The following is a 69,695-nucleotide window of genomic DNA, read 5'->3' as shown; positions in this document are numbered from 1 at the left end:
CTGGAAAAAAAAAAAAAAAAATCAACATGAAAGTCCAGCCGTTCATCTCAGTCACCTTTAGTGTCATGTGGCCTCCTTTTTAATTTTTATTTTTTTCAACTTGTGTTTGACTCATCCAGACTGAGAAGTCTGCAAAAAACCATCTGGGAATGTGGTTGCCATCAACAGTCTCAACATGGATTTTTATGTTCTATCAGGCAAGATTGAAGCCTTGATTGTGATCTATAGCCTGTAGCAGCTTCTCACGGAGCATTTCTAGACTCGTGTACTTGGGCAGGTCCAGCAGGTTGAAGCAGGTGTGGGCGACAGGTAAGTAATGCTCCCCTCCACCAGTAGGCTGGATCACCAGTTTCAAGCTTTTCATGCCCAAGATGGGGATGCGGTCACTTCCAGTGAGGAACACTGTAAAGACAAGATTTTTGTTTCTCTTCACTCTTCAAGGTCCGCATGTAACATGCAAACTCACACAAAATTAATAAAACTAACTTTTCTGCTGTTTAGGGCAACACTTACAGAGAAACTGTTTTTTCTTCTCCAATGGAAGATTGTGAAACACCTCCCAGAAAAGCCTGATTGTAGGGTGGTCTGTCCAGTACTCCCCTTTGTACTCAGTAGTCTATGAGCAAAAGAGCATAAACAAAAATAATTTTCATAATCCATCTTATAATGTACAAGGCTCACTTTAAAAAGTGAGATTCACAGTGGCCACTGGGGCTTCTAAATGATGTATTGACTGAGAAACCAAGGATACTGCACACTCTTACATCAGCAACCTGCCAATCACACCATACCGGCAAATGTTTCCTTAATTCACAAAATGAAGATTATACTGTATTAGATGGAATGTTAAACTAGCATACAAGACCATAAACTAAATTCGTAAAATGTTTACTGAGGTAATAAATCAAGTGAGACATAAGGAAATTTCAATACAGCTAGAGGAGTCGCCCCCTGCTGGACACTAGGAAGAATACAGCTTTCATAGTCCTAAAGGCTATGCAGATATTTTCTTCACATTGCGTGGCCAGATGCAATTTTTACTAATCACTATTTAATACAAAACCTTTTCAAGCTCCATCCAGTCATAGTTGGTATTGCCGATAACCATGGCTTGCAGTTCGTTTGGCTGGAACAGTTCTAAAACTTTCCCACCGCACACTTTGTGGAAGCCTGAATAGAAGCACTCGAAGAGCGGAGCTACCGATGTGTTGAAAACATAGTCTACATAGGCACTGACGAAATCTTGCCTAGAGGAGAAGAAAGTAAGAAAAATGAGAGTAACGTGAATGTTTCAACAACAGTCCAAAATATTCATGAATCCCTTAGTGGATAACTGCTAATGGATAAATATCAGGACAACTTTAAAAAAAAAAAAAAATCTTTACCTGTTTGACATATTGACGTTAATGTTTTCCCCATTTGGTACAAGCTCCAAAACCTCTGTGGCACCGTAGTTTTCCTCTGTGATCTGAAAAAATAAAAAATAAAAATCATATGATAGGTGGATGACACAACTTACTTAAACCACAGCAGAAAATGTTGATAGTCAATCATCTCACTGTGAAATTCAAGCAGAAGGTTTCCTCAAGGTCATCTTCTGTGTAGTCTAGTAGCTGCTGCAGACTCCTGGATGAACAGGAACACAATTCCCTGTGTGATTACTGTGGCATTGAAAGGTTTAGATGACGTTAAGACAATGCCAAGGTAAACTACCATTCATAAACATATTAAATGGAAACCTCAGGTGACTGTTCCTTGATCTGACCTTCCCACATCTGGCATTAGCTCTTTCAGGTCTTCTAGCGTTGGCTTCTTCTTCAGAAGCTTCTTGTAAAGGGCCAAGGGGAAGTTGAGCTCAACGATGGTGAGATTGTAGATGGCCAGACCGCAGATGACCCCGATGAGGTTGAACAAGTCAATGTCCTCAAATGTCTGCAAGGGACAGTCGGTGATTGTCAGCATTTAATCGAGGAAGGTTTTCACAAAGATCACGCGGAGATGCCGCCTGGTTTAAAGCAAGTACCTTGTTTGAAAACCAGATGAGGCGAGACTCCTCGTAGTAACGAAACATTCCGTATTTGGGATCAAGCAGCTCTTTCATGATCAGAAGGAAGAACTCCTTTCTCACGCCGCCTGCATCGACGGCCTCTTCTCCCACAAAGATCACCTGCCACAAACGTCACAAGTAAGTCACAGTACCGTTTGAACCTGGCATACTCTGTGGGTTCATTACCATGAGCAGCATCTTTCACATTCATATATGTATTTTCATTCATAACTAGGAACTTCATCCTAAGTGTACTTGATTTAAATTTGGCTGTTAGCTCGTTCAGTTGTCTTCGTTGTCAAGGTCACGGCTCCTGCGATACTTAGCGATCGCTACCTGGAAATCCTGTTCCAACCACTTGCACCACTCTGTGTGCTCGCTGGATCACCACTTCTGTGTCGAAATTGTGAGGAGTTGAGACAGAATCTACAGTTTTGAACCTTAAGAACGGATTTACCATTCGCAACACTGTAAAAAAAGGCCTAGCATGCTTTAAGTCAAGCTTGTGACCTAATGTTGATGCTACGTTTGGACGTTGTGGACTCATAAACCTGAAGAGTGCCTTTTTTACACTCTCTAGCTCTTAGCTGTATGATGTTTCCTCCCTGAGTTAGTGGTGTCGTTGTAGACTGCAAGGAGGTCCATGTTGAAATCACACACGCACATGTGCATGTTGTCAGAACGGGACTTCCTGGAAACAATCCAATAATAGCACAAGTACTGGAAGGGATCCAGAGTTTACAAGAACATGACTGGAATGGAAATGGTGGCCAAATTTAAATCAGGTTTGGGTTATGCTGCTTCTTTTTTTTAAAGCTTCAAACTTAAATGCTGTTTCTACCTTTAGTGGCTTCTTGTAGTCAACATTCTTAGACTTCCTGAGCACTTCCATAGTGTCTCCAACAATGTTTTCCCTCCGAACGATGAGGATGAGGCACGGGTTGACGGATTCCACAGCCGGTAGGAACATGGAGCTGAAATTTTGCATCTGTGCCTGGTCCACTGCCATCTGTTAATACAGAAAACACATGATTATGAAGCGATTAGTGAGAATAAAGGTAAGAAACTGCCTTTAAGAGGTTTAGTGAGTAGTACCTGCATTTGTAAGACAGCATCTGTCTGAAGGAGTGTAGTCTTTGCTTGGGCATCAAATACAAAGGGATACTTGCACAGAGTCACCACACCATCATGTCCCTGGGGATAGAGCATAAACAAAAGGTTCACATCAAAACCTTAACATAGAAAGATGTATTACTGAATCGCAGAGCCAACATCCACAGCAGACTCACCATTGGGTACATCTGCCTCTGAAGCCATGTGACATAGTCATTTCGGATGTCTATCAGGTTGTCCAACTCATGAATGTAGAACTTGCCATACTGAATGATGTGTCCCGCTTTCTCGCTCACCTGAAGTGAGAAGTGTGAGAGACTGCCACTTGTAGTCCTTTAAAGAAGGATATAATGTGCAGCAGGAATTTAACACTGCACCTTTTTCCTCACCTTGTGTAGGATTTCCAGGAGTCGCAGCGACGTGTCCAGAAAACAGGTGAAAATTCTCTGCTCTACTGCGGGAATGCCCACCTTGTGCATCTGCAGCAGATACACCACCACTTCCTTGTACAGTTCAACTAGCCGCTGGAAGACTGGGGACTCAAACGTAGACCACCAGTTTCCTGCAAATACATGAGCAAACACTAAATTCGTGCTCCTCAAAACCCTTTTAAGACAGTGTCAAGTGCTCATTTTTCCCAGTCTTAACTATACCATCTGGAATTTAATTCCTGCATAAGATTTATGACAAATATAAGCTATTTTAAGACCTTATTTTCCTGAACAATAAGGTCTTAAGTATAGTATGTAGTACATATGTAGTATGGAAAGCTTAAAGAAACTCCTTCATCCTACCTACCTAGTACCTTCAGTGGAGCCTCTTTTAGGCTGATGACTGATTTGGCAAATGGGATAGAGATGGTGACGTAGTTATTTCGGTTAGTGAAGAGAGGGCATTCTGGAAGAGTGAGGTAGAGTCTCAGGGCTTCGATGTCTGGAGGAGAATTGTTTAGCCTGGGAATGAGGTTCTTCTCCAGACTAGCAGCAATCTGAGGCAGACAGACGAAGGGAAACAGGTCTGTTATGATTAATGTGATAATCCTGAATGCATACAAACTGCTGATGAGGTGTGGAGTAAAGTGCAACAATAACACACTGAATGGACCAGAGTACCGGAAATAACTGGAGCCGACACAGTAATAAAACGTCACTGGGGACATTTACACTATAAAAACATCTTCTGGTCAGGTACCAAATCAAAATAATATGAACGTCGTTGACAAGACAGCAGATGAGCAAAGGTCATAAACACTGTTGAAGAGTATGAGGAATGAAAAAGAAACTCCAAGTCAGAGGAACTTCACCAGTCAGGGAAAATATATTAGTGCCCAAGTATTTGGCATGGCACTGACACGACACAGAATGCAGTTTTGAATTACAGTGAAGAATCCAGAATTTAGTCCCCTCCAAGACCTTGAATTGAACAAGTAAAAGGAGATGGATGGGTGGATGGAACTATATTATATGTGGCCACTGACCTGCTGAGCAATCTCAGGGTGACCCTCTTGGATTACTTTGTTGAAGAGCAGGCGAGCCATGTTCATATCCACCCCTGAACATTTACTGCTGGTACTGTAGTGATCTGGATGACTGCGTTTATAAAAAAAAGGAAAAAACAAAATCAGCACTCAGAATGAGATAATTACAAAAACGCTAGGCAATAACTACAACAATACATATATATATATATATTATGTATTGTTATATTATGTATATATATAATAATATATATTAATCTAAAATTCTAAACTGATCGGACAGCGCTTCAGAGTGCAAATGGTTAATGAGCTGAAGCACACTTCAAAAGCAGCCCAAAGGTTTCTCAAAGCAAAGAAACAGGATATGCTTCAGTGGCCAAATCAGAATCTGATCTCAACCCAGGAGAGCACGCTTTTTATCTGGTCAAAGCGGTGACAACAGAACAAGCTCTAGATTTACCATGACAGCAAATAAGTGTCAGTACTGAATGTTGTTATCGTTGAGCTTCCTGCTTTCATGGCTAAAACTGTGGCCATCTCAATTTCATGTTTTTATATAGCCTACCAAACTCGTGCATTCACCTGGCTCATATGACGGGAGCAGCTTAAGAAAGCTTTAATTATCTAATTAGAGAGTAAATAAACAAGAAATTCAGCAAAAAAAAAAAAGTGTTGATTTTAATGTAAATCAGTCAAAATGATTTTTCTGACTAGATTATGACTTTTGAAATATCTGGAGTGCATTTACCTCATTGACAGGAAAGACCCATTTAGGCAGTTTGCTGAGGAGAACACGAGGTCGATCTCACTAAGGAAACCAGAAAAGGCAAATAATTACTGTGTAAATCTCCAAAAAGGATCTGGTAATTTGAGTCTACTCAAACACACCATGTCTAAAACAAACTAAAACTCCAATATGCCGAGGATCTACTGAGGGGGAAAAAAAGAAGAAGAAAACTTTACTTGGAGATGTCGAGCGGGAGTCTTCCTTGTGAGTGGTTCAACCATTTTTGTATGAGATCCTCATTCAAGGAGTAAATCTTTCTCTGGGGATCTTGTATCCTTGTGTCATCTCCGTTCTGAAGGCTCTGCACCAAAAAGTATAAAAGTTAGACAAAAAAAACCTGAAAAATGTAAACCTGTGTAAATAAAACTGAGTGAAGAAACAGATCAGATGTGTGTAAAAACAGTATTCACAGCTATCTGCGGCACATTTTAGAAGAAGGTGCTTCTAAGAAAAGAAAAAAAAGTGACATACATCCTCATTACAAATTAAATTCTGCTTGAAAAATCATCATACACTACATGGCAACGTGTTTTAAAACCAACACCAGCTTGCATTGACTGTTGGGGATCAGCTGGAGCAGTCTGCTTTAATTAGATTGACAAACGCAATTCTGTTTCCTGGAATTCGAAAACTTTAATTACAAGATTTTAACTTGAAGTCATTTTCTTATTTTTCAAATTTCTTATGGTTTTACTGGTACGTTTCGCCTTCTTTAACTCATGTGAATGGTGACGTTGTCAAACAACGCTGTGGTATAAAATTACACGCGAACCCACGCTAAGATTTTTTTTAAATTCCAGATAATTACAGGTTGTGTCTGGAAATATTTACAATCTCAGCTCATCTGCCTGACATTGCTCTCACTCCCCAGCAGTGATAATAATGCTTTAGTTCAAATCACTGTTGTTCAGCTGCTCACTATTATCGAGTACTGCCAGTGCCATTGTTTTTACTGTAGAGTAAAAACGATAGCATTCAGGACAGCTGTGCAATTATTAAAACGTGCTGTACATTTGTAAGCATCTCCATTAAATCTCTGTTTCAGAGGAGAGGGAAAACTTACGTTGGCACTGCAATAGTGAGCAAAGCTTTGATCTCCTCCAGCATAAATCCGTTTGACACAACAGTTCTCCTCTGAATCTGCAAAAGTGAGGGAAAATAGGTTTTTTGTGTTATTAAAACATCTTACCATCGAGTTTTACGTTTGAAATAAACCCATCAAACTAATGATGTAATGTGCTTTTACAACTTCAGGTTCAGATTAAAGCTAATAAATCTCCACGTTCAGATGGATACACAGCAGAATTATAGAAAACGTAGTCAGAGAAAACGTAAATGGAGAACCCTATCGATTAATACATTTGACTGCTTATGATTCAAACTTTACACCCCTCAAAAATGGAAGGATGTTTTGGTTTTACATTTGCTGTCCCCTCACCTGTATCTGTTGCAGTGCTGGCGACTACCCAGGGACCTTTAACAAGAGCGGGGCTTTTTCTGTTGGAAGTGGACCATGTGCCAAGCTGCCCGTTCCCTCCGAGCCCAAATGAATCCATCTTCCCCGATGACGGCGTGAAAGCCAGCGTGTGTTGCCTTGACCGCACGGCAATTTGAAACGTTACTAGCAGCCTTGTGACTTTTCAGTATAATTCACTGACGTTGTATTTTAGATAAACGCGCAAAAACAAAGTCGATTTTACCTTCCACATGCAATCTGTGTGACTACATTTCCCATGAGCTCAAACACTTTTCTGGGGTTTATTTCATGATTTGTAGAGTTATGCCCAAGCTGTCCATATCCTCCTGCTCCAAATGTGAACACGCCCCCTTCCTGCATTTAAAAACAACAGAACCAGTTATTACGACCTTCAAAAGGGTTAGCACTGTGCTAACTTGCTAAGGCCAAAGTGTTAGCAAAGACCACTGAACATGAGGCTTGAAGAGACAGAGAGGCATGAAAGACAGCTGTCGTGTTAATGATTTCAGTCTAGTTTTTCCTTAACCAGAAACAGCTAGATTAGTAATGGCACATGCCAGGAGGGGGATTATTTTAACATCCAAGTCTTACAGCAGGGGTCCTCCTCCTCTACAGCGTCAGGCCACTACTGAAACAAACTTACTGCGTCTGGGCACCTGGACAGGAAATGGGCATTTTTATCCACCGCTCGAGAAGATTTAAAACTTCACTATTTAACAAACCAAAAAACATTCCAGGTTCTAAATAACGATCCCAACTCATCTATTCTTTTCTAAAAATTAGAAGTAAACACAGAAATGGCATTACTTATGAGCCTAATTACTGAAGACTATTCATAAAAGAAGACTACATGATGAACATGATTACCCACTGAAAACGTATAATGCTTTTCCCTGTGTAGAAGAGGTCACACCTCGTACTTGTACCAAAACATGGTGACATCACACCTCATGAAGACCCTGAAGAGACTTATCCTGGACCAGCTTCCAGCACATGGTCAGAACACACAGTGAAATGTAGCCTGACACGCTCCTTGACATGTGCAAAAAAATTGGGGGGGGGGGTGTAGAGGAAAAACATTATATTTATATGTGTGTATATATATATATATATATATGTAGTATATACATTGGGTGAATGTGCAGTAGTAGCAGCAAGCAGGTGAATTCTGTACATTAATATGAATAGACATCTGACTATTTTACAGGATAGACAATATAAACATATTTAAAATTAAAGGAATTGAAATGTACATTGTGCCTTGGTTTAGTGTCTGGAAGAGTCCTGACTCAGTCAATTATAGATGATGTGAGAGGGCGGGTGTGTGTGTTTAGAGCACGGATGGCTTGGGGATAGAAGCTCCTCTTGAGTCTCTCTGTCCTTGCCCGGAAGATGGTCAGATCCCTTCCAGTCCTTGACCTGCTCAACAGGGCCTACATCCACCCAGCGCTGTGAGGGTCATGTTTTGATTTCTCCAGTGTGTTCACCACCACCAGCTCGGCTCTGCTGGGTGGATGCCTTGGCAGTGACCTGGATAGTTGGCTCACTGATCTGCAAACCACCTGCAGCACCATGTTGGACAGCAACACCGAAGCCCAGCAGGGGACTGTCCTCTCTCCCTTTCCCTTCACCATGTACACCACAGCCTTCAGCACTGCACAGACACCTGCCACCTTCACAGGTTTCTAATGACTCTGCAGTAGTGATGTATCACACAAGGTGATGAGGAAGAGCATGGGGGTTGTGGATGTGAGAAGGGTTAGAATGCTGGTCACCCCTATTTCCATCCGTGTGGTTTGGGTGCAGACAGGATAAAAATACCTCAGTGTTCACACTAAAAACACAGAAGCCCTCTACAAGAAGAGTCATCTCTATTTTCTTGGATGACTCCTTTAAAATCTAATGGATGACCCAGGATGTTTTGAGTCTGTAATGGCCACTGCCATCCTCTATGCTGTGGTGGGCTGGGGCAGCATGATACCAGCAGACTCAAACCGATCCACAAGGCCAGTATTATAGGTGTGGAGCTCGACTCTGACAGCAGATGTCAGATGATAGCCGACAATCCTTCACGTTCATTCCATGACTTGCAGGACAGTAACAGGAGCAAAACCTCACTGCACTAAAACGCCACAGGAAATGATTTATAACTGCGATGATCAAACTTCATATCTTCCCCTTATGACACCTGGACTATTTTCACTTCTCATATTTTCTTTATATTGTACATACTATTGTTTAACTTTGGAGTATTTATTTTAACATAATTCACCATTGGTGGAGCATCTTAGTTTTATAAGGATGGTTTACATTTTTTTATGATTTCTTTCCATTTTCTACCTTTCATATCATTTGCTTGAGAGTCTGTGACAAAGCAATTTCCCCCTGTCATTATAAAAGTATTCTGACTCTGATATAAACTGTTACAATGGAGGGTGCTCAGACGAAATGCCTGCAGCATCAAATAATGAGCTCAGTATGTGCGCAAGTAATCCCAGTGAGCCAAATGCTCAGGCAGTTTCAGGCAGTTTATTCTATATCAGCATGATGTCAGTGAGTGCAGACATCCCTAATATAGTCATCTCAGGCGTATAGCTTTGGCCGTGAAGCCACACTGATGTGTTAGTCAAGCCTTCGGTATGAGGGGCAGCCAATCAGAAGACACTTGGCTAAATGGGAGGGGAGCTAAGGAATATAAAAAAAGAAGAAAGAAAGAAAGCTCGTTTTAAGCAGTAGAGGAACCCGGAAACTGCACCTACAACACCCGTGGGTGCTGAACAGTTTGTTCATCTGACAACAGCTTAATGTTTTTCTAAAGGAGAGCTTTATAAACATCCGTGTGACAAAGCAAAACACTGAAATCTTAATGTATAGCAGACTTAATGTACTGCAGTGATACTGGGATGTTTTCTAACTGGTCGCTTGGCAGCAGCTGTCTCTGAGCAGTATGCAAACTGGAGAGCGAGGACACAACACACTGACTGTGACAAGTGATGCATCTGTAATCCTGCTTGGCTGCTGTTTGGGATCAGTTAATAAAATGTAATACATATACACTGGCAGATTAAAAACAACAACAACAGCAATGAATTAGGAAGAAGGTAAAGAAAGCATAACCCAGCATGGGAGTAAATCTCAGTAAAAGTCCAAGGCCCAGTTTAATGATTTTAAGCCTAAGAATTAAAACCATTAATTAGATTTAAAAGAGCCACTTTTAAATCTAATCATTAATCATTAATCCCACAGTTTCAAATTTCGGCCTTCTGTACACACAACGCTGCAGATCTATCAAAGAACCAAAAAGTATGCAACTTAACTTGGTCAGTGCAGCCGTGTGATCTTCTCCACAGCAAATGTAAATCACTCTCTGTGATCTGAGGGACTTCAGGAGGGCCGGGAAATACCGATCTGAAAAAGACGTCCTGAAAATTAGTCAAAGTTTCGGGTTTGAATGTACACCGGCACCTTCTAACCTTCTACCACTCACCGTTGCAGTCGTTGAGACCAAGCTGACCGAAATTGTTGCGCCCCCAACCGAACACAGCTCCCGAGGGAGTGAGGGCAAAGCTATGTGCTCCACCTGCTGATATTTGAGCAAAAGGAATGCCCTGCAGAGACTGAATCATCTGGGGTGTGGAAATGCTCTGTCCGTTGATTCCTAACCCAAGTTGGCCATATCGATTCTGGCCCCATGAGAAGATGTGGCCCCCTGTGTTAAAAACGCATATATAATTGAAACGGTTTAACATGACATAAACACTGTAAGCTGCTCTGGATATGTGCTAAGTGCAAACCATTCCTCACCCTTTGAAAGTGCATGGGAGTGCCAGTACCCACAGGCTACCTGAGCAATTTGAACATCTGACAAAGTCTTGATGTTTCTTTTCATACAGAGGAAAAAGAGAGAGAGAAGAATGGCTATATTAGGTCTTTCCATGGTGCCTTTACAAAACAAAGGATGAGCAAGTAGTGCGTTAAGTAGGACACACAGGGGTTTCCTGATAGTTGATGAATTTACCTAGGCACGCGAACACATTCTTCAAAGTTATTTAATCCCAGCTGTCCATCTGAACCAAGACCCCACGAGAAAACCTGTCCTTTGTCATTTAGGGCGAGTGTATGGGCCTCTCCACATGATACAGCCACTACGATCTGTGCATCCAAGGCCACAACTTGCTCTAATAGATGACATAAACAAGTGCTTGCACAGTGAGCAACTTTAAAAAACAAAACAAAAAACCCCAATGTTTTATTAGAAAAACAAACAAACAAACAGCAGACATCACCAACCGGGTTTCTTTCTGGCTTTCTCATGTCCAAGCTGCCCAAGATCATTGCAGCCACAGGTATACACCGTCCCGTCCTCCAGCAGGAAAGCTGTGTGTCTGCGGCCACACCCCACATCACTCACTTGCTTCCCGTGAAAGAATTCACATTTTCGTGGCTCAACCACAATCTCTTCATCAATCCCACCCAAGCCCAGTTGTCCATAGGAAGCATTTCCCCAGCACAGCATTGTAGTTCTCCCTTTAGCTGCACGCAAAAGCAGGATCTCAGGCTCTGTGAAGAAGACACTTGGGCTAATATAACCTTCCAGAGTATAGTCACATATCCCCCGTTTCATTTGCAAGGTGTAATCTAGCTGGTATCACCTAGCAAAGCCGAAAGAGGCAAAACAACATCATCGCCACATGAAACAGACGCAAGCCTGCGGCCAGATTAAGTCATGACTTCAGGATCGTACACCTAGATATATATATGTGTGTGTATATATAGCGAGAGCACTAGTACGTTGCAGTCTAAACTGACCATGTAAACAGATTAGCCTAGTAAGCTACAGTTAACGGTGTTGGGTGAGTTCCGTTAGGGTTGCTAAAATCGTCAAATAACACCACTTCCGTCGCGGGCGGCTGGGTTTACAAATTAAAGCACATGCCAAAACGTGTTTAAATACGAGTATTGCCAATAACTTTATGTACCCCTACGATTTACACTCTCATAAACATAATTAATAAACTTACACATTTCTTTCTGGGTCACAAATGTATGCGTTTATAATATTGTAAGCGGAAGTATAACTCTTGTCCGTAATGTTAGCACACGCTAGCATGCACCTTGACGAATACAGGCGAGGTAGATCATTTCAGACTGATGGCACTTGACCAACTTAATGACAGTACTTAAAATTATCATAGTGCGATTGGAAATTATTTTAAGAAACATATATGTTTAAGCACTCGGCACGTGGTACATGGCTGACTTATACAGACAGTCCTGATATAGCAAGCTAACGTTAGTCAGACCCAAAGACTTTATGTCTGTGTTTGGAACATAACGTACTTAAGAGTTCATTCAGAAACCTGAAGTGACTTCACAGCTGAGTATCTGAACTTAAAGCCCCGCTATTCTTTACTGTTCCGCTAAAAACACAAGTTTAACAACTTACAGCCAGGTGTCTCTTATGTTAGAGCCAAGAGCAAATCTTACCAAAGCCACCAGACCCGACAAGTTTATGATCTGCCAGTGCCTTGTTCGTTAGTTAGTCCGACTGTTAAAAACACACATTACAGTACGCTGCTGTCCAAAGACAACTCCCAGGTAAAACCCTACTTAATGTAACCACTCCGATGCTCTGTCAACAACTGCTGTACGGCCAAGAAACGCGTTAAAGCAGTCGTCTCAAACTCTGGATGTCCGTTATGTCCTTTTAGAAATAAAAGTGTTTTTTATAATAGCAGAGCGGAGAAGAGTACAAGATAGTTAAAATATATACATAAGAGTCCCGAAATGTCCAAAACACGGTCAAGGAGATTTGAATACTTCTCTGAAAGACGCGCAGAGAAGCTCTACACATAAACGCTGTAAGGCTTAATTTGAAGGCAGCTTACAATACCGGAAGTATTAACAGCGTTTTCACGCATTTTCCTTCATGGACGTGAAGAAATGTCGCGAAGCTGCCGAAATGTTCTAGAGCGAGCGCATCCGCGCATGCGTATACCGGCTGCGCTGTACTACCTTTACCTAGGTATGAAAACACGGAGGTTACTCTCCTAGTCCCCGAACTGCATATTCATACACACACATGCACACACACACACACACACACACACAGATACACACACAGACCTCCCCGTTTTCTTTTTCTTGAATGTTTCGCGTTCATACAGCGCACACACGGCATTTATTTGTTATTAATTAGTAAGTAAAAGAAGGAAAGTGAAAGCGCGAAAGACTACTACTGAAGTGCGTAGTATGAACTAGCAAAAGAAAAGTCCACAAATGAATACATTCGAAATAACAACACATATAACGGTATTCAAGATTAAATGTTAATTAATATGTAAGTACATATAAATATATAACACAAGCACATTTTGAATGTGACTATAAGTTGCAGATGTATGTGATTAAATGTGAGGCGTTATAAAAAAAAAGTGTTATATCTGCATTCTAATCGCAGATATTTTATTTACCTGTAGTTTTGTTCATCTTATGTAATCAGACTGTAAGTATACTAGAAGAATCTCGAACTTCTACCGGTGTCGTGTCTTTTTCCAAAACCATGTTCGCCAACTTGAGCTGGTTCACAACCACCGGGCTCCCCCTGGTGGAGAGCAAACTCACTTACTCCGATTCAACAAACAAACAAATAGACTGTGTCACCTTCATTAAGATAAGATAAAATACGAGAAGAAGAGAAAATGTAACTTTAAATACAAGGTAAACTCAACAAACATATTAAAAAAGTAGGCATTAAGAGACTCAAATATGTATATATTTTAAAATAATGAAAACAGCAATGCAGCTAATGAGGACATCAAATCAATGTAATTCTCTTTTTTATCATCTGGTTTTAAAAGAGCTTTTTGCACCAGTTAAAAATAGATTGGACATTTCCTTCATGTACAGTAAGCTTCTGTAACAGAGATCCACATCTGTTCATTCAAAATCCGGCGAACACAGCTAGGTTTCAGACCAAACTTTTGTTTGACTGAATGGTTTAAAAGGAGATGAAAAGTCAGATAGATTCATATCATTCAAACTCCATCTGCTGGTGCACAATGCCATTTATCAGTCTGTCTGTCTCTTTTTGTGTTATCTGATTTCTTTTATACTGCAATATACTACACATAAAATATGAAAATGTTTATTTGCATTTGTGTAAAATGTAAATGCAAACAGAATGCAACGATTTGCAAAGCTGTCAAACCCATATTTTATACTCATCACATGTTTAAACAGAGACATTTTAATATTTCACAAAAAATATTATCTCATTTTAAATTTGATGGCAAAAACATGTCTCAAAAAAGCTGGGATTGGGACAACAAAATGCTGGAACGATTTTACATCATACAGTATCATCAAAAGAATCAGAGAATGTGGAGAAATCTTTGTGTTCATGGGACAATACTGGACAGCCTCTGGCCTTTGGGCCCTCAGGAAACACAGGCATTAAATACAGGCATTATTGTGTCATGGAAATCAGTGCATGGAGGCAGGAACACTTCCAGAAAATACTATCTGTGAACACAGTTCACCATTAATACAGGTTGTATCATACAAAGAAGAAGCCATATGTATGCATCTCTCATTCAAATCTCTTTAAAACGAAACTGAGCTTGTACTGAAAACAAACAATGCTATCTGATCTGCATTTTAAAATCGACTACTGATTGCACGAAACAGGGGACAGGCTGAGTCAAAAACAGGTTTTTGCATACTTTGAAAGTATGATAAACATAGATATTATTTCAGTGCATTGCCGGTGAAGGTGGAGGAGGCAGTTTAGTTAAACTTTTCCAAGAGTTTCCAATGCGTAAATATATGACAGAGCGGATGACAGGCAGGTTGTCACTCTTTGACATCTGTTGTTTTTAGGTGTCACTGGTGAGATCATCTTAACCTGCGTTAAGACTTACAGCTAATGATAGCTCTTATTACACACAAATCCGCCTATTTTACGCAGTTGTTTGCGTAACCGCACATTTATCTCATGACTGACTTCATTCAGGCATAAGATAACCTGTTTGGTGAATATGCAGTCTATCCTGTACGGCTGGTTCTTCTATGGGAGTTTTCCTCTCCTGTCTTACGCATTGTGGTCTGATGTCTCGGAGAAGAAGGAACCTCTTTATTTCTCCTTAGGTTACGAATCAGAGCACAAACAGGGCAGACACAACAGAAGCAAACATGTTGTACTTGATCGGAGTAAGTGCAGACCTCTTTATATATTATTTTAAGTCTTTTAGCTGTAAGTAAGTTCATTTTTCAAAGATTTTGTTTTCTAGTGGTGACTGTAACCTGTGTGATACTGACTGCTGTTCGTTTTGCCTTAAGATCATTGCTGGTCTTCTCTTTGTCATATATTGGTTTTCAACGGGACTCAAAGAGGTAAGCAGCTATTTATTTTTCTTTCTTTCTTTCTTTTTTAAATGTAGCTCACATCAAATACGAAGCAAACAGAAACATTTATAGAGAGTGCATAGAGGTGGAACAAGGAAGCAAAGACTAACTCTGTGTAATGATTCTTATCATTTTCAGGGAAACAAGTCACAAAAGTCCCAGCTCCCAGAATCCTCTGCAAACAACAAGTTGGTAAGTGGCAATCAAAAGTTAAATGCTGAGCTTACTGAGAATAGTTTGGATAAAATATCTGACTTCAATTTCTTCAACAGAATGATCTGAGCGACGATGACTTGCATTTATTGGCAAAGATCCTTTCGGTTGGATTGGTGGATGCGGATCCAAACTACCTCCATCACCTAAAAGGCTACAGGGACTTGCGTGGTCCCTGATCTCCTTTGGAAAAAAGAAAGAAAAAGAAACAAGGAGCTCATCTGGAGCGACGGATGGATACAAAAACAGACTTTCATGGAGATCTTGAAGGATTTGTGATGTCATCAAATCAATGCTTATTTGGATTACAAGTTATTCTCACGTCACCCTGCAGATTTTTCATGATCACAGGATAAAACATGCAGTATGTTCAGTTTAAATGTTGCACTGAATATCTCAGAGGTGCACACAACTGCGTTATGTTAAACATGGATCCTAATTGCTTTATTGTTACCTTTGTAACCCACGGCTGTACTGCTTGTTGCAAGTAATCTGTCTCAATGGTGCTATTTAACATTTAGCTAAATGCTAAATTGGTGCTACAAGGAGCGCAAGTAAGAAGAATACAGTCTTTATCACAATCATTACCCAGTCATCAAATCAGAACAATGTGTAACGCATTAGGCAAGGGTGTGTTTTGTCCTGTGGTTTAAACTGTTTTTAGTAAGAGAAAGAATGGATTGTTTGCATAGCTTCACTTCAAAGAGAACCATGTGGCCATGTGGGAGAAAGGTTCAATTAATTTGTTTCTCTTGTCTTTTTGTTCATGTCCTTTTCTGGAGAAGGAGACAAAAGAGAGAGTTAAGCAAAGAGACAGATTAGATTCTGTTGTTGTTGTTGTTATTTTTTAAACCTTTCTTTTTTGGTATGATATGGCAAACATAACTCCTCTTACCCCAGACCCGTCTGCTGAGCTCGTTCCCGAGCAGGTAGAGCAAGATCACCACAGACATGTTAAAAAAGAAGAAGCCCACCAGACCAGCAGCACTGAAGCGCCCAAGAAGAGGATACACCCAAATCCCGACTGACATGTACACCCATATAATCCTGCAGAACATGTTCAGAATATAAAATAAAAAAAAGAAGGAAAAAAAAGGTTTGGCTCATGCAAACATTCACCCAGTGTGTTCACGCAGTCATTGTAACAGCAAAACAGCAGCAAAAATAAACATCTCATATGCAATGAACAGCATGCTTATGGTTTGTTCTGTACTCATGAGGAGTTATTGGCTGCATTACAACATGTGAGCCCGAGCTGTGGAGGTTGAAAAGAAGCTTTTACCCGCAAGCTGTATGCACACTGGAGCAGCAAAAATAGATGCATTTAGACAGTGTTGTGCTTTCAGCCACATGAAGGTGAACTTCAATCAGTGTCAAATGAAAGATAAAAACTGAAGAAATGCTTTTTTTTTAAGTGCTTGATTATGCTGTTAATGCTGAGTCAGCACTTACCAAGATAAGTAAGCCAAGCCCACGATTCCTAATGCCGTCAGTGCATGTTTAGTCTGTGGGTAGACGTGAGGCTGCACCAGCACCTCTCCAAGTAAGATGGGAAGGACAAATGTGTGCTAAAGAAAAAGCCAACAGCAACATGAGAAGTCCTGACAGGCCAACCAGGAATTGCTTAAAAATGTTTTAAAAATACAAACGATGCTGAGTAATTATTTATTATGCCGAAGAACATAAGTCAACAGACCATAGCGTGGTTCATCCACGGAGGGAAGAAGGTGTCGATGGTAGCTGGGTAGACTAATTCTCTATCATATGCAAAGATTGCCCAGAAAAGTAGAACAACAAACTAAAGAAAAGGCAGCAAAGGCAGAGTTAATGTGAAGCATAGTGTTTTGCTTTGGGGTTTTTTTTTTGCACTTGAAAGAATGTAGGATTTGCAAATGTGGGGTGGGGTTCTCACCGTGCCCACTGGAAAGGCAAAGACAGAGAAGAGAAGGTCTTTAAACTTGCTCAGAGTACTCTCAGCCTTTTTCTCAGGTTGAAGATCATTCACTGCCGCCAGTCCAAAGAACGTCATTTGCAATAACTGAAACATTACAAGCAACATTGTTGTTTTTTCCCACTGTCCTTGTTGGGATCGCAGGGTCATTAATCCTTCACAACAATTACCCATAAACGATCAAGGTACTCACCAAATTCAAAAAAGTGAGGTACTTCCAAGGTCCTCCATAAACAAAGATTCCTGGTGGCAAATCCTCTCCATCCTTATCGTTGAGATTCATAACAATAAACGCATACCAGCTGAATGCTGTAATGTGATACACTCCCCTAACAGTCATTCTCAGTGTAAACTTATATTCTTCTGTAATAAATAGTGAAAATAAATTAAAATGCAAGCAAAAAAACAACAACAAAACAAAACAAAAAGACTAAACTTCAAAGTTTTCCCTTCAGATGTGAGGCACTTGAAGCAGTGAAGGTTCTTTAAAGATTAGTGTAATTCAGCGCCGGCTTATCAAGACATTTGCAGGCAGCAGAGACAAAGAAACACAAGAGAACCACTGTTCAGTTTTTTACGAAACATATGGCGACTTCTTTCATAACCGCTTGTGGCTGGGAGGCAAATTTATGCACAGTGAGAGTGTAATCTGTTATATAGCGTTTTGCAAGAGAAATCCCAACGAGTTAGGAAGGTTACGTGAGTTCAGATACAGTACTGTGCAAAGGTTTTAGGCAGGTGAGGAAAAAATGCTGTAAACAAAGAATGCTATTTATTTTCCACCAATCAACAAAATGTAGTGAATGAACAAAAAAGAAATCTAAATCAAGTCAATATTTGGTGTGACCACCCTTTGCCTCAGAGCAGCATCCATTCTTCTAGGTACACTTGCACACAGATTTTGAAGGAACTCGGCTGGTAGGTTGTTCCAAACATCTTGGAGAGCTAATCACAGTTCTTATGTGGATGTAGGCTTCCTCACATCCTTCTGTCTCTTCATGTAATACCAGACACACTTGATGATGTTGAGATCTGTGGGAGCCATGCCGTCACTCCAGTACTTCTTGTTCTTCACGCTGAAAATAGTTTTTAATGACTGGCTGTATGTTTGGGGTCATTGTCCTACTGCAGAAAACATTTGGGGCCAATAAACAATCATTTATATTTCTGAAAGTATTCTTTGTTTACAGCATTTTTTCCACACCTGCCTAAAACTTGCAAAGTTCAGATAGGTAAATATCTTCTGACAAAGACTGGATCACAGAAGAGTTACTTCTTTATTATTGCTGGAAATCTAAATTCAGGAGCTCGACACATCTCTCGCGAGCTTATTAAAATAATAGTAAATGTGTGACGACAAAACCCGATAAATTCATAAGAAAGAAAATTTCAAAGAGCAAAAGTTTCACGTTAGAGAATAAACGTGTTAGAAAAAACAGGCAAAAATAAAAATAAAATAAAGTTTTCTCCTAAACTTGCTCTCCCATTACTTTTTCCTGTGATCCTTAAAGTTTTCATAGATGTCATAAATGGCCTGAAGATGGTGCCGGTGTAAAGGCTGTGATCTGATAGTACTGCGCCAAAGCCAATATGCAGTATGTTGCAATCACTGTGTTAAAGCTACTAAATCTGTGTAGGTTTAGAAGAGAAATCTGTTATATAAAATATAATGTATGTGTTCTTTTTGAATATTTTAAATCAAATGGAGTTTTCAAGTTACACACAAACATGTTACATATGAAACATTTATATACGTAAATATTTAAAAACCTCTTGCAATTAAGGATTTAAATAATTTATTATTTAATTCTGGTTTTATTTTTACTTTAGATGGCATGTTTAATTTTGTGGAAATAGTGTCATAGTACCTAAAATTTACTTTTAAAGCAGTACCTGAGTTTCTTTCTGTGCTATATCAAACATGAATTTAATGAACTGCACCTCAGACATGGGAGAAAAACAACAACAAAAACAAACAAGCCTCGATATATTTAAGAAGTTTTATTTACAAACAGCAAAAGGTGATGAAGACAGGTATGATACTGTAAATCTGTGAGAACTCACTGTCACTGCTCAGCTCTACATACTCAAACATACATATGTAAACTCTTCACAGCTTCAAGATCAGTTTCAACAGACACGTAGAACAAGTACTGATTTAAAAACTGCAGGGTAGAGAAAAGTTTAAAAGACAAATAAAAGGTTGGTTTCAGCAGATTATAAAATACAACCCCATACTGTCGGATAGTTTTGGCTTTCCACGGGCAAAGTAAACACTTAAAAAAGCTTCATATGCTGGATTTTGGGTTTTTTTTCTCAAAATGTGTAAATGAAAAAGCGTTGAATGGTATATATGAACAAGACCTTGAAGTAAACCTGATGCACCTTTGAATATTCATCATTAACCTTAATGACATCTGCTTTCAACAGCTGAAAACAAAAACGACACAGTGTTACACGTCGACGTCTGAGTCCATCGTGTGCATTTCCTTGTTTTCGGTTGCATGTTTAGGATGAAAAACGTTACAGTTTATTTATGCCAGCATGATCCACAGATCCACTTACTTCCAAATATATGTAATTATCATCTTTTTAAGATGAAGGTGAACCATTATAATACAAACTATAGTATATTACAGCTTTACAAAATCTGACCACTGCAGATTATCAGTTCTCTAACATCTCGTCATAAAACTAGCTGACGCTGCTGTCAGTGTTGTAAAAGATTACGGCAAGAAGGCCTCTTCACAGAAACTTGGTTTGACACATTGCACGTTACCCTGCAGTCAGTAAAAACATGTTCGATCCTGCACTCATGCTCTCAGTTCATACTGGGAGCAACTTGATGATTCAGCCACAGTAAGAAGCTCGTTGTTGAACACGTTGCACGTAATTGGGACAACGGCTTTGCAATAACTTGCATATTGTCTAAATTCACGCTTCAGTACACGTTCCCTGACTCTTCTGTGCATGATAAGCCTTGTTTTCCATACAACCCAGAAGAGAAATCCCATTTCCAACAAATATCTTTGCCAGCTTTTTATTTATTTAATTTCACTTCCTTCTACACATCCTGTATCCACCTTTTAATATCTCATCTTTCTTTGGATCCCATTTAAGTTGTCATCTGTGATAGTAGAGACAAAAAAAAAAAATAGATTCACCACAAGGGCAATTAAATATATATTAATACTTCTAATAGCAAACAATATTGGTAATACATTCATACCTCAAATCGACTGTAAACCTTCCTCTCTTTTCTCATATTCTGGATCCTCTCCAGCAGCTTTTCTCGCTCCTGAGGTGATTTTTGCTCTTTGTTTAATTTATCAAGTCCTCGTTCTTTCTCCCTTTTAGCATTTTTGTCAGCTTTGTCTTCTTTCTCGTCATCGGTAACGGGAGACTCTTTGGTAGCCTCATTCCTGCTTTGGCTATTAGCGGAAATCTGCTCCAGGAGCAGCTTGGTATCGTCTCTGAGGTTGCTGCTCGAGAGCACGTTGGCTGTGGATGAGTGGTAGCGAGACTGGCTCGATTTGGGCTGCTTGGATGTGATCTCTGCTGATTCAGAAAAGTTACTTTGCTGTATTTGGTCATTCGTTTTCTCACTGCCGACAGACTCTTTGGCACTGCTTTCCTTTGTACCCTGGGTATGATCTGAGTTTCTCCCGCCTGTGTCCAGTTGCTCAGGCTCTGTTTTACTATTTTCAGCAGGCACAGGTGGCTCTGAGGTAGGCTCATTTGTGCTAGAGGGAGTTTTGGGGGCTTTATCCGATTCTGATGGAGTCTGGTTGGAAAGGGAATTTGTATCAGCGAGAGTGTGCAATGCAGACATGTTGGTTTCTGCTTTTTTAGCTTCAGGGGGCAAAACGAATTCAACTGACTCAGACAAAGGAGAGGAACGTGATCCTGTTTCAGCAGGGGTTGGTGCCTCAGCTCCTGTAAAGTTGAGGTCAGAGGGAGGGGTTGCTTGTATCTGTGCGTCTTGAGGAGCTGCAGTTGTTTCTGACTGCGAAGCATTAAGAGTAGAGTCTGTAATGACAGTGGAGCTTGCTTCTGATGGCAAATGCTCGGCTGGAGTGTCCGTGGGTGTGGGTACAGTAATAGTGGGCTCTTTTATCTCAGGTACACATGGCTCAGGTGGAGAAGGGCTACTAGGTATGATATCACCTTTGACATGTGAAGATTCAGGAACCACAGAATCCTCTGCAACAGCCTTTTGAACTGAGCAAATTTCTGATTCAGAAACTTCTTTTTCTGACTCAGTAACACCTTCCTCTGATTCAGAAACAGTCTTTGCAGTCTCAGAAATACCCTTTTCTGATTCTGGTTTTTCAGAAATTGCCTTTTCTGTTTCAGATACACCTATCTCTGATTCAAAAACAGCTCCCTCTGACTTTTCTCGTTCAGAAACTATGTTTTCTACTTGAGAAAGGCTCTTTTCTGACTCAGTAACACCTTCCTCTGATTCAGAAACAGTCTTTTCAGATTCAGAAATATCCTTTTCCGATTCAGGGTTTTTCAGAAATGGCCTTTTCTGTTTCAGATACACCTATCTCTGATTCAGAAACATCTCTCTCTGACTTTTCTGGTTCAGAAACAATGTTTTCTGACCCAGAAACACGTCTTTCTACTTGAGAAAGGCGTGTTTCTAGTTCACAAATATCGTTTTCTGATTTTGATGTTTCAGAAATGGATTTTTGTGATTCAGAAACACCTTTCTCTGATTCTAAAGTACCCCTTTCTGGGTCTGATGTCTCAGAAATGGCCTTTTCTGTTTCAAAAACAGCTGTCTCTGATTCAGACGTGCCTATTTCCGATTCAGAGATATGTTTTTCTGGTTCAGAAATGCTCTTTTCAGAGTCAAAAATATCTTTTACTGATTCTTGTTTTTCAGAAATGGCATTTTCTGTTTCAGATAGAGCTCCCTCAGATTTTTCTGGTTCAGAAACACACTTTTCTCCTTGAGAAAGGTTCTTTTCTGATTCAGAGATATCGTTTTCTGATTTTGATGTTTCAATAAGGTCTTTTTCTGATTCAGAAACACTTTTCTCTGATTCCAAAGTACCCTTTCCTGGGTCTGATGTCGCAGAAATGGCCTTTTCTGTTTCAGAAATAGCTGTTTCAAACACGACTTTCTCTAATTCAGATACGCGTTTGTCTAATTCAGGCATGCCTATTTCTGTTTCAGAGGCATCTTTTTCTGGTTCAGAAACCTGTATTTCTGATTCAGTCATGCTCTTCTCAGCTACAGAAGGATCTTTTTCGCTTTTACAATTGGCTTTCTCTGATTCAGAAATATCTTTTTCTGACCTTTCTGTGGAAGTTGTAGCACCAGAAACGCTTGTGGTGGACCGTAACGAGGATGAGCTTGACTGAGCACCACTTACAAACACCTCAGGAGAAACACCAGATTCCATATGTACAGAGTCAGTTGCTGAAGGAGTCTGGGATGACGGCAACTTGGAAGAGGAATCTAGAGGAGTTTGGTTACTCGTATCTTTAGCTTTAGAATCTTCTGCTAACCCTTTTGGCGAGGAGCTCATAGAGTCATGTGCCTCTGTTTTATCATCATTTGAAGCTAATATGCCAGAAGCAGGGTGTGAACTGGAATCTTCTGAAAGTCTGTTCTCTTCAGTGGTAGAAAGAGAAGGCGTACCGGACGATAAAGAAACTGGACTTTTCTGTGAACCATAATCTAGCAGATTATTCTCAGAGGAGGATCTCAGCATTGATGGGTCAGAGGCGTCAACTGTTGATGTTACTGCAGGAGGGGAGATGCTGGTTGCTAAATGAGTCAAATCAGGATTTTGGGTGTGAGAAGCCAACGCAGAAAGTCCTTCATCAGAATTGGCACAGACTGATTTAGACTCCTTTGAGGTAGAATCCGGGCTTGGGGTTTCCTTTTTATCAGTACTTTGTGTAAGTGAAGAAACATTAGTGGGAGCAGGATTTGTGGGTGGATGACTGGGGCTGCTCTCGTCATCAGCAGGATCTGACAGCATGGGTTCTTGTGGTGATTTGTTCAGAGGTAACTCTGAGGAAGCAGGAAGAAGATCTGTTGACTGACTGTTGTCCAGTTTTGTTGTGCCTAAATCTTCTGCTACTTTATTTTGTTCTTTAGAGCTCTGGGAGGTATTGGAGTGATTTTCGATCTGACTGTCCTGCTGGTTAATGTTTTCACTGGATTCAAAAGACACACTAGCTGACTGACCGTCTGCAGCAGCACTCTTTTCCCCCTCAGTTTTGGAAGCCCTGTCTTCTGAGGATTCTCTTGGTTCAGGTCCCTCCTTTTTGACACCACTGTTGACTTTTAGTTCAGTTTCTGGTTTCACCGGGTCTTTTCCTTTGCCCTTTGCAGCTTTTGTGGCTGCTTCAGCTTTGCGTTTTGCTGCCAGCTCTTTGAAAAACATTAATCTTACATCAGGATCATTCATATCTGCATATGGTAGAAGGGTGGCTAAAGGTTTAGGTGGTTGTACCGGCTGATTGGTTTTGGGTAGCTCAGCTTCAGAAAGCTTGGATCGAGGCATGGATGGCGAAAGATTAGGCTGCTCTACATGGGGTACTTTTGCTGACTCTGTTTCCTCACGCTTTTCTGAAACGTCTTTTGAATCTTCTTGCTTTGATGAATTTTTATCATCTCCTTTAGTGCTTTCCTTGTCTGGTTTTGTTTCTGTGGATGTCTTTAGGTACCGAGTCCATTCGTAAGGTTCTCTAGCAGCAGTTCTCCTTTGTCCCAGAACTTGAGAAACAAAGGGTCGTTTTATCTTTTCAGATTCAGTTTTGTCACTGTCTTCAGTGTCTCCGTCCTTTTGCTCAGGAGGGGTAGTTTGACTATCCTGAGGAGCTGGCTGATCCAGAGAGCTGAATATCAGAGAGGACCTTAACCTGGAGCACCTGTTCATTCCACTAGCATTTAGTTTCCTTCGGAAAGAATCGGACCGCAGAAGCACAGAAGTCTTTGGCTCATTTTGTTCTCCCTCCTCTGTCCTCTTTTCCTCCTTGTTTGTGGTTTGTGACTCTGATGGTGTTGTTTTGGTTTCTTCTGCCACTGCAGGAGGTTCATCGGGCAATACCTTAGGCTGTTCTCTGGCTGTTGTTTTGGCATAATTTGGTATCTGACTCACCCTGGATATAACAGGAACTTTGAACTCTCTGACATTTGGGATTTTAGGAAGTGACAAATCAACCCCTGGTGCTGTTTTCTGCATGGTGTTACGGGGCTCTTCAAAAGGATCTGGGGCCTGAGGTGGTTCCACTGGCAGGCCTTCATCTCCTGAATTATCATATGCACTAAGGTATGAGTTAATCCTCCAGTTTCTCAGACCCTTTTTAACCATGGGATCCTTGCGGTCACTGTTAGACTCCTGAAGAAACTGCCTCTGATCAGCGTGGCTGGAGGGCGTGGGAGAGGTTTGGCACGTATATGGATGGCCTAAACTTAGTCTTCTAGGTTGAGACGAACTAAAATCTGCTGCAGGAAGCATTTTCTCTGAGCTCTGATCATAGTCTTTGGTAGATGACAAGTAGTTAAAAACAGGGTCAAAATCAGGTGGTTGCATCTCTTGTGGTAAAGCAGATTCAGAGTATTGATCTCTTGAAAGATAGCCTTGGCTCCAGAACTTGTCATAGCTGTAATCTGCTTCTGGTCCTGGTGCTGGTCCTAGATAAGGCTGCTGGCCCCTGTAAAAATGCTTCCCCTGGGACTCAGGTTCTGGCATTCCCTGAGTTTGCAGGAATGGATAAGGATATCTTCCTTGAACACCTTCAGCAAAGCCAGGATGTTTAAAGGGTCGATTTTCCATCGGTGGAATCCTGGCACGTCCCTGATCAAATGATGGGTCCACGTGTGGTTGCTGGGAAGGAAACCTATTGTACAAATCTGCGGGTCCACGCAGGGGTTCCTTAGTGTTAAAGGGCACCCTTCTCCAATCGTCATCCATTCGTTCATCACAGGACTGTCTGGCCCATTCATCTGGTTGACTAGAATCAGCTGCTGGCAGAGTTCTCATAGGCTCCCTGTACAGTGATAGCCTGTCACTGGCGTATTCCCTCTTTTGTAATGGATTTATGTCTTCCACTGGAGGAACCAAATCTTCAACAATCAGCGGCTGGGAATGAGCATACAGGATCCGAAACTCTTCATCGAAGGTAGTCACGAGCTGTCCGAAGAACAGGTGCGCCATGCAGCGGTGTAGTTTCTCAAAAGACCACATGAAGCTGGACATGACATAAGATAAGTGCAATTTAATACAAGAATTGTTAAAACGTTCAATAAACTGTTGCAAACACAACACATTTATTAGGAAACAATCCTGGTGTAGTAGGATTCTGCAGTAGTTTTAAACAGCCTCACCTGTAATTTCCACTCAGCACAGCCCTGCAGTCAGTCAACAAGAAGCGATCCATCATCTGACCTTTGAAGGATTTGCCTGAGCGACACTTGTACGAGCTGCCAGACACTGTTCTCACTCGTAAAAACTGCAAGGCACAAGGAATCACCTTAAGATTTATAAAACCTAAAAATGTATGAAGCACATCTAACAATGTTTTCAATTGCATAAATCCAAGATAGGTGGCAGCATTGCATTAGCACTGCTTCTTCTGAGATAACGTCACAGAAAAGGAGAAAAAGATTGTATACGTAGTTCACTTTTGCAGTACTATACTGGTCATGTGATTTTTTTTAAACATCACTAAATGAGTCAGTCTCCATTTACTCAACATATCAGGCTCAGATGTATTAATACAGGCATTTTATTTATATTACACAATAGCATAAAATGCAGCTCTAAGAACTTTCCTGTGCCAGTGGAGACTTGAGAGAGTCATCTTTTACCAATTGCTTAGCTTTTGTTGGACAATATAGCTTACTGTGAAAAGACCACTGGGAGATAAAGCTGGTGATATTCTAAATTTTGTAATACTGTCAACAAATCCCATGAAAAGACAAAACAACTATGGGTTATCTCTCAGTGCTTTCCAAACACCCCCACCCCTCCTCAGTGGCCTGTAGTGCCAAATCCATTCATTCCAAATGAAGACAAAACAGCCTTCAAAACGCATAACAAAAATAGATTTCAACCATTTAATCAGTTAAAGCAGAAATAAACAGCAAATTTGTTAAGGACTACTTTGAGCCACAGATCGTGCATATTGTATATAAAGTAAAAGGGCAGACATAAAGTATAAATGGGAGTGGAAATTAAACATGTAAGAAGACAAAATGCATTGCAAAGAATACTCAATCACCTGAATGCTCTGCAGGTTTACTCTGCAGTTGGATACCATGCTCACAAAGTGATGTGCATTCAGCTCGTCTAGAAGGATGTAGACAGCAACGTTTCTCGTGGCAGCGTTAAGGACATCCGCAAAAATGTCAACATCGGTAAACATATCCATCGCTATGGCAATGACCTGAGGAAATGAAAGAAAACAAAGCGACCAAAGCGAAAACAAAAGCGCCATGAGCACGACAGTCGAAAAAAGAACAATGGTGATTAATGTGAAGGAAACCACAGGCCAACCTGTTGAGCGTTTTTGATGAGTCGCCGGGCCTGCTCCTTGATACTTGGCATGCCTGGCTCAGGGGGGTTGACCAGAGTGGTAACCTCTGTGGGCACACTGAAGAGTTGCAAGTGGGGCCACCCGAGGTCCAAATCTGGGACGTCCTGGTCGCTGTGAATCGGCCAGTAAGTGTCTGAGGATCCATCTCCCCCGCTTTCCAGAAAAAGCTGTTCAGAGTGTCCGATCAGCTGGGGACCCTGAACGGAGCCCATAATGTGCTGAATCTCAGGTGTGGACAGAAAGTCCACCACACCCGCCTTTTGGAGGAACTCATAGTACCCCTCCAAAGTCCCCTCAACCAGAGTGTCAATGGCCAAGCGGTACTCTTCCCGGTAGTGAGGAGGGAGGTAGTTGGGGTCCAGGGGGTTATCCCCAGCAGAGGAACACTGAGAGCGACGCGCCATACTGTGGTCTTAGAAGAGGACAAAGGGCAAAAAGATACGCAACGTGTAAATGTTTTTGAATCAAATTTGGGTTCAGCTGTAATCAGATACACTCACACAACCCACAGATGTCTAATTCGCTGCTTCTTGTTGTCATGCGAGATAGAATAAAATCTAAAGATAACAACATGTACTATTTGACAAAAAAACAACAAAAAAAACACCCTGACATGATAAAGACCCTAACAAATCAAAAGTAACAGAAGCATTTATTCTACTGTTTGTGTGGCATATTTACACTGTCTGGGTTCATAGTTACAACAGTGGTGGAGTTCACTTTCTTGAAAATCAACTAGCTGCAGCCAAGTTGAGATACCACTCTATCAATACACCGTGACAAACCCAGCTCAACAACCCAAAAAATAAAAATAAATAGACGCCAGTGGATACTTCTCAGAGATATTGCAGCATCTGCTACAATTTCATTGGACCGGTGAAAGCACAATGAGGGAAATGGAATCTAACCACAGGATAGATGGTTAGGGTGTGGCCCCTCCCTCTGGCCAAACACCCTCGACTCCATTTGAACTTTCATGTAAAGCCAGAAATCTCACATAAACGAGAAAAGAAACACCAGGAGTAAAGAGTAAAGCTCAAAGCCCTGGAGCAGACGTTAAAGGACAACAAGCTCTAAGTAAATACGTTAAAGATAAAATAGCTTTGTGTTGCCGCTACGCAAGTGAGCCTGTCATTTACGGACAAAACTTTTCCCCCCACCGAGTTAGAAAAGTTAACCGGAGCTGGGTCAGTCTGTAGTCTCATGTTGGATCCAGTTAATTCAAACACCGCAGGGGCTAACAGCACAGAGCCATACAGCTCCCGCAGTTACCGTCTGCTGAGCCTACCTCATTGGTGTACCCGTCAAGCTCTCCGTCGGTTAAACTTCACAGCAGTCATCTTGCTTTCTTCACCGTGTTGTTGTTCACAGCTGTACCGAGCTTCCAAGTCCAGGTGTGACCTGCCGAAAGTTTACTCTTACACTGCCTTTTCCCCTGTCACCCAGCTAAACCAGTTTGCTGTCATGCTTGAGGCATGTTGGCGAGAATGTCTGAGACGCATCGACCGGAGGAAAAAAGTAGTGTCGACAGACCTCGCCCCGCCTCACCGGCTGCAGCAGCTCCGCAGTTTGTTCACTTCTGCTCAGCTCTCAGTGTCCGTGGCTGTCCTGAGCCAGCTGAACTCTGCCCAGATGTTATCATCTCACTCCTGACACTCACTCGCTACTACTGCTGTAAACTGGAGCCGAACTTTGTGGCTAGTTTTAGCCCTATCAGGTAATGCGTTGCTAGTTCATAAAAACCCTGCGTTGATCGCTCATATTTCTCCCCCGCCCCCACCTAACACTGTTCTGAATCATTAGTTATTATCAGTTAATACGTTTTGTGTGATTGTGCTGGCAGATATTGTTACCCGGTTATAAAGGCCAAGGATAAACCCACTGTAAATTAATTATCAACAGGTTATAGCAGGATGTTCCACCAGGGAGTAGGGGCATACGGACACATTAATACAGACCATACTAGTTTGAGACGGCTGTTGTTACCAGGGACGGAGCGAAGGGCATGGCTCGGTACCCCCCCCCCCCCCCCCCCAAAAAAACCCCCCAAAACCCCCCCAAAACAACCAACCAACCAACCAAACAGGAAGAAAGACAAAAATGACATAAAGGGTGGATGAGAAGATTTAATTCTATCTACAAAATGTTTAATAACATTACACGTAATAAAAGCTATTAGCTTTAATTGTAGGTACACTCACGTACCCACGCACACTCTGGAAGGAAATCGCACTGACATGGCAACAAGTGAAAAATTAAAAAAAATTGAATCAATTCAAGCGACTTCAAGCAAATAGAGGTGAAAAAAAATGCAGGCTGTTGCAAAGCGAGTGGTATCTGGGATAAACTCAACATTCAGGCAAGTGACTGTAGCTACCTGTCAACTACATACTGTAGTTGACTGAGATATGACCTGGTAGTAAATAGAGGGCCATCTAAGCAACTGGAGCCTGGAAGTGACCATTTCAACACGATGTGCTAGATGTACTGGTGTACTGCCTATCATTCCCTAAAGCTCCATCCACGCTGCAAGCGATTTGCTTTGAAGTCGAGGGCTGGTTCCTTGCATATATTCCAGGCTCTGGTCTAAGGCCTTCTAAGGCAATATATCAGTTAACAGTATCCAGCGCTCTTATTGATAATTGCTTCAATTGCTTGCCTGGAAATTGATAAAAGTTTATTTCAGGTCCCGCCCACTTTGCATAGCAGTTAGTTAGTTAGTTGCTTGTAGTCACGGAATGTCATTCACCTTCTGTGGCATCTGGTTGCCACATCACTGTGATTTGCCTCAAGGGTGGGTCCTGTACTTTGCAAACTGCAATCAAACAATGTATAAATAACGTTGTAACCAGACTGCATTTTGTTAACTATGTTACTTTGCAGTTAAAGCTTGTGCTTCAGAGTAGCCTCTGACTTGTTCCATGGCAGCCATGTAGGCAGAAAGGTCTGTGTACATTGAAATCATTATAAGTCAGTGAATTTTCAATCAGTTTTCGGGTGCTTTTGTTTGACATTTGTTTCTTTCTGATTGAATTTTCAGATTTCACATGTTGTACCGCTGTCCTGACCTTTGGATTCATAAGTCAATAATATCTGTTACTGCTGATTTTCTGTTTAGTTTTGTATAATTTGACATACTTTACCATTTTCTCCTAGTTTTCCTGGCTTTTTGACAGCCACCCTTCGACTGAGACTTTATCTGATGAGGCTTTGGTCAATAGTAGATAGATCAACTAAAGGGTGAGATGGATCTCTCGGGAATCAAAATATAAAGAAATGATTGGACACTTTGCAAAGTACTGTAGAAATAAAATGAGAAGAACATGCCATCAGTGACATTGGTTTAGTCCTTTTTTGGCAAATGAATAACACTTAAGGAAATGTTTGTGGTTTAGGTTTAGGATTAATGTTTACTTATTTAATTGACCAGTTTTTAATGTTTTCTTTCATTCACAAAACATCGGGGTGGCCATTAAGGGTCCATGTCTTACTTTTTCTCATGGTGCACTAGCTGATAAAGCCATCCCTGCTTATAAATATGTTAAAAATGGGAACTAATGGGACTTCAGATTCAGCTGTACCTAATTATAGGCCTATTCATTAAAAAAAATCATAGTTAATCATATTTACTTTGATGATATACACTGAATAAAAATAAACAACTACCGGTAATTTTAAAGCTGTTAAGAGGTTGAGACGCTGCAAAGGAATAAAACTAATTAATACAGGAATGAAACCTATCCTCTCTGAACAATGTAAACAGTCACTGGAATTCCATTCAAGCCTGGATTCTATATAAAAGACTTCCTAATAGGTTAACCTCAAACTTCTTACTATGATGAGCATATTAACAAACAATAGAAACACTGGGAGAGGATGATCATTACAAAGAGTGCCGCCCTACCAGCCCTTGTTGAAGGTGTAGCCTCAAGTGTGCAAAAAAAAAAAAAGGCTACACCTTCAACATGATCCCATCATTCATTCTTTTTTTCTTCTTTTCATGCTTCATTAACGATTTCTTTTGTGGCATTCACTATAAACTGAAATGATATTATCCTTTCTTTGTTGTTTACTAAGGGTTCTCATGTGGAAATGTAGCCTAAAAGTTGGAGGAAGGACATCTGGGTTTCCAAGACAGGATTTTGTTTTGTTAAACCTTGAAAGGAGAGAGATAGAGAGGCTAAAATTCAGTGATTTTTCTTTAAGGGCAGCTTCAACCTCATACCTAAAATAGCCATGTCAGCGTGAACGCTGATGTAACCAATCCAAAGGAAGTGAGACAACATAGCAGCTCAAGTAAAGACTTGAAGACAATCCTTCATTGTTCGCTTCAGGCAACACCCAAGGCACACAGAGGAGCAGTTGGAATAGAGACATAAAAAGTCATATTCTCTTGGTTCATAGATAGTTGCTACACTACATACCATTGGGTAGCATTCACAGTGGCAGTCCTTTAACCCATGTAGCTCTCAATAAAAATACACAACCCATGTCTTGCCTTTTGGTTTTGTGACTGACAGCAGTGATTATGAAACATGAACTCGGACACACAGTGACTCAGAGCTGAGGTCCTCCCCCTTCCTAAAACACCACCAGGAATGTGTGAATCAAACTCAGTGTGAACTGTTATGATTTATGTGATACCACAACTTCAGCTCAAATGTACAACTGTTATTGTCAAAAGGGGACAAAGAAGGCATATCACTGGAGGAAGAATATCCTGCACCGCAGATCTGATTACCGCGTCCTTGCAGAGACCTCGTAGACTAAGTAAGGTTCGTTTAAAGTGTTGAGTGATACAGTTCACACTCATTCTGCATGATGCACACACTTTGATAACACTGCTAAACAAACAGAGGAGTGCAAGTCGTGAATAGCACCACCTTCCCGGATTCCCGCACTCTTGGACTGTGCCCCACCAGTACACACTCTGTAATGAAGAATATAAACCTTGGATTTAATTAGCAACCTGCACAGATTCAACAGCTGCCAACCTTAGAGAATTCAGCACCCATCCTGCGGTGAAAACAAAACCGAGGAGGTCCCATGAAGAGCTGGAAAGTACATGGCACGTAGTTTGTAGGCCATACCTTTTTAATGACATTGAATGACATCTGAACATCTTCACAAGGTGTTCACCGTATAAATGGGGAGAGCTCTGTATCACTTCAAAAGGCTTCATATTCTCATAAATGCTTCAAATGGAAAAGCTTAACTTCAATTGTTGGGTGGGGCCGCAGTGCTGTTTGCAGGTCTTTTTTAATGTGGGTATGTACAATATAAGCCTTAACCGACCATGCTTTTTAGTTAGGCTTGCAACATGACTCCAGAAATGACAATAATGGTTGGTTGTTCTAGACCAGGGATGTCAAACATAAGGCCCGGAGGCCAGAATTTGCAGAGCAAAGACACCGATCCAACCAACTAGACAGTTTTGGAAAATCCGAACTGTATTTTCATGAGTCCGATTGCTTTTCATCCATCCTGATTTCTTAAATTTACTACAACATAATTTATTTATCCAGTAAAACTGATAAAATGGAGATGTATTATTGAAATTGCACTTTTTCTTATATTAAGATCTCTCGAATTAAATGAAAGAAGAGGTTAACTGGTCTGGCTTGCTTAATATCAAAGCGGTCTGCATGTGGCCTGAACCATAAAAGGAAAGTTTCTATCTATAAATCTATTCTATCTATTTGAACCCTAGAGTCTGACATTTTGATTGTGTCATTATGGTTTTTTAAGCCATCATATCATAAAAAGGAGGGCTTAATGTAAACGATAGCTAGCTTCATTAGCAAGATACCCCCAGAGATCTGTGTCTGTGCTAACATATAAAACAAATCATGCTAGAATTTCACTACCAAAAAAACTGAGCATACTTCTTTGATTGTCTGCCAGTACAGTTGACTAACACTGGCCATATTGTTTGCCATAATTATATTAAAAAATTCTCCGGAAGACTCCAACACCACAGACACAATGGGTTAGCAGAGGTGAGGCCTAGCATACAGCTAACAACTATTCCTTCCTTTTGGCATCTATCTGTTACTGAAATAAGCTACGCCCTTAATCCTGCATAATTTTAAGGATAATACATTTAAAAAGAGTGACTTATATACAAATTCACTCCATTCACAGTTGTCATGAAAAGGGAAATAAGCTATGGACATCTTTGTTTTGTTTTTGTTTTTTAACTAGGCTGTAAAAATGGTTTGCTTTGTATTTTAGCATGACGAGTTTGTGGGGATGGAAGCCAGCCTGAAGGTGCTAAACAATGGCCGTGCTTTGCTCCGATTCTTGTTTGACATCAATTCACACTGTAATATTTAAACATCTGTGGTTTCGACTACATTTTTTTAATGTACGTTCATGTACAGAAATGACTCTTGTTGATATCCTGACCTTGTATTCTATCGCCACACTCAAAAAAATGTGAACACATGTAAATTTTCAATATTATTTGTTACATAAGAACAGTGTGAAACATGAAGTGTAATTGAATCTGGTCAAATTTAATTTACTTGAGTGGTATAAATTTAGTTTATACTAATCACATTCATTTAATCACCTGATTGTGGCACTGCCATACATGACAAAAAGAATAACATGCAAAACTAAGACATCCACATTTCATCTATTTTTTATTTACTCTGTATTTAGTGATAACTCCAGTAGTGACACGTAATGTTGATTATATTTAAAATTCAACCACTGAAATGGTTAAACACAAAATGATTTGATTGAGTTTTTGGCTGAAGTTCCTCTCTTTTACCTCTATGTAGGAAGCCATGTGTTCATCTGTTGTTTATAACATGTCCTGAGGCTATTGTGCTGATAAGGAGAGCATGTAGGAAGAGGAAGATTGACACTAGAGAAAAAAATGGAGTGTGAGAAAACAAAGAGAAAAGGAAGAGCAGCAGCTGCTGAATCCATTTCTGGGCGCATACTGTCACGGAGGGACACAGGAAGTCTTAGTGGTTCTCAAAGAGGTGAGATCATGCTTGGCTAAAGAGATGATGAAAGTTAATGAAAGTCTGCAGACAATGGGCTGAGCACATTTCCAAATGTGTTAACGTTGTTTTGCTTAATTCATCCATATCCAGATGAGATTCAGCCTATGAAATTCTTGAATATGACAAAATTAGATGGCCACTCTTATCTGGGTGGATTCTGGATCTGTGCCATGTTGGACAAACCTTGTCATTTGAGCAAAGACTAGCTCCTCTATCTTTGTCACTTGTTGAGAGAATGGCAAATTCCGCAGATTATTGCATTCCCACATCAAGAGTACAATAATGTACTCTTTCAACCCCCTGTCACCAGTTTTTATCTCCATTAAGCCAGAGATTACCAACTTGCTGGTGACAAAAGGTGTAGATATAAACACACAGATGTAACAAAACAGCAGGCTTGTGTCAGTGCAGAATGTCTAGAGAGCGACTTGAAGGTGTGAAATGGATCCACGTTGTTTGGCGTACGTGGAGGCCGTGTTGGGCCAGTGCTGAGCTCATTTCCCAGGGTGCTCAGCAGCAGGTGTGCATCTCATTTGCCTGTCATTTCACCTGTTGACAGTGTTTGTGTTTTTAGAGTATTTTCTCTGTGTGTGTCTGCAGCTTGCAACAAGACAAAAGTTTATTTAAGTCTACCTTTTGAATCCACTTTGGACACGCTTTGGCTTACAAAGCTGCGTGTGTGTGCATGTCCCGTGTGCAACTACACTAACATGCGTGCTTGCTTGTGCCTGTCTTTACGTGTGGCAGGTCGCCACAGGAGTGGCAGAGCTGTAATCAGCACTTTACACTATGTCGCACTAGAGGAAATGTTCTGAGAAAAATAGGAGCAATTACTGACTGGAGTAATGCACAACCAGCTCTGACCTCATCCAGGACTTGAGATTACATTGAGACAGGACACAGACTTACTGCAGGGAGGGTAGCTCTCCACAATGATGTCATACATGCTGTCTGCCAGTGGAAAAGATAAAAAACAAACAAACAAACCAAAAAAAACAGGGAGCAGCTATAATGCCTTACATCTTGCTTACATTTACTCTTTTTCTTTTACATGCCTGCGTTATTTCCAGCACTATTGTATTGCATCCTGTGGTACATCCTGCTGCTGAAATACTGCATACTGGGATGTCCTGCACTGAGTCAGGGACACTGAATAGACATCAAGTCCCCACGGTACATCTCAGACTCAAGCACACAGCTATAGCTTTTCCTTTGGCATAAAGTGCTCGATGTTAGCGCAGTCCTTCAAGGTTTAGCTGCAGAAAGAGCCTAGAAAGCACAGAATAAGCAAATCACAAGTAAGACAAACATTAGAGTCACATTTCTGCCAAGATGATTTCCTTTCATACTTCCAGTGACCTCTTAGGTTGTTCCATTTTCTTTTGTGGCCTTTGTTTGCATACGCCTGCAATTAGTTGTTTGATGGCACTGAAGTCGAGTTGGCAAAGGCTCAAGAAGGCGGCACAACGAGCTGCTGAACTTCTAAACCCTGCCGAGTTAGCTCTCGGGGCTGCTTGCATAGGCATATACTTTTGCATAAAAATGAAAAAACGGTTACACGGAAATAGCCTGGTTCAGATTCTGAGGGGATTTACAAAACCAAGCAGGATTTCAGGTGGAAAATATTACGTGGCTCTGTGAGAACTGAGCTCACATGGTTTCTCACTGCAACTTAAACCTCAGCAAAAAGTGTAGATGAAATATATTTTGTTTGAGACCTCCATTATAATCCATATTTGACTCTAGGCGATATAACAAAATGCAGATTCCTGGGTACAGGGTGGCAGAAACTTACCCAGTATCTGTTTTTCACTGCTACCTCATTCTGTTTGCTTTTCCTGCAGGTGTTTGAGGACAATCTGCTTTTCAGGATTGAGATTTTGGAGTATTTTCATTAATTCTTGCTGGAAACCCATTCTTAACTTTCAAATGAAACTACAAATTTTAAAATCCAGCCTGGATTTATTTCAGATTGCAGTGGGTGCGCTGAGAAACTCTAGTGCAGGGTACTATCTGAATGGTGACACAAGGCCTTTTCTCACAGCATTTTATCCGATTGAGGTCACCCTGCTTGGGGCTAAAACGTAGCAGCAACATAACGTAGCAGCCTAGCAACATAACTCTGGCACCTAGTGTCATAATCACAGAGGGTTCATGTAACCTAGATTAGTTTTCATGAAAAAAATAAATCCTCATAAAATATCTGAGAAGATTTGCATTGTGGAAGATTCTGAACTCCTGCCACTGTTCTGCCGTAGCCCACCGGCCGAAAGGCATGCAGCTTTGTGAGGAATGCAGGCAGTTTGTGGTCTGGCCAACTATGTGCACAGGCAAGGGCCTCATAGGTGAATCAGCCAAGAGTACAGGGGAGAAAACTGCGCTAATGCCTAATAGTTTTACCTTTTAAAATACGTAATTTAGTAATTATTTAGTTTTGCCTTGTCTGAACATTTGATATTAGACAACGCAGACCATGCCACTGTGGGTTAAGTCTTCTGGTGGAGTGGAAGTATTTAACATACAAACTATTTGGTGGGAATGTTGTACTCATACAGAACAAGGCTCTGGAATTTAGAGGTCAAATGTCTTTACCTCTGTACATGCCATAACAGGTTTATATTGTATATGCTACTGTCAGCTGCTCCCATGTGAAAAACAGGCAGCTCTCCTTGTTTGATTTGGCAGATTTTTACACAGCATGCCCTTTCCTGATGCAATCCCAAGTGGATTTCTGCCTCTGTTGGAATCTTTCATAGACCTTTCACTTCATAGGTGAATATATAAACAACTACGTTATGGAGCTGCATTGTACGTACTATACCATACATTTTGCTATTTTAACGATTACTGTGTACTATTCAGATATTTGGATGTATGTTATTTTGATGCTTTGGCAATACTGTTTCTAAAAAAGGTCGTCAAAAATAAATCGCTTTTTAATGTTACTTTGGCCATTTATGTTATATATTCACTCAACAGCATGGCGGTTTACGCAATTTCCTCACAAGCGAAAGATCCCTGTTTAGATCATTAGAGGCGACACACATCCCTTTGGGGTTTTGTCAGGAAGGACATCTGGCATTAAAAAAAGAAAAGAAAAAACTCTGCCAAATCAAATATGCTGAGCTACACATATGTGGTTACCTCTTGGGAATAAGGGAGAAGCCCAAGTAGCTTTAGTCTATGCTGAAAATTGCTGAAGGCAAAAGATGAAGCTAAGGTTCCCTTAAATTAATGTAATGTTGTTATACAGCAGGTCTGTGATTGTGAAGCCAGGCTTTTTGGGGGCAATTCTGTAAGCGGTTGTGACCCCTGACCATTTTGTAGACCAATTTTTACCAGGGCGCAGTTCTCAGGACTTCATTATGTAATGGTATTTATGGCTAATTACTTAAGCTATTTATTACCTTAAGCCTAAGTAATACACTTCAAAATTGTACAACCCAGAAATGGGCATGGCAAAGACCCACAGTATTATCTGTCTACCAGTCTCAACCCTAATAGATCAAACAAAAGGGGGGGAAAGAAAGTAAAACACTTTAGTGGTTAGATAATTGCCATTTATTTTCTGCAAACATATTTGTAATTGAACTATATAACCGTAATTGTTTTAGCTTTTCGCAGAAATATCTGTTTACTCCTCAAAAAGCATGATTACGCAACCATTACGGGTCGCTAGGCTACAGTATTTCAAAAATATTTGCCAACGAAGAAGACTTTTCGGGAATTACGTAGCTCTACAGCCGGACGTAGTCACCGCCCCCGCCTTCTACCCGCGCTGTCGTCGAAGATTGTGTGTTTAGGAAGATGCGTGCCTTTATCTAAATAAATTGAAAATTATGTCTAAAAATTTTCTCCGCAATTATAGTTTATTTTTAAAAGAGATTAATAGTTTTTAAAACGTTTATTATAACGGTCATTGAAGTATTTGAGGGACCGACATTATAACTTCTGACATACTCTGACATTTTCAGGCGGAGTGAGTGGTCTGTTTGTTTGCTTCCTCTCTGGTCACAAGCGTGCTCAGTTTCGCGTACAGCAGTAATGCTGCACTTTAGCTTAAATAAATACCGTTTATTCCACATGTTTACGTACTCGCACATTCTGCCTGCTCTTTAACCAAACTAGAAGTCAGCAGCTCTGTAAACATGGCGGGAGTTATCCGGAGGCTCGACGAGACTGTTGTCAACCGCATTGCTGCGGGAGAAGTTATTCAGCGTCCTGCCAACGCCGTTAAAGAAATGATTGAAAACTGGTAAATTAGCAGCTATATAAAGAGCAGTTTCAATAACGTGAGCACTAACGTTAGGATATTTAAGTCACTGTACGACTAGTGACTTAAATATCCAAGTAGCGGGATTATTAAAGGTGGCCATACATGGCCGGGGTGACTGTTTACATCACGTGTAACATAGTAACAGACCTGTAACTGTCTCCTCTTAGCGTGCAGTGTGACCCTGTGGTAAATACACTTTTGTGTTTTACAATTGTTCCAGTTTGGATGCAAAGTCCACAAGCATTCAGGTGACGGTGAAGGACGGCGGACTGAAACTTCTTCAAATTCAGGACAACGGCACTGGCATCAGGGTGGGTGACCCTGATGTTTTAGCTGGGTGGCCTCTGCGTCATCATTACGCAGTCAGGGTTAAGCTATTTTGGTTTTCTTCTGTCACTGAGTGTGCTAAGTCTTTCCCTGAACTGAAAGACGGAAGACACCAACTCAAGTGTACTTGTTAACACATTTGAACATTTTATACTTGAGCTGTTTTCTTGTAACTACAGCCATTTTTTCATGTCTTCTAACAATTTGCCCCAGTAATTTGTGGTAACATTAAATATGACAAAATGAGAAGTAATATAAGTTTAAAAAAAGGATTGATTTTTCAAGAAAATGTAATTAAAATGACATGATTTTCATGTTCCAACCCACGGCGATGTATTGTTAAATTGTATAAATCTTAGTTTTGACCAGATGGAGAATTACATAGTACTTACTCATAATTACTTGTCACAGGCTTTAGTTTTCCCACCACAGTGAGGAACAAGCATACAATGATATATGACTATAACAACTGAATGCATGAAGTTAAAACTGAATGAGTGCCTAAGCTTACAAATTATATTTTATGTTACGTCGGACATATTTATGCTATGAAAAACAAAATTCTTTGTTTGGCTTTGATTAAAAATCACTTCAAATTTTAAGGGTCAGTATGAAGGGTTGCCTCAGAATGACCCTGCTGGTGACGTTATGGTAGTTTGTTCAGAATATGCTGTGTACCAAGTGAAACTCTTTTTCACTACTGCAGAAGGAGGACATGGAAATCGTTTGTGAGAGGTTCACCACGAGCAAACTTCAAACTTTTGAGGACCTTTCGAGTATCGCAACCTATGGATTCAGAGGAGAGGTGAGCTGTGCACCTCTGTCTGCCTTCACTGTATTAATTTGTTCTGCATTACATTTATTGTGTTTGTTCTTGTCTGCAGGCCCTTGCTAGTATAAGCCATGTTGCCCATGTGACCATAACCACAAAGACTGCTGATGCAAAGTGCGCTTACAGGTACTGTTGCATTCCTTATCTGCTCTAAAGCCTTACTAAAGGCTACAAAACAACTAGGATGTCAGCTCTCTCATAAATTGGTTGTGTTCTCTTGCAGAGCCAACTACAGCGATGGCAAACTAAAAGGCCCTCCCAAACCATGTGCTGGAAACCAGGGAACGCAGATCCTTGTGAGTTCTCCTTGCAGATGAGCTGCTCTCTAAAATACAATTTATAGATGCTGAGAAGCTGCTTTTCTTGTTGATTGCAGGTGGAGGATCTTTTCTATAACGTCTCCACCAGGAGAAAAGCTCTAAAGAGCCCGAGCGATGAGTACTCCAGGATTGTAGAAGTGGTCGGCAGGTGTGGGTTTTATTCGTGTCTCATGATTCTTGGTGAATTTGCTTCAACTTGTTAACATTGTCTTACTCTGCAGGTACGCCATACACAACTCAGGAAAAAGCTTCTCTGTCAAAAAGGTAAGATGTGCTTTATTTTTCATTTAAATTAAATGCCTCCCTCAAGCACGCGAAGCAGTTTTCTTCAAATAAACTATTTGCTGTCTGTTTTTGTGACTCCTCTTTCCAGCAAGGAGAGACCGTGGCAGACGTAAGGACTCTTCCCAATGCGTCTGTAGTGGATAATATTCGAGGGATTTTTGGCAACGCAGTCAGCAGGTATTCCGGCAAATCTCCTTTGATGAGCGCTGCTTTTTATGCAACCTCTTCTCACCTCTGAGCTGATTGCATGACCGGCTCTGTGGTATGTTCCCAGGGAGCTGATCGAGGTTGCCTGTGAAGATCAGAAGCTCGCTTATAAGATGAAAGGCTACATCTCAAACGCAAACTATTCAGTCAAGAAATGCATTTTGATCCTGTTCATAAACCGTACGTACCACAGAAACTTACTGGAAACACAGCAGTTAGCATTTAATCTTGTTAACTGCTGTGTTTCTGTGAAATGAAGCTGTCTTCTGCGATGTCTCAGATCGTCTGGTGGAGTCGAGCGCTTTGAAGAAAGCGATTGAGACAGTTTATGCTGCATATCTCCCCAAGAACACACACCCGTTCCTTTACTTGAGGTAATGTACTTTACCTGTGTGGTTTTGTGTGTGTGTGTTTGCTTTTTTAAGTCGTACATCTGTTAATAACAACAATAATAGTTAGGCTTAGCAGGGGGAAGACACACATCTTTTTGACATTCATCTATCCTTGTAACTCAGTTATCACAGCTTGACCATCGCTTGAAGTTTTATGCAAAAGTTCTTGTTTAAACTTGTTAAAACTGGACCAGGCACATAATGACGCGTGTGTTCCAGTATCATCCAGTGCTGCCTGGTGATTGAGTGAGTTTAATGAGAAATCCTCTTAAGTAGTAAATTTTTTTTTTCCTGCCACAGAAAAGACAGATGTAAATATTTGGGAGATCAAGGAGAAGAGACAGCAGGTTGAGCTCAGTTTCAATTCAGTTTTCTGCAATTCACAGAGAACTCAAATGTGTGTAAGACAGTTTATTTTACACTTACAACATTAAAGTGAAGTGGCAGACTTGAAGTTTGAAAGGGGCTGTGTGAAAGAAAAGTCTGCCAACGGTCTGTCTCAGCTGTCCTGGTCCCAGAGTACACCCTCTGAATTTTGTACAACACGCTAACTGAAACATTACTCCTTGTAGAAAATTTCAGTGTCAGAGTCCTTGACATTGTTTAGTGGACCGGTTTTGTTATTGACATAGTCTCTTATCTGAAAGTAATGCAAGAGGTTGTTCCTATCTTACATTCTTGCTCTATTCGATTAAAGGTCAGTAGGACCACATTCTCCAGTTGGTCTCTAAAAGAAAACCTCACAGTCCATTGTTTAAATGACCTGGTAAGAAATCCGGATTGGTAACAGTTGGGGAAGATGGATGTTATTTCAGTTCTCACTGCAATCCATTCCCTCCAGTCCTTGAGTGTTTTTATTGTGATTGGGTTCCTACACCAATCTTTTACAGTTTTCATATTCTTCATAACAATTAGGTTTGAAAGAGGATGCTTAGACGCTGAAGATTCAATATAAAGCTAAATTGAAGAAGACGTCTCAATTGATATTTTCTAAATTCTATGAAGCTGCAAAGTTGACTTCTTTATGAGTGCCCATCTTTTGGACCAGATGAAACTTTCATTTATATTCTTTAAATTTTTTTTCTATTTGAATCACCCTCGCTTGATAGAGTGAGACCCCGTGTAACCAGGACATAGGGAGTGAGTTGTAAAGTTCAAGATCTTGCTTAATCTTATTGAATAAATAAGCTTTAAACATCTGATCGAACTGGGATGTTGGAAATATACCCAAGTAGACGAAACCCATCAGAGACCATTTCTAAAGAGGAGGAAGTAAAAGATTTGGGTGTCTGTTGCTGACACAGCCTCAGATTTGGAGAAATACATTTTTATACCAGATAAGGTGCTAAATAAATGTTTCATTTCTATTAGACGATTTACTGATTTTTGTAGAGTTAGACAAGAATAATAAAACATCATCAGCATATAAAGTAATCTTATGAAGATCCTGACCGATTACAATCCTGCAGACTGCAGGGTCACATCTTTTTGTATCAGTTAACGACTTTATAGCCAGACTGAATAATAGTGGCGACAGCCCTGTTGGCTTCCTCTCTTAAGAGTTTTTAGACCTAACCACATTAGCTGTAACGGTTGCCATAGGGCCATTAAAAAGAACCTTAAAGGAGTTAATGAAATTATGACCTAAACCAAATTGTTCAGCTTGGTCAAAGGGCTTCTCTGCATCAAGAAAGACCATCTGTTGCTTGTTATTGACATATCTGAATCACAGTTAGGACTCTTCTAACACTGTTTCTTGAGTTACAACCTTGAATCACTGTTACTTTCTAACTTTCACAGCTTAGAAATCGCTCCTCAGAATGTGGATGTTAATGTTCATCCCACTAAACATGAAGTGCACTTCCTGCATGAGGACAGTGTCATCGAGAGCGTTCAGAAGCACATCGAGAGCAAACTCCTGGGCTCCAACTCCTCACGTACATATTTCACTCAGGTATGAAGTGACAAGGTCTCTTTCTTACTGTGCCCCTACTGTTTCACGTCCACATTATCTGACGTATTGTGCACCGCCACGTGTTTACTGCAGACTGTAGATAAAAGATGGATACAGTCGCTTTAATTTCCTGCATTTATTTTAAAGCTCAAATTTAGCGTTCCTGTCTCCATCTTTGTTTTTTTGCAACCACAAGTGACAACATTTGTATGAAAGGCTTTTGCCCTGGCTTCATCTTTCAGCAGTGGAAGTTACCACCAGGTCATTTACAGTCTGTGCCCATCTCTGTCTATGTGTAGACGTTGTTGCCGGGACTGTCAGTCTCAGGTAACACTGAGGTTAAGGCCTCCAGCACCACATCGGAGTCTAGCGAGCGAGTCTACGCACATCAGATGGTGAGGACCGACTGTCGCACACAGAAGCTAGATGCCTTCCTCCAACCGAAAGAAAAGCCGCTCCCTGATCCCGAGCCTGCTGGTCCCAGCAGTGGGCAGACTGCGATCAAAGCCATCCAGGCGGACAGCATAGAGATAGACGATGTAGATGACTCAGACATGCTGGAGGCGCTGGCTGAACAGGAAGCAGAGGTGCCAAAGGGCGAGGAACAAGGCAGCGTCGGTGCTCTTGATAATCAGAGGTGAATGACATATGTGCAGTAGCAGTAGCAGCATTAGATTGTGTGAGTCAGCAGGGATTAAAGACTCAGTCAGGGAGTAACTTTAAGTGTAATCCTGTCAGAATTTCTGCAAGTTAGATCAGGACAAGTCTAATGTACGATTGATCCTGCACTGTGAGCAAATCTGAACATTGACCCGCAGCAAATGAGTTGTGTAAGAGAGCAGAAAGAAGAATGTAAAAGTAAACATGGATCAGCCCTCACTGATGAGACATCACCCTTAGGGCCAATCAGTAACAAAAGCAGTGTTGTGTTTAACTAACACTGGCATTTAAAGTTACAGCATGTCATTTTTTAAGGTTATTTAACTGAAAAAAAGAACGCTGTGCTCTTAAATATGCATTGAGGAGTGTATCAATACGTCTTCCAACAAAGTGTTGCTTTCTCATTAAATCAGAATTAATACAGAAATAGAATTAAATACATAGGAGCAGGCGATGGTTTGTGAAAGCTGCCATGTTGCCCAGTCATATTGAATACAGTGGCTGAGATGGACATGTGTTTATGTATGTGGCTAAAGATTGGCCACACATACATGAGGTAATAGTATACCACCAGGCTCGAGTATCCTAAGAGTCACACTTTCCCTCTGATAAACTATTTGGTTAAACTCAGATTGTATAAGAGTTTATTCACTACCTGTGAGAGTGATTTTAGATCCACTTTAAAGAAAGTTTCACTTTCAGCGCCAGCTAACAACAGCTAACAGCTGAAAAAAGAGCAGCGCTTATCAACAGAAAGGTTCAGGATATCCTCAAAAACTCAGCTCATTATCGCTGTGATTACACAGGAGTGATTTTCACTGACTCATCAAGTGGTATCAGACTCCTTTCACAAAGTTTTACAGCCTCCGCCAGAGTAAATAGACGTGGACACATATTGACGGTAAACGGTGGAGTGACAGTCACACTCACTACAGATGAACGGCCAGAGATGTTTGTCCTACAGCAGCAACTGTAGCTGGCATTATTGCATTATTCACTTGAATATGGAGGAGTAAGAAAAGAGAATTCAGCTGACTGTAACGTACTGACATCTAGGGGTGAGACTGAATAACAGATTGTTAAGAGTTTTGGCGAGACAGTTGTTAAAACATGAACACTGAAGATCCTTCATAGATAGATTCCTGAGCTGTAAAGGGTGATTAAAGAGTTTCAGGCAAAATTTTAAGTGAGCCAACTACGCAGCACAAAACAGCTGTGACAAATCAGACAAGAAAAGTCAAACATCTGGCAGCTTCAGAGCCACATATTCCTCCTTGTTGTAGAAGTAGATAAAGAAAGGATAAATATTGGCGTTAGCTTAGCAGAAACATGACTCCAGATGAATACTGTTGGTTTCTTCTGCCCCCAAGTGGCCAACAAAGAAAGTCATCCAGTCCAATCTTGGAGTACATGTAGACTTTATATTTTTAAGACAACAAATATCTGCAACTAAATGTGTGTTAACATGTATGATCATTGGCACATCCTGTTAAGTCCCACAGCATTTTTAATGTAACCTGGTGTGATTGGGTCTGTGTGTGTTATTGTGAGACAGGAAGCGACCGAGGACAGAGCAGAAAGAGCAGCAGCAGGAAGAAGGCGAGGACTTGACGGCCGCAGCCACGCCCAAGAGACGAGTGATCAAACTGAACAGCATCAAAGAGCTGAGAGCTGAGATCACAGAGAACACGCACAAAGGTGTGGCGTCACAAAACCTGCCCTGTACCTCTGAGCACTAGCGCCAAATCAGATCTGGGGAATCTCCATCCCGGCTAAACTGAGCAGTCTAACATAAGAACCTCTTTGACTCTCTAAAATGTTCCACTGATTTGACTTCCTGCTCCGGGGCCCAGGTCGTTTTTCATAACCAGCTTTACGCAACTTCTTCTGCTGCTACATCATGCTCTCGTAATGATTCATTCGACCTCTCAGCATGTCTCAAATAAACCCTTTCTTGATGAACTTTAAGAGCGGTTTTTGTGATTTATATAACAAAACAAAGCCAAACATGTTTTATTCATGCACGTTCTCTCCAGGCCTTCAAGAAATGATGCAGAACCACTCGTTTGTGGGCTGCGTCAATCCCCAGTGGTCTCTGGTGCAACATCATACTAAGCTCTACCTGCTCAACACCAACAAACTCAGGTGAGAACCGTGAAAAAACTCTGTTCAGCTCTGCTCTTTCAAGCTGGTGCTGCTGCTTTATGTCTCATAATGTGTTTCTCTTACAGCCAGGAGCTTTTCTACCAAATACTCATTTATGACTTTGGAAATTTCGGTGTACTCAGACTGTCTGTAAGTAAAGTGTACAACGTCAGTGATTAGAAAACACTGTGTGGATCCTAATGATGGAGAATGTGTTTTCAGACCCCAGCACCTCTTTATGACTTGGCCATGTTGGCTTTGGAGTCAGAGGAGAGCGGCTGGACTGAAGAGGACGGTCCCAAAGAAGGCCTGGCTCAGTACATAGTGGACTTCCTGAAAAAGAAAGCGGAGATGCTAGAGGACTACTTCTCCATGGAGATAGACCAGGTCAGAAATATTCTCTTTAGATAATTTCTGCTTGCATTTCAACATTGTTCGAACTCATGTTATAACCAAAAAAGAAACCAAACCCAAAACACACCCACAACAGGAAGGAAACCTACTAGGACTCCCGCTGCTCCTCGATAACTACACCCCAGTCATGGAGGGTCTCCCCATGTTCATCCTGCGCCTGGCAACTGAGGTAACCTAGATCATAGCCTCTCCATTTAAGCTACAATTCTGGAAACACAAACTGAAGACCTTTGTGCGGCGATGTCGTGCAGGTGAACTGGGACGGTGAAAAGGACTGTTTCAGAGACTTCAGCAAAGAGTGCAGCATGTTCTACTCCATCAGGAAGCAGTACATCCTGGAGGCCGAGCCAGGAGAGGAGCAGGTGTGAATACTGAACTTTGCAGAAATTGTCCAGCCAGTTATGGACCTTGTTTTGTCTCGTGTGAGGTGTAACGCTCGTGACGTTTCAGGGCACTGAGGTGAACTCTTGGCGGTGGAAAGTCGAACACCTCATCTTTAAAGCTTTCCGAACCCTCTTCAGTCCTCCGAAGAGCTTCAGCGAGGATGGCACTGTGCTGCAGATCGCCAACTTACCCGATCTCTACAAAGTGTTTGAGAGGTGCTGAAACTGCTCATCATGGCTGAAAAAAATCAACTATATAAGCTCTTTTTCTTTTTTTCTTAAATAACACATACTGTAAATAAATACTTTATAGAAAACAAGACTTCACATTTCTGTCTTTATGAGTAAAAATTCTGTTATAAAAGGGTCTCTGTCGCAGGAAACCCTTTCTGAACGGCTTACTGAAAAGTGCCAAGGCTCCACATGGTTTCCTAACACTAAGACTTCAGGCATGAAGCCAGGAAAATAGAAGTGGGTCACAAGTCCCATAACGAAACCCGAAAACGTGCCAGCAAATGAGCTCGACTTTTATTACTTCTCCATTCCACCTGTCAGTCGAAGCTGTGTCAGCACTCTGTGTGAAGGAAGTTAAAGCAGCTCTGCCAGTGTTTCCATCAACACCTGAGGGACAGTAACTAGTTTAACACCTGCAGAAGACCAGAAAAGTGAGTGAACTGTACTTACCTGATTTACTCCGTTTCGTTTTTAAAGAAGAAAGCGAACCCGAGTTATTCCAGTGATTCCAAACGGGGACAAATTAAATTCATACATCTTTTGATTTCAGAGTTTCAAAAGTGGAAATTGGTGTAGACTTCCCTCGCTCTATGCATAGAGAAGCAGAAATCTAAAAGATGTGCTCCACTTTTTAAGATTCCAAAATCAGCTTCATTTCTTTACTCGCACATCACAGTAATACAACCTGAAGTGAAGAACTCTGACAGCCCCTTTCAAGTATTGCTTAGCAGTGGGATTAACGTGTTAAAGACATTCATGGGAAAGAAAGTTTGACTGGAAACAACACAAGAAAAGCAGATAATATTTAATAAAAATGGTCCACAAAATTTGTAGTTTTGTTCTGTGGCTTTTTTGTAGCCTTCACTTTCAGGGCAGTGGGAATGACAGGACACCAGATGTTAGCATGAATCTTTAGCTTGGCCATTGAAGTATTTTTAGCTCATAAAAGAATCACTAAAGGGCCATAATGATGGGCTTCATTTGAGGTTTTTAAAATCCTCCTGGTTTGAAATCATCTTTCAGGATGCCAGCAATTTGACCATAAGATGGCGCTATAATGGTTGGGTTGAACATTGACAGAGTATCCGGTGTATGTGGTTAAACCAGCCTTGTCCTCGTTTGGCCCCTGATAACATTTTGGGCTTCTCTTCAGTATTAGAATCAAATGAAGACCTCTTGGTTAATAAGAACAGCTTAGTTTCTCGTCACTGGCTCCCTGTTAAATTAATTTCATTTCTTCTCACATGAATGAGAAATTATCTCAACGGAGCCTCAGTCTCAGAGTGACAGCTTACTTCTTGTTCTAAGAGTATCCAAAAGTGGCACATCATCAGCCATCAGACCCCTCTCCTGTCAAACCAGCTTTTAGTTTAGGTTCAAGAGACAGAACTTAAGTAGGTGCACCTTGCTAGTACCTGGTTAGACACCCCTTTGCCTTCAGCACTGTATTAATTCTCCATGGCACAGATTCAAAAGTGCTGGAAACATTCAGCAGAGTTTTCGATACATGCTGATGTGACAGCATCACACAATGATCCTGCAGCAGAAATCAGCCCAGGGGGCATTTTTCTTTTTAGTCTCAGTTTCCTGTTCTTAGGTGAAATGAGTGGCATCCAGTGTGGTCTTCTGCTGCTGTAACCCATCTGCTTTAAGGTTCAACATATTGTTGCAGAAGAAAATGCTCTTCTGCACAACTTGGTTGTGACGAGTGGTTGGGTTATTGTTATTGTCCTAGCAGCTTTAAGCAGTCTGACAATTCTCTGACCACTGGCATCAGCAAGGGATTTTCACCCAGAGATTTGGAGCCCCCTCTGTAAACCCTATGATGGTTGTGTGGGAAGATCCCAGTAGATCCCCAGTAGTACAACAGTTCCCAGTAGAACTATTGTACCTAACATTTAAAGTGCCTTAAGATCTATGCAGAAATAATGTAGGTTGATTGTCCTACATAAAAAAATAAAATAAAATGGAATCCACACTTCTGTAAATGACACATTTATTTTCAAGAAATCTTTTAAATATTTGAAAAATTTCAAAGAAACCGCAACAGACACAGTTGGTTTTATATATATATATATATATATATTCAAATAATAACTGCACCTTTATTTTTTATTTTTTTATTCCTTTTTAAATACATGTACCTGTTAAAACAATTATTGTTTTATTAAGCGGTGCAGACCCCCAATCTCCTGGTGTGAAAAGGCACTTCACTGTGTGAGAGGAAGTCAGGAAGGTGCGGGGCTGGAGCAGCCATCAGGGTCGAATTGTTTAAAAAGCATCATTATACTCATTCATGCAACTTATGGAACAAAAAAACAAACAAACAAACAAACAAAAAAAAAAAAGCACATCAAAAAACAAAACAAAACAAAAAGTACAGTCAAGCACCCAGTCAGAGGGAAATAAATCTCATGGATAACATGATGTAGTATAAAGCTCTGAAATTTTAAGTAGTGAGTAGAGAAATGTCCTCAGATGTATCTCCCAGCAACTCGTGTAGTTTTTTTAGTCGTATTTCTGAGTTCATTCCCACACAAAACCAATGTCTCTTGATTCAGAAAAACAAAGAAAACAGTTCAGTTCGTTTGCCTGTGCTACAGGTTTTAAGTGTTTTTGGTTAGCTACAAATCTCAAAGTGTTACAGCTGAAAATGGAAATGTGCTCCAGTCGCAATATGGCAGTCAGAGGTCTGAGGTGCGAATTTAAGGGCTTCTGTGGTGACGCTGCCTTGCCTCATTGCTGTGACAGAAGGGCATTCCTGTTGGCCTTCATTTTCTCAAGGCGCTTTACTAGGTGGTTGTTGGTCATCTCCATCTCCTCTACCTTATCTAAAGCTGTGCGCAGCTGTGGGGGAGCAGAGGGAGATAACACAGTCAACATTCTGCCACATCAGGTTTGTGCTCTGGGCTAAATCTGATTTAGGTGTTGTTACCTCTCTTTGAAGTTTACGTTTTTCTGCTTTAAGTTCGTCCTCGATTTTCTCTGCGTTATCTGCCGCTGCCTTGTACCGGGAGACTTGCCCTTCAAGTCTGTTAATCTGGGGGAGAAAAAAACCAAAAACAAAACCCGGAACGGATTAGTTTCCCATTTTAGCCACAATACCAACTTTTTTACTGAGGTTTCTGCAAAACATTTCACTTACATTTTGTTCCATTGTACCCATTTCCTGTTCTGCTTTTGAAAGCTTGAATTTGTATTCACTAATCTGTCTGTTGGCATCTCCTACAGAGAGCAGAGTTTCAACGTTAAAACAAAAAGGGGTGGTTGCGGTTTAGCTGTTGTGTAAGTCGGGTAGCGAGGTCAACTTACTCTGCATTTCAATAAGGTGCAGGTCTGTACCGTTTTCCATCCTCTCCCCATCTGTGTACGAACTGTCCACCTTTGAGTGTTTCTGTTTCTCCTCCTCCAGCTGATTCTTCAGTTTCCTAATCTGAGCCAAAAGTTCGTCCTTCTCCTCTGCCAACTTCCGTAGCCTGACATCTACAAAACACAAGAAGAGTACATTTAATCAAGCTGAGAACTTTAGTCTTTTCCAAGGAAAAATTAATGAAATGCCTAGCTTGCTGTAAACATTCCCACTATATAGGCAACAGGTGGTCCAACTCACCCAGTGGACCCTCTCCTGCAGACTCCAGCACCTGGGCGGCCTCCTGGGAGACCAAAGTGATCCCTGAGGACGGAGACTCGTGGTTGACATCTCCGTTTGGTGTACCATCTGGGATGATGACCAGCCCATGTTTCTGTAGTTAAGGAAAAAAAAGCTAGCTGAAGCCTTGTTCTATTATACTTTTTTTTATAGGATACCATCCCTCACAGTGAGTGCTGTGGTTCCAGGATGTAACAGTTAATGATTTGTAGATGTTTAAACGTGTGGATCGAGACATTCATTCCAATGTTTTACACCCTGACACTGCACAGGCTGCACTAATCCAAGCCTGAAAGCACAAACTGGACTGAAACAACAACTGCTTGATGAGAATAATGATGGCTTCAAACAATGTTCTGCTTGTGTTCTGACAGGTTTTGCAAAACACTTTAATATTATTGCAAAATTTGATATCAGATAACGTCACCCCATCTGGCAGTGGGTAAAGAAACATGACTCTAGTTAAATCTATTGAACTGTTACAACAACACGTCCTAGCAGTGTGCATTCTCATCATCTGAACTCACATTGCTGTTATTGACTGTTGTTTTTTTGTTTTTTTTTAAGTTACCATGTTGAGATCCAAGTACTACAGTGATAATGTTTGCATACATTCAGAATTTTATTTAATGAAATGTAGTCAGGGTCAAGAACAAATTCAGCAGTTACCAAAAGTTATGCACAAGTAGGAAGCAGGGGAAAAAACAAAAAAACAACTAATTAAAATAAGTGAAACAGCAAAGAAAGCGGAAAGAAAAACAAAGCGGTGGAAGTAAAAAGTATAACAACAAAACAGCAGGCTTAGTTCCAAGAAGAACAAAAAAAAACAACAACAAAAATCTTTTGGCCAGCAGCTCTTTCCTGTAACCTTTATTTTTTTTTGTCATTCGGTTGACCTACCTCTCCTGCTTTGGATTTCCCCTTGATGTCAGCGAGCTCATCTCTGAGCTCATCTCTTTCATTCCTAATGCAATCAAAGTACTCTTTCTGCCTCTCTAGGGCCTGGCCACATGGATGAAAGAAGACAAGAGAGAGGAGAAGAGGCAGAGAAGTTGGATAGACTTTGGATAGACATGCAATGCCACACATGCTGGAACAAGACAGGTACCATGCACAAACATGCACTGTGCATATCGAACAAAGAAGAGGGACGTAATAACAAACAGCACACGAGCAGAGAAGGACAAGGTGACGAGCTTTGAGGGTTAAAGGGAAAGATTAAAAGGAAAGGTAGAGCACAGGGGGTTGAAAGGGCACTGCTTCTGATTCTCACAAAAAAACTATACATTAACACGATGCTGACTACATTAACAAATTGACCGATTCACAGATGGAACATGCATCTCATGCTACAATTTATGGACTTAATGTCTCTTAGAGTTCACATGACCATCCTTCCAGAAATGTTGACCACAGCAGGCTTTAATGCCGTGCCAGTACACTGTTATTGTTAGCTGAGGCCACACAATCAAACTGAAATCTGTTATTTTGACATGCAAAAATCCAAACCGTATGTGAATGGGTTCTGTTATGTGCTAATGCCTAAGGGTCTCCATCATGCAGAGACAGCATGAGAGGCAAAAGAGCTGGAGCGGAGAGGGGGACAAAAAACCCCACAGCCATCGATTGCCTCTCATGTTCTGTCAGAGCAAAGGCATGGGACCTCCTACCGCAATCTTTTTGTCCTTCCAGTTTATCGTTTCCTGCAGGTCAAACACCTCTCTGGTGAGGGCATCTAACTTAGTCTGCATTTTCTGGCTCTCCTGGAGTGGTGTTGAGCAGCAACAAGAGGACACAACACAGGACAGGAACAAAACAAGAAAAACTGAATGGAACAAAGAAGTGAAAATGCACATGTATAGAGACAAAAAGACAGACACTGGTGAAACAGTGTGAAAAGACACTAATTAGAGCAGATATAGCTGGAATAGGAATAGATATAGAAATGAATGATTGATAGGATATATGGAATGAGAAGAACTGTCAGAGCAATAGACAGGATCTATGGTAGAGGATCTAGAGGCAGGCCAGTGCCAATCAGTCCATATCAAGCTAGCGCAGTAGTTTCTGAACATCTTCCGCAGCCAGTACAGACACATCAACACTAGGCTGAAAAAAAAAGTTTAAGGTTCAACAATACCTCTATAAGCTCATCTCTCTGGCGGATTCCCTCTTTCAGTTCTTCTTGTTTATGCTGGAGAACTGTACATGTGTGTTTTTGTCTTTCTAGATCCTGAAAGCACAGACAGAACATTTTAGCCACAACTCTTCTGTAAAGAGTTTGTGACGTTACAGGTTACCACACGGGAGATTTATCACCTTCGACTTTTCTTCCAGCTCCCTCTTCATCTCTGACATTTGCTCCTCCATCTCCTCTATGACATCCTTGAGTGTGTCCACTTGATAGATGAGGTTGGCTTTGTCGTTGTCCAGCTGTGCATTCGATACCATGGCTTTCTTGTACTTCTCCTCTACCTCTGTGAGTGACTCCTGATAAAGGTTTGCAACATGTTAATACACAAAAAAATAAGTTAATTATTTCACACTCCACCTACATGCAACAGGTGCGTTCTCTGGTATAAGAACAGCTTTTGTAACACATCAAACATGAAATGGCCAAACATGCTACACATGTTTAAGTTTCAGATTAATAAAAAGATATTTAAAATACAAAACTGCTATTAAAAATACTGAATATGTAATTTGGGACTATGTAATGCACAAATGGTGAAAATGATCACACAATAATAAAAATGCCTTCAACCACTTTCAGCAGTGAAATAAGGCAGAAAAAAAAAAAAACTGAGTGCACCAGAAAGCAGAAAACCAGTTAAAAGTGCACCAGTTGTATCCAACTATCAAGAACATAAGATTGTTAGTAAACTACTCTTATCAATAAAAACATACAGTTTCCTTCCTTAGAGGACAGGAAGTTGCGGTGAAAGTCAGTGAGCCAGAGGGCCATTGAACCCTGTGCCAAAGAAAGCCTGGGTGGAAGAAATAATTTGAAAGAACGACTGATCTGTCAGCAGGTGGAGCTTTTACTCTTCTTCTTAAGACATTAAAAACCAGCACTAACTGAGGGAGTGTCTTCATTTAAGATCAAAACAGGAAGAGGGAGAAGACCATGCAGGAATAAAGAGTCATTGCGCAATTCTGACTGGTAGCAGGCAAAGAAACAGCTGTGGTGTTAGGAGCTACAGGACAGACTTCAAGGGGTGTGAGTGGGGAGGCAGTGTGAGTTAGTGAAGTCATGCTGCTCCCAGAGGACAAGAGAAGACATGCTGTGAGCTCAAGCCCCTCTACCTTCAGCTCTTTAAGCCCTTGCATGTACCGCCCTTCTACATCCTGAATCTGGTCCTTTAGTTCATAGATATCCTGTAGAGCAGATGGAGGGAATGGTTGGGGTGAACTGGGGCATCAGAGAGGTTGGGGAGTATAAAAGGGAGAGACAACAAAGCACCCGTGCTGCCATGTCAAACAGTCCAGCTGACATACAGATGCCCACTTAGAGACAGACAGTGTCATGGGCACATGTCCCATCCAGTCCTCCCATGCACACACACAGAAAACTGGTTAAAGCAGACACAAAGAACAGCAGGAGGGCAGCAGAGGCAACGCTCCAGAAGGAATATGGGTTTACATAAAAGGCTCAAAAACACAATAATCAAACATCCAAAATCAAATTGGAATTTCATGTGCTAACTTCTAATCAGTTATTCACTAATTATTATAGAAAAGTGACACTGTGTGTATTTGAACTTCTTACCTTAAGTTCACTCAGACTGGTGTCGGGGTCGTAGGCGCTGCTGGTGTCTGTGCTACCTCGACGTGATGAGGTACCACCCAGTGATGCCAGGGTGGCTGCCGAGAGGCCCGGGGTGGCACACCGGGAGGATGGCTGAGAACATAAAGTACCCCAAACCCCAGTGAGAAAAACAAACGCAGCACAGCACGATGCAAAGCAATCATCTGATACTACATGGCTCTTGAGTAATCCTGTTCTATTCAAATCCACCTGAAAGAGAAACCAGCTCAGACTCCCAAACGGCTGTTTGTATACACTAGGTTACTTTTATTCCCATTTTTTTGTGCTTGCATGTAATACAGAAAATTAATTCCCAGTGGAATTTGATTTATTGATGACTCAGACATTACATTTAATTTTTTTTTTAATTAACTTTGTGATGAGGAGTGCAATAGTTGCAACCAGAAACAGAAATGTGTCTGGTGTCATTCTGCTCTCCACATTCCTTTGTATAATTGTACTATAGTTGTTCACACACACACACACACACACACACACACACACAGAACCTTTCTTAGCGCTACCTGGTGAAGCTGTATGTGCGATCTGAAATGAAACACTCGCTAACCCTGCCTCGCGTTGATGCGAGATAACATGATAATAACACAGTGAGGGTGACACGCATCCTGGCACCTGTATGCTCTACCCAGGATGCACCCTTGCCTAAACCAAACAAAAGCCTCTCTAACAGTGAGAAATGATCCGATGGAGATCATCTTCTGGTGTGCGCTACATGTCTGAAAAGCAACAATATTCCGACCTCTTATCCCCAAGACTGTCCAAAACTGTCCTTTGAGGACATCTGTTATAGCGACCTCTGCATGACTCAAACAGGATGTACAGAAGTCTTGTGCGATCCCTCAAATCTTTATAGGTGTAGCAAAATATGTAAATAGGTGTAGCAATTTATCAAAACGTAGCAAAATTGAAATTCAAACCAAACAATTATGGATGACTGTTGTACCCGTACTTATTTTGGTGATGTTTTGAACCAATCAAATTTGGATTCATTACTCCATAAAACATGCTGCCACTGATTTTTGGTTCGGTTCTTGTAACCTGGCACACCACAGTCTTTTCTCCCTGTTCCCCTTACTAAACAACAGCTTCTTGACAGCTACACTTCTGCTGAGACCATTTCTGAGGCTTTAGTGAACAGTACGTCAGATGCGTCTTTCAGGTCCTGTGTCAGGTCTATGCCCTATTTCTTAACGACCTCTAAGGTCTGTCTTCTTCACTTGTTCCATTTTCTGCCTGTCAAACTGTTAAATTAGGGCATTTTCCACAGTTTCAACTAAGAAAAAGGGAACAAATGATTTGTTTTTACTTCAGGCTGCTGGCAAGACGTCTGTTATGTGTAGAAATGATACTGGTTATTATGTGTTTCTTTTTTTAAATACCTGAATGATTCATACTGTAGGTCAGTGTTAACTAGCTTAAAAATTATTTTGCACAGTATCCCCAAAACACCATCATTGGAGATCATTTAATTCTTTGCTTAAGAAAAAAAAAAAAAAAAAGTAATGGCACTTACTCGACTATAATCTGAATACTGCTTGTCACATTTTTCATCCAGCTGCAAAGCAAGCAAGAAAAAAACCCCATCAGTTTAGTTCATATTCATGCAATAAATTAGGAACATACAACCTGTATGGTCAAGCTTGAAGCCGTTTCCTCATCTGTAAAAGCAGTTTACAAGTTAATATGAGTTAAGTAAAAGTGCTGCATGTTCACAAAAACTACAGAGCTGACAGCTGATCAAGACACCAATACATTAGATACCCAGCAGTCCATGCTGCAATCACAACCACTGCAGTGGCCCACAGCACCCTACTATCAATAACAGATTAATTTCCACACAAAAACAAACAAAACAAAAAAATATAAATGAGTTTTAAATACCAAATATAATTTTTAATCGTGCGTAAGCCACTTCTGTCATTTTTATTTGTAAGTAATTTGTGTTAGACTCCATTCCCAAGCACACCGTCTGGAACTTTGTTCAGTCACTTACAGCATCCAAATCTGGAATACTCAAATCATCAAGGTCAGACACAATACTGCCTCTTCGGTTGGAGCGGCTGAAATAATCAGCGGCAGACTCACTAATGTCCAAGAGGTCAGAAGACTACTTACAACAGGCGCAGGATGAAGAGAGAAAGAGAGAGAGAAGAAAGAGGCAGAGACAGGATAAGAGAGGGCCACTGAGTAAAACACGAGACAGGATAAGTACACATGAGTATTACATTATTGATGCCCAGTACAATACAATTAAAAAAGCAAAAGCGCTTAAGTTTACTGCCACATCAACTACCCCATTACTACAGCTCACCCCACTGTCCCTCCTGCCTCTGCTACCGCGTTCCTGGGACACACTGCTGACAGTGTCATCATCTGAGGAAGACTGACACAAATACGCACACAGACAAACGTCACAAAATGAGGAATCAATGTACTTTTATACAGCAAACAGCAACTGACAGAATTCCAAGTCTTGGTCTTAAATAGAATTGATTTACTTTAAAGCAGCAGTAAGAAACCTAATTCAATTTTATGCATTTAGGATAATTATCTCAGATGCATCAGCTGGACCCAAGTTAAACCTTGCTACAACTTCTCAGCCTGCACAGAACTGTTCACACACTTGTCACACAAAGTCTGTCAAAAATGCTTTCCTGAAACTGTGAGAGGAGGTGAGGAGGAGGCTGTTAGCAGTAGGTTTTTGGGTGCTCTCATGCAGACTGGCGGTGGTTTTAAGGTGCTCACCACAGGGCTGCTACGAGTGGAGCTGGCTCCAGAGGAGTACCAGCTGTATTCAGAGGGCTGTGGATGGGATGAGGAGGAGGACAGGATCAGCATGGAGCCAGACATCACACTAATGGCATAACAGTAAACTGCTGTGGGATGACAATGCAAAAATAACGTGGTTCGACAAACAGAAGACTTACAGCTCTTGAACTGTAGCCTGAGCCGTAAAGGCCAGCGTCGTCGCAAATAGAGGCCTGAGGGTACACGTGGGAGACAACGTAGGACTCAGCAAAACACGAGAGCACACATAAATCTATGACGCACTAGCTAAACAGACTCTCTTTTAGCCATGCAATAAACAAATACTTGGTTTTCCAACTTCAGCTTGGTTTCAGTGCTCCACATCAGAAGCCTTGGCTTCACACAGACTTCTGTCTTATCTAACCGAAGCACAAATCTCTGCCCACAGATAAGTGCGCAGAGTCCAGGAGCTAAATATAAGCAGACCCAGCCACACTGGGCATCCAATCTCATGTACGTGGCTGTGACAGAGGGGGGAGGTCTGCCTCTGAAGGCAACTAGAAGCGTGCAGAGATGCTGGCCACTTAGAGAACAAAAACTGACCGTGCTGTAGCTGCGAGACAGCCCTGTGCCAGTGGTGCAGGGTGAGGAAGTGGTGGCCTGTTGGAGAGGAAAGGAGCAGGGAAAGGTCACCTTAGAGGACAGAGGCAGACCATTGTGGAAAAGTGAGGCGGTGAGAGAATAAAGAGAAGCAGCGAGTGGAAACAGGACGAATGTTTTGCTGAACCTAACACATTTAGGACTTTGAGCTCAAAGTGTGATAAGACATGACATGTCCATTTAAATAACACCCTGGTCATAGTAATTTACATGAATTCAAATGATTTTAAGAAGTGTGGGTATAAAGTTCTGAGCAACACTATGCGCCAACTGGTATGTTTCTCTCTACCCTGATTATTATGACACACAAACAATGCCCCTTATTACAAATATCTAACAAATATGTAACACATAAAAACTCCACTAAACGACACCATGCAGACAGGAATAGTCAGCTTCAGCTGGCTCCATTTTCAGTGAGTGTCTGTCAACTAAAAGTTGCACAGCAAAGGACCAACCCGATAGGTAGAGGTGGAGAGAAGAGGTGGTGGTTTGGTCTTTGTTAGGCTGGTGTAGTTCCTCTGATCGTGGTACAGCCCAGTCTGGAAGGATATAACCACCAACAGAAATTTCATCCTCTGGTGTGTGTTTTATTAACACTTCTTGATCTATGCGCCACTTCACACAGTGATGACAAGTAAAGGGTAAAGTCAGCTGCCAAGAAAATACCACTGCAAGCCACCACAATGACTCTACACCATCTCCATGCTTGAGATCATAGCCAAGACAACAACACTGACCAGAAGGTCTTTCTTTGAGGGCCGGGATGAAGCCTTCTTATGGCTATGCAGATCATTGTACACAGAACTCTGTTCAACACAGAAAAACAATGCAAAGAGAAAGAAAATGCAGCTGTAATGGGAAACAGGAACTTCAAGAAAAAGAAAGTTATAAAGAATGGCAAACACCTAAGTTTCATACAGTGGAGCGTGAACTCTTGAGCGCAGAGCTAGTAGAGATGCCATCAGACTGAGGAGGAGAGACCACAGAATTATGATCGGATAAAGATTAAACAACAGAAACAACCAAACAAAAAAAAAAAAACATCTGGGATGCTGTTAGGTCAACTTCTACAAATGCATGCATATGTTTGGTGTACTAGACACATAACTGTGTTTTGAAAAAGATTTTGGTAATGCTGAACTGTACACCCTGCTATTCTTACACAGTTTAGAATCTGTGACTTTGTTTCTTTGTCTGCCAACTCATGCTGTACGACCAGAAACTGAGCAACCAAACTTGACACGCACACTGCCACTCCATTTCAGATATGATGTTGTCATTAGATCACCTGGCAACCGCCTAACAATGGGCATTTATGTGCCTATAACACCTTTTAAAAGCATTGCATCGTTTGTATTTATGACAAAATCCTCTCTCTCTCTCTCTCCCCATCTCTAGATAGATAGATCTATATCTATCTATCTGCAAAACTTCACTTATGTGTGATATATTATGAGGCCATCAGGGTGCCTGTCAACAATCTAGGAAAACTACTAAAATTACATATAACCGTAACATGACATTATATTGCCCTTATATTACCTACAACACTTCAGGAAAGCACTGTATCACTTTTATTTCACAGCCAAGACCACAAGCAGGGCAAACAATACAGTACTATGAGCATATACTAGTGGGTAGAAATATACCATTATGATATCTAAGAACCAGTGTCAATGTGCATGCATTTCCAGCACAAAGAAAAAAAGAATTTAAAAGCTGAAAAATGTCACACCAAGTTTTCTTATGAATGAATCAGAATCATAAAGCCAGGCATTCAGAAAATATCATGGTGCAAACTGCACTGAAAAGGCATTTCAAGATTAGTAGATGAGAAACTTCAACAAAAAAGGTAACTACTCTAAAACAGTTGCCATCTAGGAGTTAGATCTGCTTGCAAAAATAAGGTTAGGTGAATCTACTATTTAGCCTTCAAACTACTCTCACACATATGCACAGAGAACAAACCAAGGCATCTTTTCTACGGGAACTGGATCGACTCTTAGACCCCAAGTCACGTATTCCTGATGACGACGACTTAGAATAAAAAACATTAAAAAAAAAGATAAGCAGGGAATTTCTCAGAGAAAACTAAAGCAACAGTCAATACTGTCAAAATAAAACGCAGTTCAGCCGAATCTTAATATATATAACAACTGGTTTCCACACAAGAGCAACGGCTTTCACACATTAGTGTGCCCCTATGAGTGTGCAGTCTTAATAAACCTGGCAGGGGTGTATTATGTACGCACCCTGTAGCTGCGGACTGACGTGACATCATCATCCAGCCCCTGTTAATGTGGAAATATGGAGTCACAGTAGAAAAGCAGATAGAGAGAGACACACATGAGTGATGAGAGATTAACTGTATGCCTAAAGGGGAAATAAGAAAAGGAAATAGAGGGAGACAAAGAGGAAGTATGTAGGGGAGATACAGACCCGCTGATGACGGCTGCTGGATCTACTACTACTAGAGGCTCTGGCTTTTTCTGCGTCAGCCTAGATTCAGGAAGGAAAGTTGGAGTGAAAGCAGAGAGATCACTGGAACACTTGGTTGCTGTGCAAAGCCCGAGCCATTCAAAAAAACCTCTGCGTGTTTATCACCAAATGGGTGTCATAAACATTTGTAAATGTTAGCCTTTTCAAGCAAAACGGCAGGATTAATGATAAACTAGACATGCTAATATATTACAAACCTTTGTCTCATTAAACAGCACACAGTGAAAACCTCTTTTCTGCATCAACACACCAACACAGATTAATTTCATGCAGAAGTAGTTCATAAACATTTAAGACACTATCATTTCTTAAGTAGCTGGAGGAGTACAGCTAACGGTCCAAACCGCCTCCTTACATACAGACTCACCCACTCTAAATAAAGTCAAAGGCCAAAGCCTGCTCTCCAAATACACAGTCACAGATTATGGTGTCTCCAAAGCAAATACACTGTTGAGGCATATTTCCACAGTGAGGTACATAGTAGTCAGCAAGTCAAGTGTAGCTAAATTGTCAGGGTTGACTGGGACTCAGTCCCACACAACAGGCTGTGTTAGTGGAAATGGAAGCAACAACACTGCCTCACTGGCCTACCATCCACTGGTGGATCTGACCCCATTTTCTGCTGCTACTGCTGGATGAGCGGTAAGAAAGCTGGGCAGAGGGAGGAAATGCCAGGAAAAACATACAATCATATTTCATTCAAAACTGCTGAAACGGAAAAACTGGGTGACATTTAAACCAGGAATAGAAGATTTTTTTGTTGATTTGTGGACATGCAGCACTTTCATTTTTTTCTTTCCATGGGTATATTTCTGTATGTGAACTGTCACTGTAGACTTTCTTTTATGCTATAAAGCCAACAGCTTGTAGATCGTCTGCTGTGGATGCAGATGAGCACTTTGCAAACAGGAGGTAGCGACAAAACATTAAAATGTGATTAGCAGAAAGAAAACAAGACCAAATCCCATAGTAAAATTACAAAACATTTGTGCTAACAGACACAGCAGTAAATCAGAGTACCTGATGGCCTGAATTACGGTCAGAGTATCTTTGCCTATCAGGTCCACTTACCTCTTTCTGTTGCCGTTCAAGTTCCCTCATTCGGATGTCTCTTGCCTCTGCCCGAGCCGCCCTCTTTGCTGCCAGCCTCGCCTCCGCCTGTGACACACAACATGAACACACCTGTCAATCTCAAATGGAAACTTATAAAAGGTATAAAAGAGACAGCAGAGCGCTGCAATAAAAATAATCACACTGTAGAATTTACATGAGTATGTTTGGATATTGAACCGTTTCCTGTATAAGAGAAGGCATCTGGCAGACGTGGGTTGATTTCATTTCTTCACACTCGCTTGAAGGTTGTGCTGTCACACAAGATGAAGCCCTGCTTAGTTTTAACAACACATCAACAATAACAAATCACCAAAAACGACCTAGTTTATGGATCTACCAGGATGATAAAGACAAATTAGTGCTTATTTAAAAAAGAAAATTATAATAAAGATAGATTTGTTTTTAATTTCACAAACACTGCTTTAATCACACAGTAGAGACCACTCAATGTAACTGTAAAATGATCTGCTCTGTAAATACCTTATTCTTAAGCAATATCAAAGATTTTTCTATTGAACTTTTTTGTTTTGCTTCGACAAAAATAACATTAATATTCGCTGATTTTGTTGTTGTTTCTAAACGCAAATATTGCTACAGGTTCTAAAACGTCTGTCTTTTTACGGTATGGAAACTTTGCAGAGTCCATATTACATTGTGGACCAGCTTCCTCTGTGCCACAGCTCCCGTTGAGTGCTTGGGATGCCTCATCCCCACCAACATGTGCTAACCATTAGCTTCAGGAGGGCTAATTTAAAGCCCTCACAAGGGGAGATGCCGATAGCGCACAAATAAACTGAGAAGCAGAGCAAATAGAAAAAACAAACAAACAAAAAAACAACATGAGTCAGCCTGAAAACAATTTCACAATATCCAAGTGACCCTGAAGCGCAAAACAGCTATAAATAAAAGCTAACCTGAATACCAAAACTCCTCTTTTATTGCACAATTTGTTGTAGTGAGTCAGATTATAAACAGGAGATAATTTTACAGAGCATGGAGGCTAATGTGAGCAACCCCTTCACAGCTCCGATTAGACACAGGTGACTATGTAGCCTAGCCTTTCATTGGGTACTGAATACGGCATACCAAACATGCTCTGAAACTAAACATGCCACAAACAGAGAATGGCAAACTTGTTCGTGAAACTAAGCTCTTTATCTCTAGCTAAAAGGCAGTCCATAAATACTGGGGGTAGTGAGTACAGTATCTCACTGCAGACAAACACTGTCAGCATTCCAGCAATTTCTTATCTCCACTGCCAGAATCGAACGCCTGTGGACATACGCTATTCCCGTTTCAATAATAGCCTGAAGCGCACAAACACAATTTAACAAATCTTGTTTAGCAGATGAATTATCCTTTAATCCTAACAACAAATACAAGCTAGAGATGTTCATATCCAGACATGTTTTAATAGATTAGTATCAGCTAAAATACATTAACCAAACTCTGATCTTGTCCTTGCTGCATTTCCAACTAAAGCCTGCCAGTGTTCTCTTCTTAAAAGACATTAGGGATCAACACTGCAAGCAGTTCACTGCTCTGTGACTGAAAACCAGAGTGCCACTGTGAAAAATTATTTGGTCACAGAAGTGACTCAACTCACACTCAGGCTGGCAAAATTAGTTAAGTTCCAACAAAAACAAACCCATTAGTAGGGCTGGGCTATATCATACAGTTCACGGTAATACCGGTGTAATTTTGGGCAACGATAGGAAAATGAAATATCGCGATAGAATATGGGTAAAACGCGCATGCGCAGTGCCTTTGTTTACATACGCACACGGCGGCGACGCAGAATGAGAAGAGTGAAAGTGGATCGTTGAATGAAACGGATGAACCAGAATTGATTTGTAAAAATGCTGCAACTTCAGTGGTGTGGAACTGGTTTAGCTTTCGTCTGTCAGATACACAACAAAGCACTATTTTTAGTAGAGCATGCTAGCGGGCCGTGTTGTTTGGAAAATACGGCACACTTAAAATCAATCCTTTGATTTTTCTGAAAATCGACAGTGCCCCTTATAATCCCGTGTGCCTTATGTATGAATTCTGGTTGTGTTTACTGACCTCGAAACGATTTTATGTCGTACACGGCGCTCGAAAATCTGTCAAATGTTTTAGTACGACTTTGCTAAGCTACGAACCCGCACCGCTTGATGGATTGTCGGAGCATTACGGCTATATTAGGCAGGCGCCTCGCGGAGTGATACGTACTGTGCTTCAACATAATATTACCGTATTGTGTGTGTGTATATAACCTCTTTTTAAGTTTTGTGGATATTATACATGGTTATGCTGAGGATATGTCGGCCAATTTCCACTGGAAATGCCTTTTGGTTAAACTGTCAGCAAGGAATTTGCATTTGCACTGTTACATTTTTATATAACTTTAATGCACATAAAAAAAACAGCTGCTTGTTTAAGTGAAAATACATTGATGGTTTTTTTTTGCACTAATAAAGTTGTGGAGTTGTAAAGCATGTTGTCTAGTGTCAATTATATCGTCAGGCATATCGTTATCGCAAATTTCCAAATGTATATCGTGATAAATATTTTTGGTCATATCGCCCTGCTCTACCCATTAGTCCTCCTTTCTCTTTGCTCATTAGGAAAGATGCACCACTGACTGACATCTACAAATAAGATGACATTTACCAATGGAAGAGGCTGATGTTTCTATCTTCCGTTTCACACCAGTGTTCAAAGAGAGAGTGATAAATACAGAGTTCTTTGTTACCCCCACACAAATGGAAAAGGGAAAAGAGAGAGAGAAAAGAAACCCCAAACAAACCAAAACACACACCCCTAAACACACACAAAAAAAAAACAATAAATAAACTAAATTAGCAACAGCAAGAGCAGACAGTTTTTTATTTTCAACATTGTTATCAGGCCAGACCTTCACAATTGGCACAACCATACTAATTAGCAAAGATAAGTACCTGTTAGTCGGTGCAGACTTTCACTTTCACTGTTTAAAATGACAACATCATTGGCTAAATATTAACCTCAACTCCAAATTAAGCCCTGTTATTGCCTGGTTTCTGTCACTCCTGCAGCCTGTACAAAGACTCATAGGGATGTAGAGGGAGCAATGAGTAGACAGCAAGTAGACAGTCTAACACCACAGTATCAAGAGTTAATTTTGATTAATAATAGTTTACCAACTTCATGAGCATATAATAGCAAATCCAATATTTTGAGCAAGTCGCTCATGAAAAATAAGTTGTGGTTTGGATGTTCAGTTTTATTTGGGGATATATGTGGTAGCCATGTTTTTGCTATAACAGACTTTTGACCTATGGTAAACTTAATATCCTGCACTGTGATCTGTACAAGGTGAAAAAGGAAGTAAAGTTGCAAGTGTGTAAGAGAGACCAAATGAGAAAGCAAATGAGATGGCTGGCCGTGTGCTCTGCACCTGTTGATCTGTCTGACAGTATGACCTGCTCTGCACAGCAGCACAGCTGAGCTTCTCTGTCTGTCCTATCTATAGACTGGCCCATCCAGCCTTGCTCTCTGACTGCCACATCATGGGCCTGAGAAGGTAACCCGAGCAGTAGAAGTTCGCCATTAAACACTCCTCCTACACTTGAGGCAATAAGATTAATCCACCATATGGGGATATTCACCAAAATTCAGGTAATAAGAAATGTAACAGATGGCTCCTTTTCCTCTGGTTTATGTCAAAGTAAAGTGACTTGAGTGTTGGGAATGGTGTTGAGAAAACACTTCAAGACATCTGAGCTCTCTGAAAATGTGAAACTTATTAAAAAAAAAAAGAAAAAAAAAAGAGCAGATTAATCGGTACACGATCTATAAAATGCCACTGTAAAACCTGAAGCAAAACACACACTGTACAAGAAGTTAATGTAAATGTCAAAGTTATTGTAAAATTAAAAATAAGTATGTGGAATGAGGAATCTGTAGTCAAGGTTACTGTAATTAAACCCCAATTCTCTGCAAAATAAAAAAAACCAAAAATCTTTCAGTCTGTAATAACTGGAAAATGTCGGGCTGTGAGAAACTGACCAATAACTTTTTAATCACCTACAATTCTGAAGAATAAATTCAGCAGTAAATGCTGAAATTTATGTAATAATATTAATATTTAGATAACATACTGTACATTATCGCAATCTGAAATGAAATAGTCAATATCGAGCTTTTTTAAATTGACCTTTATTTATGCAACAATCTACTAAACAAGATTGTTATGTTGTGTTTGTGCGCTCCATAGGAGACTCAATGCCACATTTACAAGAGAGGTCTGTTTGAGCTTGTTTTAACTCCAGTGGAAATAATTATGATAGCTGATTAGTATGTCCTCTATACTAGTCCTGTAAATAGCAAACCACCAGGTCTCGGCTCTCTTTGAATTATACTCAACCAGTCTTTGAAAATGCTAACTCCTCTATGTCTTACTTTTAGAAATCCAAATAATAATAGTTAAAAACTGGTTTTAATGGGGATAGGAGTGGTAGTGATTGTATCCCAGCAGCCATCCAAACGCTTATGAACAGACTGTAATAGGTGCTTTGTTCTTTGAACTCTTAACACTCCTAACCATATAAGGAAAGTTGTACACTTTCCATTGCAACAGCGACTTGGTGATATCACAAATGAAATCAAATGGACTATGAACTATAGTTTGTGCACAGACACTCCTCTCTCTACATCAAAAAAGACATGCATGGCTTTGTTCAAATAGTTGACTCCTTAGATCCCTATCTGAGGGACAACACCTATAAGGTGACAATCTAATTCTAATACTTGTCCCCTGCTTGATTTGTAAGCTGCCAGTATTCCAAAGATTGAGTGCCCAGTAATGTAAGGGGCCTCAGAACTAGTCTGGTGATGGTGCAGGCTCAAATTCACAGTCACTCTCAGTCAGGGACTGTGCCAAGACTTTAGACTGGTCGACTTTTGGCTCTCCTGACCACAAGGTAGGAGCTGCAGAGGTTTAAGAATCTGGGCAGGTGGTGACGTGAAACAAGTTAGACACTGACCCCTTGAACTCCCTAAACAGTCTAATCTCTGGTTAGCAGCACAAAGAGAATGAGACTTAGGACCTGACTGGGAGGGTTGGATGACTCATGTTTCTATGATGAGCCTGTGTAACTATAAAGAGAGCAAATGGAGCCTTGTGCTTAGAGTTCAAGAATGAGGAACTGCACCTCTTTCGATCATCAAAGACTTCGCTCTTAAAGGTCAATATAAACATCAACTAAAGGCTGATATTTATCGTTAGGTTTAAGCTTTTAAAGGCAAGAAATTATCTGATTTAGCCTAAATTTTACAGGAAAAAAAACCTGCAGAATCACTATTACATGCAAATATGAATTTAAAGATCCCTTTAAAAACTATTTAAAACAATACAACAAGAACCAAAAACAATATTTGCTTTTTCTGCTGTTATCCACAATATTGTGGAGAAAAGTGAAGGAATGAAAGGCTTGTAGTGGAACAAAATGGAATAATCCCAGGGCATGTTGTTACAAGCCAGGCAGCTTTTTTCTTTGCCTGCGTTTTTCCTTCGTGAACAAAAACACTACAAGTGAAGTCAACCTCTGTGGACTCCAAAACAGCCGTCTTCACTTGCTTCACAACTTAACTAGCAAAACACAAACATCCATATCTAAATATAGATACGAAGGTTTTTGATAATGCAACTTTGAGCACCACACTTCAAATTAACATCAGTCGCCCTGCAGTCTTCGTACACCTCTCTAATTCAATGTGCTGTTAAACTAAACTGATAGCTAACCTAGTCTGAAACCTGATAGATTGCATACAAGTTCTGCTGAGTATCCTTTGGTCTCAACTTTCAACCAGTTTTTCAAAAAACAACACTGGAACATCAGTAAGGTCAACCAGGTTACTCCAAACCTGGGCTCTAAAATTGTTAGCTCAATTTCAAATGGTGTAAAAGCTATTGGTAAATACTTTCCACAATCTCTCAGGCCAAAAGATAATTAACATTTTTAATTCTTTTTGTTTGAATTCACACAAATGTAAGTAAAAAAAATACTTCTGTCTTCTTGAAATGTTTCACATTGATGAAAAATCATTACGATGACCTGAGTTTTTTCTTTGGTTTAAGTAATTGCAATGATAGAATAAGGGTTACAAAAAGTAAGTAGACACATGCATTTACATTATAAAGCTTAGGCAAAAGATTTAATCGCCATGTTCAGTTTAAAAGGGCTCTCACAAACCATAATGCTGCTTAGGCAAGCATATGAGTACTGACAATGCTCTTAAGAAACTACTTGGTACTACAACTGGTAGTTTTAAAAAGTGATGGTTCTGTTGCCCGGGTTAGCCACCCTTAAATTGACAAATCAGTCTTCTGTCTATACTTGAAGCCCCCATTATCTCAACGAGGATAAACAAGAACATTTGAGCTGAATAAAAATCAGATTTGCATTGATTCAGATTGCATAAGGGGAACCTTTTATGGAGAAAGCATCCCAGGTTCATTGCAGTAAGCTTCAAAATTAATGTAGGTGATGAATGACCTTACCTCACGAGCAATGCTACTCAGCGCTTCATCCTCTGCTGAGAACCGATCTTTTAGAGGAGCACGCTTTCTACCAGTGCCTTGTGTCCCCATGTTAGTACTGGAACTCATACTGCGTAAGCCCAGGAGATGGAAACGTGTGTTAATTCCTGGAGGAACAAAAGCAGATAAAAATAATTTCAACAAGTCAGTAAACAAAGTCAAATGATAGAATAATTAGACATATGCCTTTTGGCTGTGTTTCACTGTGTATGCTTTCTGCACTCCCAACTCAGACACTTCATATCTCTTATTTTCACTCCTGCAAAAACAGACCCTTGTATGGCACCCACAAGGGCTTTGGATAAACACTTGTGACTGACATGAACCAGCTTTAATGTGACATGCATATAGAAGGAGCTCTGGTAGCTTAAATCAGCCAGAGATACCAATCCAAAACGCAGCATGATAAAGTGTACAGAATGAATAACACAATTAATTAAAAAAAAAAAAATCTACAAACAATACCTGTCCACTGATTACGCTTGCATTTTAAGTTGATGTAATGGGTATTCCACATGCGTTGATAGACATAAGAGTAATATTAGAGTTAACATTATCACTAGACAAAAGCCCACTGTGGATGGCTGGTACAGACACGGGGGGGAAAACGCCTAGTTTAGGATCCGGCTGAGTCAGAGGATCCAAGTGAGACATGAGCACTCCATGCAGACGTTTGATGAGCTAAACCGCGTAGGTCCAAGAGTCAAACGCACTAGTCACAGACGCTGCAGGCAACTTAACGAATACTGATCCTTGACAAAGAATAGGGTGATTAGCCACCCATCATTAATCAGCTGGGTTAAGTTACCACCCACTAATAAATCTGGAATTACCCCCTGTCATATAAGCAAAATAACGGCCTCAGCTGGGTTAGAACAAAAGTAATGCAATGAAGTGAGGCAATGTGTTGCTCCTTAGCGTTAGCTACCAGCGTTAACTACTGTTAGCTAGCTCTTTGCTGAGCTAACTGGGAGTGCTAACTAGCATTTCGTCGTTCCCGAATTCATATTTGAAAAGTTCCCTTATTAGGTTCTCATTGAGCTTTCAGCCCAGCTAACGCTCTAGAAAACGAGAACTATTTAGACGTGTCCATCCCCCGGCAATGACCCCCACCCCCCCAGTCCCGAAGACCTACCTAAAGCTAGTTCACTTGTTTAGCTGGGTAGTTAGCTTGGATAGCTAGTGGGGCTAACCTCGACTCTCCAGAGACAGACAGGGCAAACTGGCACTGATCCTCCAGTCATATTTCCCAGCCCCCCAAAAACAATACCTCACCTTCGCGACACCTTTAAATAACCCGCGATACTGTCGAGGTGCTATCCCTTGTCTCCTGGAGTTTCAGGGGTGAGCCATTCGGGTTCTCTTCAGAGATTGTTAGTGTTTTTGTCCGCAGTGACAGCTGTCATCAGTCCGCCTTTCCACCACTCCTCACTGCCCTCCTTACCCAGTTTCCACACACACTGGTTGGTTCCAAAGGACCCGGATGTTGGAAAAAATTAGGGTGTGATGCTGCGTTCACGTCCCGCAAGAATAATCAGAATCTTAACTTTTTTTCAAACTGATGCAGACCTTCTAGTTTTTGTATTACCATATAATAATTTTAGGCGATAAAAACATTTCTTTCTTTAAACGAGAAATAAATCAACCCTCTTGTATTGTTATTACTATATAAATATCCCTTTGTATTGGACAGTTTCTTGCTTTGATGAGCAGACTTTGTTAAGCTTGCTCACAAATGATTATATGATATCTGTAAAGCTTGTATCTTTTAGCCCATATTTAAGTACAGTATAAATTTAATGTAGTTGAAAATGTAGTATAGAATATATTGTATGTAGACTTTTGCCAAAATATTATCTTATTCAAAAAATTCCATCCAGTACGTGTTATTATTTTATATTATTATTATTATTTCTTTTTTATGCAATGTTATATTTTTAATTTCAGCATTTACTTTTTTTTCCTTGTCAGAAGTTTAGTTTGGCCTTATTGATCGAGGCTCGGGGGTCCAGACCCACCCACTAAAGGCGGTGTACCCCTTCATCGGATTTCTACTGATATGCTTCAACTGTAAGTTCCATTAATTCATAGAAGTTGCTAATAAAAACAAACAAAAAAAACCCCCCATATCAGTTAATAATAT

General features: G+C 40.7%; 5 protein-coding genes across 23 annotated transcripts in view; 1 reads left to right on the top strand and 4 right to left on the bottom strand.

The window, feature by feature from the left end:
* herc4 (HECT and RLD domain containing E3 ubiquitin protein ligase 4) overlaps positions 1–13,494 on the bottom strand; it is a 14,744-nt gene extending 1,250 nt beyond the window's left edge. Inside the window, exons 1-24 of one of the 5 annotated variants that reach the window (XM_040034501.1) lie at positions 13,375–13,494; positions 11,192–11,461; positions 10,920–11,079; positions 10,706–10,782; positions 10,389–10,610; positions 10,218–10,309; positions 7,125–7,255; positions 6,863–7,017; positions 6,488–6,564; positions 5,601–5,725; positions 5,386–5,445; positions 4,638–4,749; positions 3,959–4,148; positions 3,550–3,722; positions 3,337–3,456; positions 3,143–3,241; positions 2,889–3,056; positions 2,024–2,167; positions 1,766–1,932; positions 1,560–1,626; positions 1,386–1,468; positions 1,064–1,247; positions 514–616; positions 1–402 (exon numbers count right to left, since the gene is read on the bottom strand). The exon at positions 1–402 is cut by the window's left edge and continues 1,250 nt beyond it. In XM_040034501.1, coding sequence (XP_039890435.1) covers positions 194–402; positions 514–616; positions 1,064–1,247; positions 1,386–1,468; positions 1,560–1,626; positions 1,766–1,932; positions 2,024–2,167; positions 2,889–3,056; positions 3,143–3,241; positions 3,337–3,456; positions 3,550–3,722; positions 3,959–4,148; positions 4,638–4,749; positions 5,386–5,445; positions 5,601–5,725; positions 6,488–6,564; positions 6,863–7,017; positions 7,125–7,255; positions 10,218–10,309; positions 10,389–10,610; positions 10,706–10,782; positions 10,920–11,079; positions 11,192–11,461; positions 13,375–13,390 — 3,204 coding nt within the window. In that variant the 5' untranslated portion in view covers positions 13,391–13,494 and the 3' untranslated portion in view covers positions 1–193. Of the gene's footprint in view, positions 403–513; positions 617–1,063; positions 1,248–1,385; positions 1,469–1,559; positions 1,627–1,739; positions 1,933–2,023; positions 2,168–2,888; positions 3,057–3,142; positions 3,242–3,336; positions 3,457–3,549; positions 3,723–3,958; positions 4,149–4,637; positions 4,750–5,385; positions 5,446–5,600; positions 5,726–6,487; positions 6,565–6,862; positions 7,018–7,124; positions 7,256–10,217; positions 10,310–10,388; positions 10,611–10,705; positions 10,783–10,919; positions 11,080–11,191; positions 12,287–12,388; positions 12,662–13,374 lie in introns of those variants that run through there. The other 4 variants (XM_040034502.1, XM_040034499.1, XM_040034500.1 and 1 more) reach the window with 4 other exon arrangements.
* Positions 13,495–14,129: 635 nt separating this feature from the next.
* On the bottom strand, positions 14,130–18,499 carry LOC120735239 (androgen-dependent TFPI-regulating protein). 3 transcript variants are annotated; one of them, XM_040034497.1, is made up of 6 exons: positions 18,329–18,499; positions 17,665–17,736; positions 17,433–17,558; positions 17,217–17,318; positions 16,973–17,088; positions 14,130–16,567 (listed from the first exon to the last, which is right to left on the bottom strand). In XM_040034497.1, exons 3-6 carry the CDS (start codon positions 17,547–17,549, stop codon positions 16,339–16,341), a joined length of 564 nt encoding a protein of 187 aa, XP_039890431.1. In that variant the 5' UTR covers positions 17,550–17,558; positions 17,665–17,736; positions 18,329–18,499; the 3' UTR covers positions 14,130–16,338. The 3 variants fall into 3 exon arrangements, with proteins under 3 accessions (XP_039890431.1, XP_039890430.1, XP_039890429.1); XM_040034496.1 differs by lacking the exon at positions 18,329–18,499 and having other exon boundaries at positions 14,130–16,296; positions 16,416–16,567; positions 17,665–18,319; XM_040034495.1 differs by lacking the exon at positions 18,329–18,499 and having other exon boundaries at positions 17,665–18,311.
* Positions 18,500–19,457: 958 nt separating this feature from the next.
* Positions 19,458–28,754, bottom strand: fam83ha (family with sequence similarity 83 member Ha). Its single transcript, XM_040034498.1, is given in 7 exon segments — positions 19,458–20,598; positions 20,701–21,983; positions 21,985–25,691; positions 25,828–25,952; positions 26,724–26,888; positions 26,999–27,450; positions 28,327–28,754. Coding segments are annotated over 6 exon segments (5,736 nt in total). The 5' UTR covers positions 27,443–27,450; positions 28,327–28,754; the 3' UTR covers positions 19,458–20,586.
* Positions 28,755–37,846: 9,092 nt separating this feature from the next.
* mlh1 (mutL homolog 1, colon cancer, nonpolyposis type 2 (E. coli)) lies at positions 37,847–46,572 on the top strand. The gene is made up of 19 exons (XM_040034494.1): positions 37,847–38,312; positions 38,554–38,644; positions 39,367–39,465; positions 39,545–39,618; positions 39,716–39,788; positions 39,869–39,960; positions 40,034–40,076; positions 40,186–40,274; positions 40,372–40,484; positions 40,585–40,678; positions 42,497–42,650; positions 42,950–43,287; positions 44,866–45,008; positions 45,347–45,455; positions 45,542–45,605; positions 45,678–45,842; positions 45,946–46,038; positions 46,121–46,231; positions 46,320–46,572. The coding sequence occupies exons 1-19, from the start codon at positions 38,206–38,208 to the stop codon at positions 46,473–46,475; spliced, it is 2,208 nt and encodes a 735-aa protein (XP_039890428.1). The 5' UTR covers positions 37,847–38,205; the 3' UTR covers positions 46,476–46,572.
* A 2,029-nt stretch (positions 46,573–48,601) lies between these two features.
* lrrfip2 (leucine rich repeat (in FLII) interacting protein 2) lies at positions 48,602–69,029 on the bottom strand. Of its 13 annotated transcripts, XM_040034480.1 has the most exons (27): positions 68,828–69,029; positions 67,514–67,659; positions 60,946–61,032; positions 60,466–60,525; positions 59,815–59,874; positions 59,628–59,666; positions 59,344–59,412; positions 58,294–58,341; positions 58,113–58,181; positions 57,831–57,914; positions 57,316–57,372; positions 56,892–56,945; positions 56,710–56,766; positions 56,276–56,347; positions 55,958–56,071; positions 55,478–55,519; positions 53,905–54,036; positions 53,442–53,513; positions 52,455–52,625; positions 52,276–52,368; positions 51,806–51,898; positions 51,036–51,137; positions 50,097–50,229; positions 49,799–49,969; positions 49,632–49,711; positions 49,422–49,526; positions 48,602–49,333 (listed from the first exon to the last, which is right to left on the bottom strand). In XM_040034480.1, exons 2-27 carry the CDS (start codon positions 67,619–67,621, stop codon positions 49,223–49,225), a joined length of 2,283 nt encoding a protein of 760 aa, XP_039890414.1. In that variant the 5' UTR covers positions 67,622–67,659; positions 68,828–69,029; the 3' UTR covers positions 48,602–49,222. The 13 variants fall into 13 exon arrangements, with proteins under 13 accessions (XP_039890414.1, XP_039890417.1, XP_039890415.1 ...); XM_040034483.1 differs by lacking the exon at positions 53,442–53,513 and having other exon boundaries at positions 68,828–69,028; XM_040034481.1 differs by lacking the exon at positions 56,892–56,945 and having other exon boundaries at positions 68,828–69,028.
* Positions 69,030–69,695: the final 666 nt, after the last annotated feature.

The sequence above is a fragment of the Simochromis diagramma genome, unplaced genomic scaffold (assembly GCF_900408965.1).
Source record: "Simochromis diagramma unplaced genomic scaffold, fSimDia1.1 OVJJ01000481.1, whole genome shotgun sequence".
NCBI lineage: Eukaryota > Metazoa > Chordata > Actinopteri > Cichliformes > Cichlidae > Simochromis > Simochromis diagramma.
Note: the sequence above shows the minus strand (reverse complement) of the source record. Positions and strands in the feature narration are given on the sequence as shown.

Bases quoted from the DNA above. Each gene is read 5' to 3' on its own strand.
- mlh1 (XM_040034494.1), top strand. From the start codon at position 38,206: ATGGCGGGAGTTATCCGGAGGCTCGACGAGACTGTTGTCAACCGCATT. The intron at 42,651-42,949 runs GTATGAAGTGAC...GTCTATGTGTAG, and splicing joins CACGTACATATTTCACTCAG to ACGTTGTTGCCGGGACTGTC. The intron at 45,009-45,346 runs GTGTGGCGTCAC...CGTTCTCTCCAG, and splicing joins CACAGAGAACACGCACAAAG to GCCTTCAAGAAATGATGCAG.
- LOC120735239 (XM_040034495.1), bottom strand. From the start codon at position 17,811: ATGACTGTTAGGGGAGTGTATCACATTACAGCATTCAGCTGGTATGCG. The intron at 17,559-17,664 runs GTGAGTACCTTG...GTAATGTTTCAG, and splicing joins ACCTCACTTTTTTGAATTTG to TTATTGCAAATGACGTTCTT. The intron at 17,089-17,216 runs GTCTGTTGACTT...CTTTTTCTTTAG, and splicing joins CGTGGATGAACCACGCTATG to CACACATTTGTCCTTCCCAT.
- lrrfip2 (XM_040034480.1), bottom strand. From the start codon at position 67,621: ATGAGTTCCAGTACTAACATGGGGACACAAGGCACTGGTAGAAAGCGT. The intron at 51,899-52,275 runs GTATTGTTGAAC...ACACCACTCCAG, and splicing joins AGAGAGATGAGCTTATAGAG to GAGAGCCAGAAAATGCAGAC. The intron at 49,712-49,798 runs GTAAGTTGACCT...TGCTCTCTGTAG, and splicing joins GCACCTTATTGAAATGCAGA to GAGATGCCAACAGACAGATT.